The following is a 72,089-nucleotide window of genomic DNA, read 5'->3' as shown; positions in this document are numbered from 1 at the left end:
GTTGCGATGCCTGACCTTCCCAACACTGGATGGGGCTGGTGGCTCCTTCCACCATTTGCACACCCCCTGCAAGTGCTGGAAGGAGCAACCACAGTCCAATACCTGATATTCAAATTGAAGGTGTCACTGTTGAAGTACACCAGGATGAGGATATGGGTGTTGCTGGCGCTGAGGAGGAAGTTGACGATGAGGAGTCTGATGGTGATGTGGTTTGTTTAAGTCAGGCACTGAGGGAGACACCTGTTGTCCGTGGGATGAAGAAGTCCATTGTGATGCATGGGCAAACTACCAAAACAGCCACCTCTTTGGTGTGGAATTATTTCTCCACAAATCCGGACAACAGGTGTAAAGCCATCTGTTGCCTCTGTCAATCTGTAATAAGTAGGGGTAAGGATGTTAACCAGCTTGAAATATCCTCCCTTATATGTCACCTTGTACTTGAGGTACTGTGTCCCCGGTATCAAATCCCATCTAGGTTCCACGTCTCTAGGCAGGTGATACCGAGAATGTACACAGACGTCAGAAAAAGAGTCACCAGTGTCCTACAAAATGTGGTTGTATCCAGTGTGCACTTAACCACGGACATGTGGACAAGTGGAACAGGGCAAACTAAGGACTATATGACTGTAACAGCCCACTGGGTAGCTGTATGGCCTCCCACAGCAACAACAGCAGCAGCGGCACCAGTAGCAGCATCTCACAAAAGGAGGGGTAATGCACCTGACTGGAGCGCAGTGGAGAATGATTTCCATCTTGTGCAAGGTTCTCCAACCCTTCGAACTTGCCACACGTGAAGTCAGTTCAGACACTGCCAGCTTAAGTCAGGTCATTCCCCTCATCAGGCTTTTGCAGAAGCAGCTAGAGAAATCGAAGGAGGAGCTAAGACGAAGCGATTCCGCAAAGTATGTGGGACTTGTGGATGGAGCCCTTCTTTCGCTTTGCCAGGATTCAAGGGTGGTCAATCTGTTAAAATCAGAGCTCTACATTTTGGCCACCGTGCTCGATCTTAGGTTTAAAGCCTACGTTGTATCTCTCATTCCAGCAGACACAAGTGTGCAGAGGTGCAAAGACCTGCTGGTTAGTAAATTGTCAACTCAAGCGGAACGTGACCCGTCAACAGCTCGTCCTTCAATTTCTCCCGCCAGTGGGGCTGCAAGAAAAAGGATAAGATTTCCTAGCCCACCCTCTGGCGGTGATGCAGGGCAGTCAGGAGTGAAAGCTGACATCTGGTCCGGACTGAAGGACCTGTCAACGATTACTGACATGTCTACTGTCACTGCATATGATTCTGTCAACATTGAAAGAATGGTGGAGGATTATATGGGGGACAGCATCCAAGCAGGCATGTCAGACAGTCCGTATGTATACTGGCAGGAAAAAGAGGCAATTTGGAGGCCCTTGCACAAACTGGCTTTATTTTACCTAAGTTGCCCCCGCCCCCCCCTCCAGTGTGTACTCTGAAAGAGTGTTTAGTGCAGCCGGTAACCTTGTCAGCGTTCGGCGTAGGAGGTTACTTCCACTAAATGTGGAGAAGATGATGTTCATCAATATGAATGATAAATTCCTCCGGGAAGACCTTTACCAGCAATTGCCTCCAGAAAGTACACAGGAACCTATGATGGTGGATTCCAGTGGGGACGAATTAATAATCTGTGAGGAGGAGGATGTACACACTGAAAGGGGTGAGGAATCGGAGGATGAGGATGAGGTCGACATCTTGCCTCTGTAGAGCCAGTTTGTGCAAGGAGAGATTTATTGCTTCTTTTTTGGTGGGGGCTCAAACAAACCAGTCATTTCACCCATAGTCGTGTGGCAGACCCTGGCGCTAAAATGATTGGTTTGTTAAAGTGTGCATGTCCTGTTTATACAACACAAGGGTGCACCTCTCTTTCTTCTTTGCATCATGTGCTGTTTGGGGACTAGATTTTTTTTGTAGATAATTGGAGAGAGACTGCGCTCACTGGGATGGGGGGTTAGTGCTGCTAGGCCTAGAGGTGTCCTACCTCCGTACTAATGTTAAGCAATGGTGAGGTCAGCGCACTTGTGGGAGAGAAGGAATGTGAGAGAGAGGGTGAAGATGGAATGGGATGGAGAAAGAAGGGATGAAAGAAAATGGGAAGAAAGTAATGTGACAATTTGATGTATGATAGTGTTCACAAATGACCATATGTCGTAATATAATGATGTTTATTAGGGTGGTATGTTCCCACTGTCAGGTGTGTCATGCAGACCACCCTTTTCAGTGTACCCTCCTGAAAGGTACACTTCTGCTCAAAACTTCTAGAATTAATAATAAGAGTGGTGGGTAAAAGTATGTGCCTCTCCGTAAATCTGGCACAATGTCTGTGTCAGTGTTATGTCCTTAGGAGTCCTAATGTTCAGAGGTCCCTTGCGGGATGAATGTCAGGTATGCCCAAGGGTGCACCTTTACCATAGGTATGGTATCACCTATGTGGCTCTGAAACTAGGTAAGTATCAGTCGTGGTGGGGTGTGTGACAGTTTGCGGCGTCCAGCCTGTCAGACCTCCCTGTGTGCACCAAATGAGGAATCGGGGGTAGATTTTTTTTGTGCCATCCTGTCTGTAACTGCAGTGCCACTCCTAGATGGGCCAGGTGTTTGTGCCGCACACTTGTGTCGCTTAGCTTGGCCATCCAGCTACCTCATGGCACCTCTTTTTCTTCTTTGCATCATGTGCTGTTTGGGGCCTATTTTTTTAAATCTGCCATCCTGTCTGCCACTGCAGTGCTACTCCTAGATAGGCCAGGTGTTCGTGCCGCACACTTGTGTCGCTTAGCTTAGTCATACAGCTACCTAAATGTACCTCTTTTTCTTATTTGCATCATGTGCTGTTTGGGGCCTATTTTTTAAATCTACTATCCTGTCTGCCACTGCAGTGCCACTCCTAAATGGGCCAGGTGTTTGTGCCGCACACTTGTGTCGCTTAGCTTAGTCATACAGCTACCTCATTGCACCTCTTTTTCTTCTTTGGATCATGTGCTGTTTGGGGCCTATTTTTTAAATCTGCCATCCTGTCTGCCACTGCAGTGAACTCCTAGATGGGCCAGGTGTTTGTGCCGCACACTTGTGTCGCTTAGCTTGGCCATCCAGCTACCTAATTGCACCTCTTTTTCTTCTTTGCATCATGTGCTATTTGGGGACTAGTTTTTTAAGTGCCATCCTGTCTATAACTGCAGTGCCACTCCTAGATGGGCCAGGTGTTTGTGCCGCACACTTGTGTCGCTTAGCTTAGTCATACAGCCACCCCGGTGCAACCTTTAGGCCTAAAAACAATATTGTGAGGTGTGAGGTGTTCAGTATAGACTGGAAATGAGTGGAAATTAATGTTATTGAGGTTAGTAATACAGTAGGAGCAAAATTACCCCAAAATTCTGTGATTTTAGCTGTTTTTTTTTTTTTTTTTAAATCATCCAGATCCAAAACACGAAAGAGAGGTTTTGGCAAAACCAAGCCAAAACCAAAACACGAAAGTGGAATTAGAACCCAAACCAAAACATAAAACACGAAAAGTGCCAGCCGCACATCTCTAATTTTTTATGGGCTTATGTCCACAACCCCCTCAGTTCAATTCTTACAAAGACACAGCTGCTGTGCAAAAGCATCCATGTCTGAATCAAGCCCAAAGTGCAAATTTGCATTGAGTGTACCTTCCATATTGCTGGATGTAACAGATGTTGACTTAGAAGCTGGGAGACCAAAATACCGGCGATGGCCATGAGTTTAATACCCACGCACAGCCAACGGCTTTATCTGCGGGGCATATTAATATATAAATATATTTTTTTTAAACTGTGCAGTGTCTCCTTCTTTTATAAGACCATGCTATTCAGCATCAGGAGCAGTTTTCCTTCCTAGAAACTCTGGTCAGTCACTCCCAAATCTTAAATCTGATATAGCAATCCTACGCAGGTTATTGTGTGTGTTTCTGTCTGACTAAATGGTGATTACAGTATAGAACTATAGCCAGGGTAGAGTTTAATACACCAACTCTTTGTTTTGCTGTATGATGATATGTGTGTGCCATACTTGCCTACCTGACCCTCTCCATGAGGGAGAAAATGCTCTGTTCCTGGACTTTCCTGGTAATGTATGATTGCCATCACCTGTGGTGAAACACCTTTCTTATCAATTAACTAGCTCACCACAGGTGATGGCAATCATACATTACCAGGAAATTCCAGGAACAGAGCATTTTCTCCCTCATGGAGAGGGTCAGGTAGGCAAGTATGGTGTGTGCTGCTTGTACAAGAATGTTCCTTAGCAACAAGGTGATGTATGATGAAGGTATGGGAAACTCACAAAACAGAAAGTACAGTAAAAGTCATGTCAGCTCGGAATGCAAATCATGATTCGCGATGTGTTTTAAAACTAAAATAATGGTATTGAAGAAACATAAATCAATCCAGTTGATGATGTAGTACAGTGAAGAAGTATTCAGTGGTTCATAGAAATACTGGTAGATGCATTGGAATCTGAGCAAAGTAAGTGAGTGTGTGTTAGATTGTAAGATCCCACAGGTCACACTTTTATGTGCATGAACAAGATTGTGCAATATTTCATAATAAGTTGGCACCACAAAAAAGTAATATACTAATAATGATAGCTTATTGTATACTGATGAGAACTCAGAATGACAGGGGCACAATGTTCCAGTGGTCGTCCCAAATCAATGTTTATTTTATCTGTCTACTGCAATCAAAGCAGAGGATTTATGCGAGCATATAATGCACCATGATTGGTGCATGTGTTTTACAGCATAAATGGCAACTACTAGGTTACTACTGCGCATGCATATGCACCGCAATGCGCACGTGCGTCGTACGGGTACAAACAGTATCGTTGCTGTGCAATGCTTCTAGCAACTAATCCATTTGCACAGCAGATCGCAAGGAGATTAACAGGAAGAGGGCGTTTCTGGGTGTCAACTGACCGCTTTCAGTGAGTGGTTGGAAAAAACGCAGGCGTGTCCAAGCGTTTGCAGGACTGGTGTCTGATGTCAATTCCGGGCCTGGACAGGCTGAAGTGATCGCAAGGGCTGAGTAAGTTCATACCTACTCTGAAACTGTAAAAAACTTTTTCGTACCGCTCGGCTGCACATGCGATCGCACACATGCAAAGCGAGAATACACTCCCCCGTGGGCGGCGACTATGCGTTTGCACGGCTGCAAAAAGTAGCTAGCGAGCGATCAACTCGGAATAAGGGCCTATGCTCAGTCATTTGAAAGCACTAATGGGCCCATTTACCAAACAATATTTGTGGCTATTTCGGTCAGCCGCAAATATTAATTGTCCCCCGAATGCATGTAGGAGGGACAGAAGCAGATTTCACCGATACCTGCTGCAATCCCTCCATTCCTGCCGGCAGCCGCTGCTTCCATAGGTTTCCATGGCGGATGCAATGCCTCCAGATTTATCAATGTCCGTAAAGCAAAGCATTCCCGAAATTGTCCCATGCAGCTACCGCCCAGTGGGCTACACACCGCATACCTGGCTGGCAGATGGTTCCCCCAGAACCCTCTCCTGCAGTGGTCGCTGTGCATGTACAGTCAGTGCCTGCGCAGAAGCCCTGGCAACTGTCACAGCACATCGCATGGATGGACTCCACCTGTCCCTGCAGATTTTCATTGTTACATGCCGCTGATGTGATCGCACTAATATCATGCCCAGATCGCATTGCAAATATGATCAATGCTAAATAGGCCCCTCTGTCACCTCCTTCCCGACACTTTTAAGATAGGTTTAAATTGCAGCGCACACCAATGCCAGTGCATGACGCAACCACCCATTTAGGAACAGAGACATACCTAACAACTTCCCCCAAATTATTACAAATCAGCTGGCTGGCAGGCAGTGCCCTCAGGTCGGCACATTGAACAGAGGCATACCTTCTAACTTCCCCCAAATCATTACAAATCAACTGGCTGGCAGGCAGTGCCCTCAGGTCGGCACATTGAACAGAGGCATACCTTCTAACTTCCCCCAAATCATTACAAATCAACTGGCTGGCAGGCAGTGGTACAGTGTACGGTATGGCACAGTACCACCACTATACACTCTGCATGCCAACAAATTCATACATATTTCATTTCTGTGTTTAGTTCCACTTCTACATTATTGTTCAAGGCCATAACCACACACTTATTACAACACTTTCTATCACTCAGAATGAACATCTTGAACAGTTTGAGAATACATCATTTTTGTTTTCCTGCTTTCTTTTCACAATACATACAGCTATTCTTTGGTTTCCTCTTTAAAATTATGGACTATGTATGTACATCTTTTTTTTATTTATATCTTGCAAACATGTTAGTTCTCTGTTAGGGACTTTGAGGGCTGCTTTGAGGACCACACTTCTATCTGGATAATACCATGTACTACAAAGAATAACAACATTAATATGTAGTTTCAATTATTTATTTCATTTTCTTATTAGTATTTTGGTCATTGATAAAAATAAATGCAGATTAATTAAGCTTTAAACAAACAATATTATTACACAAACTTTATTTCATAGAGCGCAGAGTCTGACACTATAGTCCTAGTGCAGCAGTAGCTGTAACAAAGTCTTATGTGAACTCCTTTTGCTGGTAATAGTTTGAATTGGGACAAGTTAGGAATGGGCTTCACTGCAAGACGTCCACTCAATTTACCCGACATTTATCTAGAGTGACCAGATTATCCCTTTTACCTGGGATGCTCATGGATTACACAAGTTCTGTGGCTGGCTGACTTCAAGCCTACATTTCAGATGGTTTTAATCAGCCACAGAACCTGTGTAATAATACATGAGCTTCCCAGGTTAAAAGGGATAATCTGGTCACTCTATCTACTTTTGGGACCCACCTCCCCATACCCTGTAATATGTGTGAGGGGAGGTCCAAGTAGCAGATGTGGCATCGTGATTCTGATCATCAGGGCCTGCTCCCTGCCTGCGCTGAGCTGTGATTCACAGCATTATGCAGCGACTTGCATCATATCTTGCCAGCTACTCTGATGCTCAGGAGACTCCTGGACATCTTGGGAGAATGGACAAATATGGTTTATTTCCCTCTAATAAGAAAGTTGTCAAAGGGCAAAATATGGCAATTAGACTAACCCCATAGTGTATCATAGGCAGTAATGATTAGAGATAGCATTAGCAAATACAGGCTCAGATGACTGAACTTGTGTACAAAATACTCTGTTGTGTATCCCTGTGTAGGGGGGATTGCAGCAAGAAAACAGAGGACAGTGGAGGTTATTCAGAGTTGGTCGCCGATTTTGCTATCGCAGCAAAATTGCGACCATACTACTCACATGCTGGGGGCTGCCCAGCATGTGTGGCTCTGCCCCATGATGCGATTGCAATTCAGTTGTGATCGAATCGAATAGCTGTAGACCCCTAAATAATACCCCTTTTACACTCTCAGGCTCTGGTCATTCCCGGGAATGTGTCCCTGTATATTTCCCGGGACACATTCCCGGGAATGACCCTTTTACACTAGCGGCCCGACCCGGTATATTGCCTGGTCGGTGACGTCACCGCTGACTCTACCAGAGGCGGTGCTTGGAGATAATCTTCTCCAAGCACCGCCTCCTCCTATGCAGAGAACGGGTGCCGGGTCATCTTGACCCGGTATACCCGTTCACACTGCACAGCTTCCCGGGATGGTCCCGGATTCAACCCAGGTCAAGACCTGGGTTGAAATCCCGGGATGCTCGTCCCGGGAAATTGTCCCTGTACCCTTTCACACTGACAAAAATCCCGGGATGATGCGCGTTCACGTACAAAATTCCGGTATAAAAATGTCAGTGTAAAAGGGGTATAAGCGGCATCGCTGCGAATGCAGGTGGTACGGTGCCATGTTTCCACTCACAGGAAATGCAGGCAACGCCATTGAGCCACCCCAAAAATGGCAATGAACCGCCTGCGTTTCCTGCTCTCCTCCCCCCAATGCCGCATCGCCATCTGCGGACTAGCATTGCGCTGAATAAGGCCCAGTATCAGTGAGGCAATGTATCTAATGACCAGTCAGTCTCTGTCAGAACCTCAGCTGTCCTCCTTTTTTACTTATTACAGTAGGGAATACAAAATATTTAAAAATAAATCATAAATGTATTGGCAAGTTAATAATCAAACATTTCTGAATACTCTTAAGGATAAACTAATATGCAAATGTCATTTAATTAATATTCTACTTTTTATTTTAACTTCATTTTTTTTGGAGGGGTGGGGTTAGTACAAGTCATAGAAGTCACCAAAATATAGCCCTCCCTAAAGTATGAGCTTTGTTTTTCTACATTTTTCACAAGTCATATCAGATCAAGGGATTTATTAGATGTATACCATGAATGAAAATAAGCTGTTCCTGTATTGGCTACAATAAATAGGTGGATGAAAATTAAAACTCACATTAATGAAGATTATATGTGGCCTGTGTACAGGGTTGGAGTAGCCCACTGGGGTACAGGGGAAATCCCTGGTGGACCCCACTGCCTGAGGGCCCACACCCTACTCTAATGTCATTATCCCGACCAAGCACTCAAATTATGTATTGTTATTCTGTTGGGTTTGGTACGAAATCCCAGAGGTCGGGATCCTGACAGTCAGAAGACTGACAGTGGAATCCCTACTGCCAGAATCCTGATTTATCCTGGTAATTATTTTCACTGTACCCCTAATTCTAACCCATTCATCTCTCAGCCTAATCCTCCCCGGGATCAGTATGCTTTACCAGCGGATGGAATGCCGGCTGTTCATATCCTGACAGCGGCAACCCGGCCGCCGGTGTGCTGGCAGCAGGGCGAGCACAAATAGTTCCTTGCAGACTCGCTGCGCTCACCACTGAATCTATTCCTACTCTATGTGAGTCGTGAACTCCCACGAGTGGGAATAGTCCTGCTGTGCCGGGATTGCAGCTGGCAGCATTGGCGGCTATTGGGATTCCGACCTCGGTATCCTGACTGCCGGGATCCCGACAACCTGCAAATTGACTGCATCCCCCCTCCAGCAGCCTAACCTAACCTCCCCTGCAACCTAAACTTAACCCTTCACCTAGTGCCTAACCCCAACCGCAGTACTTACTAGAGATGTGCAGCGGGCATTTTTCCGGGTTTTGTGTTTTGGTTTTGGATTCGGTTCCGCGGCCGTGTTTTGGATTCGGACACGTTTTGGCAAAACCTCCCTTTCGAATTTTTGTCGGATTCAGGTGCGTTTTGGATTCAGGTGTTTTTATTCAAAAAACCCTCAAAAAGAGCTTAAATAATAGAATTTGGGGGTAATTTTGATCCTATAGTATTATTAAGGTCAATAACCATAATTTCCACTCATTTCCAGTCTATTCTGAACACCTCACACCTCACAATATAATTTTTAGTCATAAAATTTGCACAGAGGTCGCTGGATGACTAAGCTAAGCGACCCAAGTGGGCGGCACAAACACCTGGCCCATCTAGGAGTGGCACTGCAGTGTCAGACAGGATGGCACTTCAAAAAATAGTCCCCAAACAGCACATGATGCAAAGATAAATAAAAAAATAAAGAGATGCAAGATGGAATTGTCCTTGGGCCCTCCCATCCCCCCCTTATGTTGTATAAACAGGACATGCACACTTTAACAAACCCATCATTTCAGCGACAGGGTCTGCCACACGACTGTGGCTGAAATGACTGGTTGGTTTGGGCCCCCACCAAAAAAGAAGCAATCAATCTCTCCTTGCACAAACTGGCTCTACAGAGGCAAGATGTCCACCTCCTCCTCATCGTCCGATTCCTCACCCCTTTCACTGTGTACATCCCCCTCTTCACAGAGTATTAATTCGTCCCCACTGGAATCCACCATCACAGGTCCCTGTGTACTTTCTGGAGGCAATTGCTGGTAAATGTCTCCACGGAGGAATTTATTATAATTCATTTTGATGAACATCATCTTCTCCACATTTTGAGGAAGTAACCTCCTACGCCGATCGCTGACAAGGTAACCGGCTGCACTAAACACTCTTTCGGAGTACACACTGGAGGGGGGGGGCAACTTAGGTAAAATAAAGCCAGTTTGTGCAAAGGCCTCCAAATTGCCTCTTTTTCCTGCCAGTATACGTACGGACTGTCTGACATGCCTACAGTGATGCTGTCACTCATATAATCCTCCACCATTCTTTCAATGTTGACAGAATCATATGCAGTGACAGTAGACGACATGTTGGTAATCGTTGGCAGGTCCTTCAGTCCGGACCAGATGTCAGCACTTGCTCCTGACTGCCCTGCATCACACCAGCGAGTGGTTTTGGAAGGAGGAGCTGTTGGCGGGTCATGTTCCGCTTGACTTGACAAGTGTCTCACCAGAAGGTTTGAACATGTGCAGACTTGTGTCTGCCGGAAAGAGAGATACAACGTAGGCTTTAAACCTAGGATTGAGCATGGTGGCCAAAATGTAGTGCTCTGATTTCAACAGATTTACCACCCGTGAATCCTGGTTAAGCGAATGAAGGGGTCCATCCACAAGTCCCACATGCCTAGCGGAATCGCTCCGTTTTAGCTCCTCCTTCAATCTCTCCATCTGCTTCTGCAAAAGCCTGATGAGGGGAATGACCTGACTCAGGCTGGTAGTGTCTGAACTGACTTCACGTATAGCAAATTCAAAGGATTGGAGAACCTTGCACAACATGGAAATCATTCTCCACTGCACTTGAGTCAGGCGCATCCCCCCCCCCTTTGCCTATATCGTAGGTGGATGTATAGGCTTGAATGGTCTTTTGCTGCTCCTCCATCCTCTGAAGCATGTAGAGGGTTGAATTCCACCTCGCTACCACCTCTGGCTTCAGCTGATGGCAGGGCATGTTCATGAGTGTTTGCTGGTGCTCCAGTCTTTGGCACGCGGTGGCTGAAAACCGAAAGTGGCCCACAATTCTTCGGGCCACCGACAGCATCTCCTGCATGCCCCTGTCGTTTTTAAATAATTTCTGCACCACCAAATTCATTGTATGTGCAAAACATGGGACGTGCTGGAATTTGCCCAGATGTAATGCACGCACAATATTGGTGGCGTTGTCCGATGTCACAAATCCCCAGGAGAGTCCAATTGGGGTAAGCCATTCTGCAATGTTGTTCCTCAGTTTCCATAAGAGGTTGTCAGCTGTGTGCCTCTTATGGAAAGCGGTGATACAAAGCCTAGCCTGCCTAGGAACGAGTTGGCATTTGCGAGATGCTGCTACTGGTGCCGCTGCTGCTGTTGTTGCTGCGGGAGGCAATACATCTACCCAGTGGGCTGTCACAGTCATATAGTCCTTAGTCTACCCTGCTCCACTTGTCCACATGTTTGTGGTTAAGTGGACAGTGGGTACAACTGCATTTTTTAGGACACTGGTGACTTTTTCTGACATCTGTGTACATTCTCGGTATCGCCTGCCTAGAGACGTGGAACCTAGATGGTATTTGGTACCGGGGACACACTACCTCAAGCAATTCTCTAAGTCTCTGTGAACTAACGGCGGATACCGGACGCACGTCTAACACCAACATAGTTGTCAAAGCCTGAGTTATCCGCTTTGCAACAGGACGACTGCTGTGATATTTCATCTTTCTCGCAAAGGACTGTTGGACAGTCAATTGCTTACTGGAATTAGTACAAGTGGTCTTCCGACTTCCCCTCTGGGATGATGATCGACTCCCAGCAGCAACAACAGCAGCGCCAGCAGCAACAGCAGCAGCAGTAGGCGTTCCACTCAAGGATCCATCGGAGGAATCCCAGTTAGGAGAGGACTCGTCAGACTTGCCAGTGACATGGCCTGCAGGACTATTGGCGTCCCTGTCTAAGGAGGAAATTGACATTAAGGGAGTTGGTAGGGTGGTTTGCAGGAGCTTGGGTACAAGAGGAAGAAGGGATTTAGCTGTGAGTGGACTGCTTCCACTGTCACCCAAAGTTTTTGAACTTGTCAATGACTTCTGAAGAATGCGCTCCAGGTGACGCATAAGGGAGGATGTTCCTAGGTGGTTAACGTCCTTACCCCTACTTATTACAGCTTGACAAAGTCAACACATGGCTTCACACCTGTTGCCCGCATTTCTGTTAAAATAATTCCACACCGAAGAGGTGATTGTTTTTGTATTTTGACCAGGCAAGTCAATGGCCATATTCATCCCCCGGACAACAGGTGTCTCCCCGGGTGCCTGACTTAAACAAACCACCTCCCCATCAGAATCCTCTTTGTCAATTTCCTCCTCAGCGCCAGCAACACCCATATCTTCATCCTGGTGTACTTCAACAGTGACATCAGGAACTGGACTGTGGGTGCTCCTTTCAGCACTTGCAGGGGGCGTGCAAATGGTGGAAGGAGCCACCTCTTCCCGTCCAGTGTTGGGAAAGTCAGGCATCGCAACCGACACAATTGGGCTCTCCTTGGGGTTTTGTGATTTAGAAGAACGCACAGTTCTTTGCTGTGCTTTCGCCAGCTCAACTCTTTTCATTTTTCTAGCGAGAGGATGAGTGCTTCCATCCTCATGTGAAGCTGAACCACTAGCCATGAAAATAGGCCAGGGCCTCAGCCGTTCCTTGCCACTCCGTGTCGTAAATGGCATATTGGCAAGTTTACGCTTCTCAGACGCTTTTAATTGAGATTTTTGGGTCATTTTACTGATCTTTTGTTTTTTGGATTTTACACGCTCTCTACTATGACATTGGGCATCGGCCTTGGCAGACGACGTTGATGGCATTTCATCATCTCTGCCATGACTAGTGGCAGCAGCTTCAGCACTAGGTGGAAGTGGATCTTGATCTTTCCCTATTTCACCCTCCTAATTTTTGTTCTCCATGTTTTAATGTGTGGAATGATATGCCAGTAATATATCTGGAATTAGACGGCAGTAATGTCTGGAATTAGATACCACTAGATAGATACCAGATACCACTGTGACTGGAATGATGAAGAAACGTCATGCAGCCGCCGTGGCCCGCCAGCCACGCCTGCGTTGGCTGGACCGCTCCCCCTAAACAGCGGCTTAATGCCGCTGTTCATCCCCCTCCCACCCAGCGACCGCCTCTGTCTCAGAGGCAATCGCTGGGCACCAACAACTGCCATGCGCTGGCGCACTGCGGCGCTGGCGCATGCGCAGTTCCGACCCGAACGCTGCGCTGCGACAAACTGCAGCGAGCGATTGGTTCGGAATGACCCCCAAAGTTCCTGCTGCGATCAACTCAGAATTACTCCCAATGAGTAGTGATACTGAGCACTGATGAGGATACTAGAAATGACACTGAGCAGGAGAGACACACTACTAGTATTACTGAGCAGCAATAAGTAAGAACTGATACTGAGGGGTTCACTATGGTATGCCGGCGGTCAGGCTCCTGGCGACCAGCATACCGGTGCCGGGAGGCCGACCGCCGGCTTACCGACAGTGTGGTGAGCGCAAATAAGCCCCTTGTGGGCTCGCTGCACTCGCCACGCTACGGCACAGTGGCGCGCTACGCTATTTTATTCTCCCTCCAGGGGGGTCATGGACCCCCATGAGGGAGAATAAGTGTCGGTATGCCGGTTGTCGGGATCCCGGCGCCGGTATACTGTGTGCCGGGATCCCGTCAGTCGGCATACTGAAGACCACCCGATACTGAGCACTGATATTGAGCTTTCCACTAAGAGAACATAGCCACGTCCTCGCCGCTCTCTCTACAATGCACAAGTGAAAATGGCGGCGATGCGTGGCTCTTTATATGGAATCCAAATTTCGCGAGAGTCTGGCAGCGGGATGATGACGTTTTGCCTCATTTGGTTTTCTGAGTCAGGCGGGAAGAACCGAGTCTGCCTCGGACCCGTGTAAACCACGTGGAGTTTGGGGTGGTTCGGTTCTCGGAGAACCGAACCCGCTCATCTCTAGTACTTACCTCTTTGATGTGTCAGGATTCTGACCATTGGGACCCTGCTGTTAATCTTCTGACATTTGGTATCCCGACTGTTGGGATTTTGACAGCATTCCATTCTATTAGAGGGTCAGTTTCCTGATGGAGCAGAAACATGAATGAAACTGGGTGCTTGGTTTAATTGATAGAATTTGAAAGTGTTAATGGTTGCAGGGAGAGGAGAGATTACTATATTATTGCATATAGTATAGTATATTAATATGTATGTGTGTATATGTGTATGTATATATATATATATATATATATATATATATATATATAAAATGTAGTATTGTATAGTATATGAAGCTGGCAGGTGCTGGCATGCGCAAACTATGGACTACAACGACTGCAGCCTATAGAAGCCAGGGGATCTGGTCAGGATCCCAGCCAGATAGGTTTGCGTGATAGGCAGGGAGTAGCTTCCTACAGGAAGCCAGCTCTTTGCTCATCACAGTCTGGTCTGGTAGTCCCAGAGGGAGGAAATACCTCCCAATGGGACTACCTTGTGTGTCTTTGACTGACAGGTAGGACTTCCAGTAGGAAGTTACTGCCAGAAACAGTGAAGTCAGTGCAGTCACGGCGGGGGCGGAACTACTATTGGTGCAGCAGGTGCATTGCACCCGGCCCCTGAGGACTAAGGTTCCCACTGCTGCCCATACCAGCAATAAGTTATCCCCTAGCCCCCAGCAGATTATTTTGAGCAATGTGAAATGAATTGCCCAGCGCTGAGAGTGGTTGTTTATCTTAGGAAGGCAGGACCGAGCTTGTGTGTGATGGACTGATAGAGGAGTCCTGCCACCTATCAGTGCTGATGGTCACAGCCACATAGTGTCTTTAATTAACAGACAGATGTATATTTTATCTGTCTCATTGCTGTCTGTGAATTACTGGCAGCTCACAACTGGTGTAACTGGCACTGTCAGGGTCTGCCTGACCAAGTGCCAAACTGTGGAAAGCATAAGGGGCGGAGGGACAGAGCAGAAAATATTCCTCGTGGATGAGGTATTGGTACTGTAGGGTTTTCTTTATATTTTTAGTGATTTACGCAATTTCGTCTGATAAAGGCACCTTTTGTTTGATGGGATTTTCATTGGGTTTCCAATGATTTCTGAAATCACAGCTTAATAAATTTCATGATAAATATCTTGAACATGGTGTTACGTGTTGGGTTTGAAAATGGCACTTTGAACCTAATTGTAAGAAGTTTTTACTTTAATAAATGTATCAGTTTACAACCATAAAAGCACTATATATTCGATTTCCCCTGCAGGTACAAAAGTGTACACCTCTTCTGTTTAGTGATTTTTGCCATTTCAGCCACAACCATTGCTAACAGGTGCATAATATGAAACATACAGCCATGCAATCTCCATAGTTAAACATCAGATGTAGAATGTATTGTACTGGAGACCTCAAGCACTTTCATTGTGACACTGCCATATGATACCATGACTCCAAACAAATCATTTAAGGAAATGTTTGCCCTGCTAGAGCTACCGCAAGCAACTTGCTATTCATACTGTACTTGCCAATTTCATGTTTCTTCTCTCTGGTACAATCCCAGAGAGGAAATGTAGTAGGCCACCCTGGGAGCGGGCACTCATGTCATTAGGTCCCATCATGGAAAAATGCCACGAATTACAGGTCTGTGAGTAAGGTACAGGGCCACAACGACATTATTCTCATAAGTTTAGCTCTGTCCTTTCCATACGGAGAGGACAGAGATTCCCCATAGTCTCTCTCCCCGAGATTCCCCAACAATCCCTATATTATCTCCCCATTCTGCCCTCTTCACTAGGACGTGTGTTGTATTTAACTACAATTTTCTGTATACATTGCAAACTGGGGCCGCCCTACAGCTACATCCATCATCTCCAGACTATCACAGCAAAGAAATAATTAAGAAATAAAGAACAGGAGGAAATTATGGAAAAGCTTTTGTTCCCAAACATTCTCTCCATTATTTTGTAAACAGCTCCCTGTCACATTTTTTAAAATAGTTTTTTGTTGATCATGCAGTACTGCATAATATGCCATTGCTATATAATTAACCGATAAGCATAGAGATTCTGGAAAACATTGTGCTATAATTTATATGTATGATTTATAGGTAAGGTCTAACAATCATCATTTCACAATCACTGACTTTCAAATCTATTTACCAAAATGAGTTGTTGGGAAACTTTTAAATATTTGCTCATGTTAGTCATGTACAGACATTTATTCCCCAGAACACAAACATTATAAACTAGAGGGGAATTATCAGACTCTAACAAAATATTGACATGGTTATTAATTGTCCCTAACTACAAAAAGACAAAAGAACACAGCCAAATCCTACCTATCACAAACAACATAATAACTCAGGCCATTTAGATTCAGTTATGTCATTATAATATAGCTCATAATATTTCCAAACTAAATTCTACAATCTCCACCCTGTTAGGCTTTGCCTTCCAAAATGCAGCACAGCTGCAGCCTACGGTTTCTAAAAATGGATTAAAAGGGAAACTAGCCAAACCAAACTCCCAACCACTGACATGTGTTCACTCTACCAGTCATCTACAGGGAGGCAAAGCCTGCATCCAAACAAAGATTTTGTAAATCCATTCCTAATATTGTAATCTGTACCCAAAATGCCAAAGTTTAAAAGCAAGGTTTTGGATAAGTACAGTAAGAAGTGGAATATTAAGTGAAATGTTCTGAAACATTCAAACTACATGTAAATGCAAATACATGTTAAGAGCTTGGAGGCTAAAGAGAGCTGTAAAAACAACAGGAGACCCAATGATCAGCATAAAACACAAATGAAAAAATAACAACAAAACTATAAAACTCCCAAATAACATTCCACAAAAATAAATGAAAAAGGTCAAGAGAAAGACCAAATGGTGCCACTTGTTGCTGAGTCACCAACAGAGCCTGGTGTTACTATAAAGAGTGAGGAAAGGGAGTGAGACATAAAGGAACAGTTATAAAACTGTCAGCAGCTTGGTCATGGGTGAAAGTTCTCTGTTGCTTGTGCCATGGATTGAACAAGTCTTTATCAGAAAATATCAAAGTGCTGCTTTTGCAATTGTGATAACCATCAAGATGTTCAAAACAGAAGTGCAATAGGAATTCAATAAAGAACATAATTGGATACAAAGTCTGCTCTAAACCCAAATTAAAGTGCAAGACGACTGGCACATTGCCGGCTTATGCCAATAAATTAAGGATTTATGAAAAAAAAACAATATTGAGACTGTTAAAGTCAATTATAGAACAGTAAATTATTGCTGGTGCTCCCAAATATTTTGTAGATTCAACTACAGTCAGAGTTAAGATCAAAGACAAAAAAAAACAACTTTTTTGTTTGGAAGCACTCGTTTGTTATTAATTAAAGAATACAAAGTACATACACAACGTGTGAATGGGATAAAGTGTATAGGATTGTTATAAAACTTAACTTTTATTAATTCCCTGTGGTGTATAAAATGAAATTAATTTACTTAATTCAGTTTCTTAAATTATAAGTGTCTTGCTTATTAATGAATAAAAACGTAATTGCCTGTTTAACAAATAAGGTTCAAGATGACGAATGTTTAGTGAAAATTGTTGGTATTTCTATGAAATTAGAGTAGTGGGAGGTATCCAATAATCACTGAATAGTTAGGAGGCTGCATAAATCCAAATCTGTGACAATAATAAATAGATAAGGAGATAATGAAGGCCAGGGAGAGGGACAGAAGTTAATTGGTCCAAAATGGTACCTAGAATTCCCAAGTGGTCTCCCATCCAAGAACTGACCAGGTCTTTCCTACTTACCTTCCAAGAACTGACTAGATCGAGCATATTCAGGACAGTATGGCCCTGGGCAGGTCTTTACCCACTTAACTGTTTAATGTTTTTCAAAAAACTGCTCAGAAATTGTCTGGGGTTTTTTATGAGTGAATTAGGTGAAGAACATGTATTTAATGTTATCCAAAATGATTTTATTTTGAAAAAAATAAAGTTTTTTTTCAAACATCAGAACATAGGATGGCACTATCGGAACATCGGGAACATTGAAAACATTGTGACTATCGGGACTTTGATTTTAATAACTCGGGCAGCCATCAGGTACACAGGGGGGTTTAGGGGGCGTTAATTTACACTTTCCGGTCCCTCTGATAGCAGCAGTTGCAGGAAGTTTCCCTTCCCTGCAGTTGCATGCGCTGTCTATCTGACTGGTTGCATCCTGTGCGACCATGTCAGAAAAAGCACTTGCTGGTGTGGTCGCATCTGATGCAACCATGTCAGGCAAGTAGTTAAGAAGGATGGAAGAAGAATAGAACCCACTTCTGCTTTCTGTACTTGATATGGGCTAAGTCTTGTTGCACTCAGGCATTGCAAGACCAGCCACAATATGTTTCCAAATGAGAGAGTGTTTAAAAAAGTAATGAGATAAATGAGATAGAATTCTATTTGTTAGGCATATAGAATTACTTCTGCTGTCTCGTGGTTTTATTTCAAATATTGAAACACAGATGAAAGGGTATTACCTATGATAGCCTGGATTGAAAGAAGTAAAAGACACTTCTGCAGTCTGTAGTGATAGAGTATGGTCAAATGTAGGGAACAGTGGGGCTATTATTATTTATTTATTAACAGTTATTTATATAGCGCACACACATTCCGCAGCGCTTTACAGAGAATATTTGGCCATTCACATCAGTCCCTGCCCCAGTGGAGCTTACAATCTATATTCCTTATCACATGTACACACAGACACATTCACACTAGGGTTAATTTTATTGGGAGTCAATTAACCTACCAGTATATTTTTGGATTGTGGGAGGAAACCGGAGTATCCAAAGGAAACCCACGCTAGTACGGGGAAAATATACAAACACCGCACAGTTAGGGCCATGGTGGGAATCGAACCCAAGACCTCAGTGCTGTGAGGCAGTAATGCTAACCATTACACCGTCCATGCTGCCCCTTACATTGTCTGTACTGCCCCCAATATACCTTCACTCAGATGAGAGAGTATTTAGTGAAGTAATAGCTAAAGATATAAACTGTAGTGGTCATGGAGATTTATTTATTTTTATATTTGGATCTAAAGCACTAAGTTTAAACCTTGTGGTGATGATCTCCCTTCAAAGGGTTAATCATAGGAAAATACTGTTCCTTCTAAGCCGAATCACTGTTATCAGATCAAATTCATAAAATATGAGCTTAAGGCTTGCTCAAAATTTATATATAAATTAAATATTGATTACAAGAATGATGTGCCAGACATCGAGTAAAATATGGCTAAATGCACCACTCTGAAAATTATATACACAGATGCACCAATAAGCCCAGCATCAATGTGAATAGTATCAACAAATGGTTTGAGTCTGAAACATACACTATGAGCTCAAGGCTGGCTCAACAAGTATGTGTAAAAGTGTTACAAAAAAGTGACAATTGTATGCCAGAGATACAAAAAATGATACCTGTAAGAACCAGTTATGACAGTATGCAACAATGTAGCTTATACTACCTATGCCACAGTAAGTGAGCTCAAGGCTGGCTCAGAGGTATGAAGGCATATAGAGCAACAGTGGTTTGGATACCTGCTCAAATGTGTCAGTATAGCTTATACCGTAATTGAAAGTGTGTTGTCACCAATTGGTATAAGCCTCAATTAATGGATTCAGTGGGGGAGATTCAAATGTTTGGAAAGTCAGTTGGGAGTCTGTTTTTTCCTATCTATTAGACAAAAAAAAAACCACAGACACCCAACCAACTTTTCAAACATTTGAATTCCCCCCAGTGTGTCCACAGTAACTGGGTTTTGTGATAAATAACAAGTGCTATTCGTTAGCTTCCACTAATTAGTATGAAGAGGTAGGCCATCAAATTATACATAGCCAGGACTGTGGGTAGAATAAATAACCGGTTGCAATGTGCTTTAATTACCACTCCCATAATCAGTGTGGATAGTTGCAGTTAGCTATTCGCGCCTCCTGAGGTCCGTTCCCTGTACTTCAGTGAGTGTGCGGCCGCCAATCTGAAAGGGACAGTAACACAAAGGTTACCTTATGATACCTTTCTTTATACATTACAGCTGCTTTGGGTACACTAGGCAGCGCGAGTATGGATCACTTTTTCTTTTTTTGCTGAAACTGGAAAATAAACCCCATATTGTGACATTTTATGGTATACTATTAGACGTGGTACATTTCAAGAATTTTAAATTGCTGAGCTGCGGCAAGGCCTCTATGATAGACTTTCTGTGATAGACGGGCAGGCCGTGAGTATCTGTCCATATACCCAGTGGCTTCACAAGGGGTGCGGCCACTCGCCTAGGGGTGACACCAAAGTGTCGACTCCTGCTCAGTGACAGGATCTAGGTGCTGCACTGTAACATTACAGTGCAGCAACTGGGATCCTGTCACCGTGTAGGAACCGGCACTGCAGCAGGAGCAATCCCCAGGGGCAGTCCGCTCTTTCCGTAGACCCAGCATGATAAAAACGGGGGTTGGGACGGCTAGCCACACCCCTGTCCTGCGAGACCACGTCCCATCCAGTGAGACCACAACCTCGTCCTGTGAAGCCACGTCGCCTTTTGTGCCCACCGCACCAGGTGTCAAGGAGCTTAGTGACGTCTCTGCATATACCTTAGCCCTCATCCTAATACCCTAACACAAATACCCTAACCCTCACCCTTAATCCTAAAACAATATCCAGACACTAATACCCTAAACCTCACCCTTAATCCTATCCCCTAACAGAAATACCTTTATCCTTACTTCTTTTAACACTAATACCCCAACACTCACCCTTAATTCTACCCATAATACCCAAACCAAACCCCTAGCCCTATTAACCTAACCTTAAAAGTAGTGATGTGCACCGGACATTTTTCGGGTTTTGTGTTTTGGTTTTGGATTCGGTTCCGCGGCCGTGTTTTGGATTCGGACGCGTTTTGGCAAAACCTCACCGAAATTTTTTTGTCGGATTCGGGTGTGTTTTGGATTCGGGTGTTTTTACAAAAACCCTAAAAAACAGCTTAAATCATAGAATTTGGGGGTCATTTTGATCCCATAGTTTTATTAACCTCAATAACCATAATTTCCACTCATTTCCAGTCTATTCTGAACACCTCACACCTCACAATATTATTTTTAGTCCTAAAATTTGCACCGAGGTCGCTGGATGGCTAAGCAAAGCGACACAAGTGGCCGACACAAACACCTGGCCCATCTAGGAGTGGCACTGCAGTGTCAGGCAGGATGGCACTTCAAAAAAATAGTCCCCAAACAGCACATGATGCAAAGAAAAAAAGAGGCGCACCAAGGTCGCTGTGTGACTAAGCTAAGCGACACAAGTGGCAGACACAAACACCTGGCCCATCTAGGAGTGGCACTGCAGTGTCAGACAAGATGGCACTTCAAAAAAATTGTCCCCAAATAGCACATGATGCAAAGAAAAAAAGAGGCGCACCACAGGTATAGAATGTAGATGGATAGTATACTTAATGACGACACAGAGGTAGGTACAGCAGTGGCCTTCCGTACTGCTATATGTAGTATACTGGTGGTCACTGTGTCAGCAAACTGCAAAACTAAAATGCACCACAGGTATAGAATGTAGATGGATAGTATACTTAATGACGACACAGAGGTAGGTACAGCAGTGGCCTTCTGTACCGTACTGCTATATATAGTATACTGGTGGTCACTGTGTCAGCAAACTGCAAAACTAAAATGCACCACAGGTATAGTATGTAGATGGATAGTATACTTAATGACGACACAGAGGTAGGTACAGCAGTGGCCTTCCGTACCGTACTGCTATATATAGTATACTGGTGGTCACTGTGTCAGCAAACTGCAAAACTAAAATGCACCACAGGTATAGAATGTAGATGGATAGTATACTTAATGATGACACAGAGGTAGGTACAGCAGTGGCCTTCCGTACTGCTATATATAGTATACTGGTGGTCACTGTGTCAGCAAACTGCAAAACTAAAATGCACCACAGGTATAGAATGTAGATGGATAGTATACTTAATGATGACACAGAGGTAGGTACAGCAGTGGCCTTCCGTACCGTACTGCTATATATAGTATACTGGTGGTCACTGTGTCAGCAAACTGCAAAACTAAAATGCACCACAGGTATAGAATGTAGATGGATAGTATACTTAATGACAACACAGAGGTAGGTACAGCAGTGGCCTTCCGTACCGTACTGCTATATATAGTATACTGGTGGTCACTGTGTCAGCAAACTGCAAAACTAAAATGCACCACAGGTATAGAATGTAGATGGATAGTATACTTAATGACGACACAGAGGTAGGTACAGCAGTGGCCTTCCGTACTGCTATATATAGTATACTGGTGGTCACTGTGTCAGCAAACTGCAAAACTAAAATGCACCACAGGTATAGAATGTAGATGGATAGTATACTTAATGACGACACAGAGGTAGGTACAGCAGTGGCCTTCCGTACCGTACTGCTATATATAGTATACTGGTGGTCACTGTGTCAGCAAACTGCAAAACTAAAATGCACCACAGGTATAGAATGTAGATAATTAGTATACTTAATGACGACACAGAGGTAGGTACAGCAGTGGCCTATTGTACCGTAATGCTATATATTATATACTGGTGGTCACTGGTCAGCAAAACTCTGCACTGTACTCCTCCTATATAATATTATACTGGTGGTCCCCAGTCCCCACAATAAAGCAGCACACTGAGCACAGATATGGAGTGTTTTTCAGGCAGACAACGTATACTGGTGGTCACTGTCAGCAAAACCCTGCACTGTACTCCTGCTATATAATACTGCTGCTCCCCAGTCCCCACAATTAAGCAGTGTGAGCACAGATATATGCAGCACACTGAGCACAGATATGGAGCGTTTTTTTCAGGCAGAGAACGGATAACTGGTGGTCACTGATCAGCAAAACTCTGCACTGTACTCCTCCTATATTATACAGCTGCTCCCCAGCCCTCCCCACAATTAAGCAATAGTGCACAATCAAGTTCAACAATAACGGAGAGGACGCCGGCCACGTCCTCTCCCTAACATTTCCAATGCACGAGTGAAAATGGCGGCGACGCGCGGCTGCTTATATAGAATCCGAATCTCGCGAGAATCCGACAGCGGGATGATGACGTTCGGGCGCGCTCGGGTTACCCGAGCCATACGGGAGAATCTGAGTATGGCTCGGACCCGTGTAAAAAGGGTGAAGTTCGAGGGGGGTTCGGTTTCCGAGAAACCGAACCCGCTCATCACTACTTAAAAGGGCAAACTAGATTGGCCAAATGGTTCTCAACTGCCATCAAATTCTATGTTTCTATGACATTCTTTTATTGCCTTCATAGTGTAATACCAGTGGCTGCATACAGTATATTCATTGCTACAATGTGCAGGTGCAACGTTTTTTTTAATTAATTTATGTAATATTTTATCTTTTCTACTGTAAAGTGCTTTATTATCTCTATGGAATACATTTTTACATTAGGTAGATATATATACCAGACTCTGTTTACTCAATTATCTAATTGTTGATATACAGACCATGTCTGGAGGTGTTGCAGTGGGAGGCAATCACGGAACTGCCTGTCGGGATCCCAGCAGTCACAATGCCAACACTAGAATTCCGACAGGCGGTGAAATACCACCGCCAGAATACCGGCACCACAGGCTTTTCTCCCTCTATGGGTTTCCTCAACACCCATACAATGTGAATATAACCTGTGGCGAGCGTAGCGAGCTTCTGTGTCCACAGCGTGGCGAGCAAGGCAAGCCCACAAGGGGCTTTCTAGCTCTCGCCCCTCTGCTGGGATCCCGCTATTGGGATCATGACAGCCGGGATGGATCCTGGCCGCAGGTAAAATGTATGTATTCCGTTGCAGTTGCCTGCATGTGATATTGCTGCGGACCTGTCTCTGTTTTGGCCCAAGACTGACAACATTATTTATATGAGATCTTCTACTTTTGTACGGTTTCTTTGTTAGAACAGATGGGTAGACTTGGAATGTACAGGGTGTGGACAGAAGTTAGAGAGGAGTGAAATATATAAAACTGTTCATTCTGCATTTGGCAATAACATTTTACATGTTTTGCAGGTGGCAGAGCACAGAGAATTTACTAACAATTATCATCAGATATTGGGCCTGATTCAGATGTGGTTGGGGCAGGGCCTTCTTAGCAGTGTAGGCCCTGGGCAAAGCAATGCACTGGGGCCCCTACCCATCCTCCAGCGGTAACGGTGCTATCAGCGACAGCTTTGATGTCCCGCAGGCAGTAGGGGTGTTCTGTCTTCCACTCAGCATGTACCTGGAGCAGTAATCCTATCTTCCCACCCAACGTCATGTGTGACTGTCAGCAACGGGGAAGGGGGAGGGTAGCAGCACCCTAGGGCCCCTCCAATGGGTGCGGGTAAAGAGTACTCACTCCCCTCCTCTTGGTGCCATTGACTATGAACCTAGGGCCCATATACTCCTATGGCCCTTAGACAACTGCCCACTGAGCCCATGCAAAAAGATGGCACCGGTGTGGGGGATGCTATTGCTGCTGCTTACATGGAAGCAGCAGTGACAGCACAAATATGTTAATGCAGCAGGAGGTGTATGACACTGGTGTATTTATATAGGTGCAGTCTGTGCTGTGCACATGGGCCCCCAGGGTCCAATGGGGCCCACACCGCACACCCTGCAACCATTCTTTTCAACACTTACCCTCAGGCCCGGCAACAGGGGGGGTCAAAGGGGACTCCCGTCCCGGGCCCCATCGATGTGAGGGGCCCCAAGGTCCAGCGGCGGCAGCATGTCAGATTTAAATAATTATATAAATCGCAGCATCGCACAAGCCGCAGGCCGCCTGCTGTGTATTTAAAAGGAATCAGTAACTGCCTTTTTTTCCAGCGCCCCCCTGGCCCTGTTGTCACCCCTCAGTGCCCCCAGCCCAGCCCCCAGGTCATCTGTCACTCAGCCAGTGTCCCTGTGCAGTGCAATGATGTTGCACTAGTCACACAAGACGCTGCGTCTGGACCGTCCCTCCTCTCTGAGTCCCCCCTGCCCACCCTGTCTCTGCTGTGAGGAGCGCGAGCGGCAAAGCAGGAGCGGGAATGCAGGAGTGCTGGCAGCTTGTTGCTGCATGGACGTCACTGACACTCGGAGCCTGGATGATTAGCAGCGCCGGCGGCTGTGTGTTGCTGGTAAGTCAAGTGTGTGCACTGCCAGCATGCTCGGCTCTCCAGCAGGATGATGTAGTGCCTGCACTATGATGTAATGCTCTGGAATACACCTTATTTGCACTAAAAAAATCCATGCAGTGCCATCTGGTTCTTATGTTGCTAGTGATTGACATGCAAGTCACCCCAGGGAACCCATTTATTCCTGTATCTGTCAAGGAAAGCACCCTGGTTGTTAATGTTGGAAAGTAAGTGCCATATATATACAGATAGATAGATATAGTGTGTCATATATATTAATATAACACTGTGTGTGTGTGTGTGTGTGTGTGTGTGTGTGTGTGTGTGTGTGTATATATATATATACATACATACACACACTTTTTTTTAAAGACACCCTCTGGTTCAAGAGTGGGTGACCATGGGGGGTTGAGGGGGCCCCAGAAATATCAGTGTACCATGCCCCAAATTTTCTGTTGCCGGCCCTGCTTACCCTCCAGAGTCCCACATTGCAGCAGCAGCACTGCAGAAATTACTGGGAAAATGACCTTATGTTTCACGCATGTGCAGTAGGAAAATAACTGGGAAAATGACCATCATTTTCCCAGAGACCTGCGCTTGCGCATTAGAATCTGGGACACCTAATGACCCTATTGCCCAGAGTCAGAGAGGAGGGGGCCCACAATGAGACTGCATACGGGCATCCTCCTCTGTGAACACACCCCTAGCATATGATATAAGTAGACAACTCCTGCATGCATTAGTGATCCATGCTGCATCCTAGGATCACATGTGAGACCATCGGCTGGCTGCATGACCCATGGGGTCACACATGCCAGACACTGTAGCTCTAACAAAGAGGGCAGGAAACCTCGTCTTCTGACTGAGATCCTAGCCTTGTCACTCCCCCAAATTGGAGGCAAACACCTCCATTTTGGGAGGCAGCAGCCGTCTCTGGCCCATCCCCCAAAACGGCAGCAGACTGTCAATCACTGACAGTCGGTTTCTGCAGTGCGACCAAGGTCACAGACCTGTACTGCACGTGTGCACATCTGAATCAGACCCATAGTGCGGATTGGCATTTCACTGAATTGTGTAGCAAATACAGAACTCAACAACTGTATTGCACGTTTTCTGCTGCATAGCTTATTTTATGCAAAATGTCACCGGTTTTCTCACTCGTATGTAATATCTAACCTAAATTTAGTAACTGCATAAGAAAAGTCTATTTCAAATATTCTTTAGTTCTCCATAGATTTTTAAAAGTAGCACAGTATATTTTTGTAAGACCAGCTACATGACAGTAAAAGACAGCTGCTTCCCATATAATAAAACATACACAAAATGGAGATGGTGAAATAATCCAGAAGTAGTCACAGAAGGTTTAACGTGAATCAGTGCACAGCTGCAAGTACCATGGCCGGTTTCATGGCACAATGATTAGTGTGTTAAGCAGGCTGAGGTCAAGACAGTATAAACACAAGGCAGGCTGTAACATTGCAGCAATGTAGACTAGATACATATCAATCAGTGCAACAGGGAATTCTGCACAGAAAGCACTTTCAGATGCTTTCCTTAGCCTTCATTTTTCATAACAGTGTGACGCAGCTCAGCACTGCCTCTGTGCTGTGAGAGGGAAATACACATGTTATGATAAGTGGTCTTTGCTCCTGATATTATATGACGCTGATGTCATTCTTCTCCTTTACCAGCCTGGTCACTGCATTCACATGCTGCCATTCTCTCTAAAGGTTACATTGTACATTACAGAAAACACAAATATATACATAATAATTAAAAATATATATTTTGAGATGTTTATTGTTTTGACCACATATACATTTTCAGGTACAGTCCTAGATTTAAAAAAAAGAATGTTCTTTGAATTATTATTAATTTTTTTCATTTCTTGTGGACCAACTAAAATTACACTTATTCTTATATAGTCTTATTCTTCTATAGGTAATGACACAGTCATTACCTATTTCTTTCTGTCATCTGGGATCTATCTGCTAATTTATATTTATTTATTTTTATTTACAATATAAACCGGTGTCAACAGAAGTAATTTTCAATTGTGGACTACTTTGTCAGTATAAATGTCAGCCTCATTTTATGCAATGACAGACACCTGTTGGTACTACTAGATGTATTCATTGACCCTAGGATTCCTTGTTCTCTATTTAAACAGAGCAGTTACAACCTACTAAACATTAGAACCATCCATGTCACAAATATATATATACTGTGGTGTAACACAGGATGAAATTAAGCTGCTACTTGTCTGCTCTGGCTGCCAGGTTTAAAGCTCCCCCCACCCTCTAACAGATTTCTGAGGCTGCAATGTAAGCAGAAACATTCCTTCCTTCCCCCAGAGTTTGGTGTGGTTATTAACACAAACACAGTAAAAGCATTGCCTCTCTCTCACCTATGCAGCGTTGTCTCCTCCCTGACTTACACTACTTCCTATTACACTGGTGTTTATTTTCTGTGAGGTGTGTGGGGGAGTGAGTGGTGGAGGGAAAAGATTTACAGATGTACTGTAGAACAAAAACAAATACTTTTATTTGACAATTTAGTAATTTGCCTACCCTATTAGATTTTTGCTATATTACAGAGAAATAAAACACAATTTCATTAACTAGCTGTTCTACCTGTTCTTCACACGGGAGATTCTAATTTTCACGATTGTAAATATAAATGAGTGATAAATATTTGGTAAATATCCTTCTCTTTTCTCGGATTTTCCATTTTTCTAAGTATTCTCAGCTACATTTGGATATTTATCAGATCTTAAGGTCATGCCGCCTAAACGTCAGAAAGATCCGAATTCAGTCCCAGCAGTGAATTTTTTCAAACACTCACAAACCTCTGGAATGACTGAACCAAAGCCAACTGTTTTATCCTCAGACCGAGCCATTCCGGTTGCGAATACGAATTACGATGTGGGTGATGACGCACCTCTCACGCTTGGTGCCATGAAACAACTGTTAGCCTCCTTTAAAACTGACATTGCCACCGACTTCACAGGGGCTTTACAGACGTGTCAACAGTCAGTTGATGCCCTAGGTCAACGCACTGATCATGTTGAAAACAAATTGGAGGAAGTTGTTAAATCTCACGTGCTCTGAGGTCTTACAGACAGAGGTTGAGGACCTGAGATGGAAGGCTTGCGACCTGGAAGACCTGGATCACATCGAAATAATATTAAAATTCGGGGTATTCTGGAAGCCGTCTCCACCTCAGTGTCAGCGTCCGGGGTCTTACCGGAACGCTGGGGCCGCGGGGCGGGCTTCACGGGCGGCCGGGCAGCGGCGGTGGAGGGCTGCGGCGCTGGGTTCAAGGGTACAGGCAACGGTAATGGCGTTGAGGGGGTCCGCTCGTGGCGGCGGGACGCCGCTGCAGCAGCTCGCTCTCGCTAAGCCGTTGCCTAGGAGACATGGGGCAGTGAGCAGCATGTTGTCAGAAAAGGTCTGCATTACTGGGCGCCGCCATGTTGGAGACCAAGTTTCTGACATAATTCCTGTTCCTAGTTTTCCAGCCAATCCAGGGAGACTTCTTCCTATAAAAGGGGGCTGGTTTAGGACAGGGATGCCAGTGCTTCAAGTTACAACCCTGTTGTAGGTGCTTTAGCCTGTGCTCCCAGGATTCCTGCTGTATTCTGGTACTTCTAACCCTGCTTTGCCAGTTCTCAGTTGCTGCTGCAGTTTTGCCGTTCCTAGCCTGCTGCTGCCCGTGGAGACGCTCTTGGAAAACCCGGTTCAGTAAGACCCTTTGGGCACGGACGACCCCGGGTCTCTTGCCTCGTCCTCCAAGCCACAGTCCGCAGATTCTTGCTTCCAGCCAAGTCCTCGAACCACCATTCACAGTCCTCAGCTCGTTATCTCCAGCTTCATCTTTCAAGCCACAGTCTACAGTTCTCAGTCTCCAGTCACGACCCAAACTACCGTCCACAGTTCTCAGCTCCTCTATCGCAGTTTCATCTCATAAGTCGCAGTCCACGGTTCTTGTCTTCAGCCTCATTTTACTCTCACCCACAGTTCCACAGTTCTTTGTCTACGACCACGTTCTCAAGTCACCGTTCATCAACCTCAGTTTTCTACCTCTGCTCTGTACATAATAAATACTTTCCATTGACTCTCAAACTCCGCCTACATCCTTCATTGCTCCATATCCCATGCAAAGGAACTATATCCAACCCCCTCATTTTGTTCTTCCCCAGCCTGCTACCTCCTTGGGCAAGTCTCAACTGCCGGATCCCCAAACTTTGCTAGACGTGACAGTAAGCACTGGCCCAATGGATTCGACGGGTGATCAGGCCTCAGGAGGAGATTCAACCACAGATATCTGGTCTCGCTTAAGTAAGCAGGAGGCCACACAATCTCAAATTGTGCAGTTCATGCAGAGTATGTCAGAACGTCTCGATTCTCTCTATGTTGCCATGACGGCTCCTCAAGTTCCTACAGCTGCTCCCACATTAGCACCTCCGGTTCCGCTTCCTGCTGTGCCAGGCCCACTTCCACGGTTGCATTTGCCATCTCCCAGTAAATTCGATGGGAATCCAAAGCAATGCCGTGGGTTTCTTAACCAGTGTGAAATCCAGTTCGAACTACAGTCGGCCAGTTTCCCATCAGCACGAACCAAGGTAGCCTATATCATTTCTTTACTTACTGGGCAAGCGTTGGAATGGGCGTCACCATTGTGGGAGAGGTCGGATCCAATCCTGTCTAACTACTCAGAGTTTGTAGCCGCCTTTCGAAGAATCTTCGACGAACCGGGCAGGACTTCTGCTGCCTCATTGGAGATCCTGCGCCTGGAGGAGAGAGTATGAAACTGGATCACGTACTAACTGACCGTACGCGTCAGGGCACGCGTACGGTCAGTTAGTACGTGATCCAGTTTCGTACTCTCTCCTCTGAACTGAACTGGAATGAGGAGGCTCTCATCGCAGCTTTCTGGAGTGGTCTCCCCGAGAAGATCAAAGATGACCTCGCGACTCAGGACGTACCTGATAAGTTGGATAAGTTAATTTCCCTATGCAATAAATTAGACTTAAGATACAGAGAACGCTGTATGGAGAAATCACGGTCAGATCGTCCCAGGCCTCGAGTCGTTCCTCCACCCACACCATCAACTCCAACTACTGAGGAACCCATGCAGATCAATCGTTCCCGTCTTTCCAACGAGGAACGTCAGAGACGGCGACAAGGGAACTTATGCCTGTACTGTGGTGCATCTGATCATTTTGTTAAATCTTGTAGCCAACTTCCGGGAAACGCCCGCTCCTAGCTTGTGCCGGAGAGGTCAAGCTAGGAGAATTCTCAGAATTACTTGCCAAGAAAGAGTCAGTCTTGTTAACCCACCTGGAGATTCCTTCTTCCTCTCTTCTCATCCCTGCGCTACTCGACTCCGGAGCCGCCGAAAGTTTTATTACATCAGCTCTGGTCAAACGATCTGGGATACAAACGGTCCGTTTGGATCGTACCATCTCAATTACTGCTGTGGATGAAAGTCATATTCCTGAGGGAATTATCACTCTTCGTACAATTCCTCTTAAGATGAAGGTTGGAGCTCTTCATTTGGAAAACATCTCTTTCCTAGTAATTCCCAAAGCCTCTCACGAACTGATCCTAGGATTTCCATGGTTAAGTAGACACAATCCCCACATAGATTGGCAAACCATGGATGTTCTTTCCTGGGGACGAGACTGCTTCCAGAACTGTTTGCCCTCTGTAAGACCTCTCTGCTCTTCTAGTCCTTCCAGCCTCCCTGCAGAATACCAGGCCTTCCAAGATATTTTTAGTAAGCATGGGGCGGACACCTTGCCTCCGCATCGCACTTGGGATTGTCCCATTGATCTGGTACCCGGCAAGACTCTTCCCGCTCTCACTCCCTGAGACTCAGGCCATGTCGGAGTATATCCGGGAGAACTTGGAAAAAGGGTTCATTAGGTCATCCACCTCTCCGGCTGGGGCGGGGTTTTTCTTTGTCAAAAAGAAGTATGGGGGTCTGCGGCCCTGTATTGACTATAGAGGTCTCAATGACATTACAATTAAGAACAGATATCCATTACCTCTAATTCCAGAACTGTTCGACCGTGTTAAAGGAGCTACTGTATTCACTAAGCTGGACTTACGGGGAGCCTACAACCTTATACGTATTCGCCCAGGTGACGAATGGAAGACGGCTTTTAATACCCGCGACGGCCACTACGAATATCTGGTAATGCCTTTCGGCCTATGTAACGCCCCAGCCGTCTTTCAAGAATTTGTTAATGAAATCTTCAGAGATCTCCTCTATGACTGCTTGGTGGTTTACTTGGATGACATCCTCATTTTTTCTAGGGATCTGAAGACCCATCGAGAACAAGTCAAAGAAGTTCTAACTCGTTTACGGAGGAATCAACTATTTTGTAAGCTCGAGAAGTGCACCTTCGAAGTACCCACGATTCCATTCCTCGGTTACATCCTTTCAGGGCAGAAATTGCAGATGGATCCCACTAAAGTCCAAGCGATTCAGGATTGGTCGCTTCCAGCTTCCCTTAAGGGAGTTCAACGTTTCCTGGGGTTCGCTAACTTCTGCCGAAGATTCATTCAGAAATATTCCTCTGTCATAGCCCCCATAACAGCATTAACCAGGAAAGGAGCCGATCCAGCCAAATGGTCTCCAGAGGCTTTAGAAGCCTTTTCATCGTTAAAGAAGGCCTTCATGACCGCTCCTGTTCTTCGACAACCTGATCTCAGTCGTCCGTTCCTGGTGGAAGTCGATGCCTCCACGGTAGGAGTGGGAGCAGTTTTATCTCAGCTCTTCGAGGACAAGAAAGTCCATCCTTGTGCGTTCTTCTCACGAAGATTCTCCCCCGCTGAGCAGAATTACGCTATTGGGGAACAAGAATTACTAGCAATTAAGTTAGCCTTTGAGGAGTGGAGGTATTTGTTGGAGGGAGCTCAGCATCCAATCTCGGTAACCACGGATCATAAGAACCTCCTGTATCTACAGTCAGCCCGATGTCTGAATCCACGTCAAGCAAGATGGGCACTCTTCTTTACCCGTTTCAACTTTAAACTTAGTTACCGCCCAGGGTCCCTCAACAAAAAGGCAGATGCATTATCTCGTTCCTTGAGTTCTGAAGAACCCTCTGACCGTTCAAAAGAACAATACATCTTAGACTCCACCTCTTTTTCAGCAACCAATACCTCTCCACTTCCTCCTCCAGGAAAGATCTTCGTTGCTCCAAATCTCCGCAAGAGACTGCATACATGGGCTCACTCCTCCTCCTTCATGGGCCATGCGGGTGGTCATAAAACGCTCAAATTCATTCAGCGCTCCTACTGGTGGCCTCATCTCAGGACTGATGTACAGGAATTCGTGGCAGCCTGTCCAAAGTGTGCTCAGCATAAAAGTCCTAAAGGTCCTCCAGCCGGGTTACTTCATCCGCTACCTGTGCCGCAAAGACCATGGACACATATTTCTATGGACTTTATTACTGATTTGCCTGTGTCTGGTGGTCGGAACACCGTATGGGTCATAGTTGATCGATTTTCTAAAATGGCACACTTTGTTCCCCTGGCCAGTCTTCCATCAGCATCCCAGCTGGCAAAATTATTCATAGCAGAGATTTTTCGTCTCCATGGATTACCGCAGGAAATCGTATCTGATAGAGGTCCCCAGTTTGTGGCCAAGTTTTGGAGATCCCTATGTTCTGCTCTTGGCGTGAAATTGAATTTCTCCTCAGGATATCATCCTCAAACGGATGGTCAAACAGAAAGAGTGAACCAGGACCTGGAGACATTTCTGCGTTTATTCATGTCCTCCTCTCAGGATGACTGGCTGGACTTCCTCCCATTTGCAGAATTTGCCCATAACAATCTTTATCACTCTGCCACAAAATCTTCTCCATTTTTCATTAATTATAGTTATCATCCGAAAGTTCCTGACTTCCAACTTCTGCCTACACTCGAGGTTCCTGCCGCAGAGTCAACACTTAGACAATTTACTGAAACCTGGAAACAAATTCACAAGGCCTTGCTCAAGACATCCAAGAAGTATAAGACCTACGCAGATCTAAAGCGAAAAGCGGTACCAAGTCTTAAAGTGGGAGATCGGGTTTGGGTTTCCACACGTAACCTAAGATTGAAGGTTCCTACTAAGAAGTTTGCTCCCAGGTTTATTGGGCCCTACCCAATCGAAAGAGTTTTGAATCCTGTGGCTTACAAGGTGAAGTTACCTCCACATTTAAGAATCCCTAACGCTTTTCATATTTCTCTCTTAAAACCGTTGGTACTCAATCGATTCAGAGCTGCTCTACCTAAATCACCCAAGATCCAGTCAACACAAGGAGACGAATTTGAGATTCATAAGATCCTCGACTCCCGCAAATGATATGGTCGCCTCCAGTACCTAGTTGATTGGAAGGGATATGGACCTGTGGAAAGGTCCTGGGTAGAGGCAGAGGACGTCCATGCCCCAAAACTTCTTTGGACATTTCATGCCAAAATTTCCAGCTAAACCTTATAGGTGTCCGGAGTCCACCCGCAAAGGGGGGGTACTGTCAGCACACGGGGTCTTACCGGAACGCTGGGGCCGCGGGGCGGGCTTCACGGGCGGCCGGGCAGCGGCGGTGGAGGGCTGCGGCGCTGGGTTCAAGGGTACAGGCAACGGTAATGGCGTTGAGGGGGTCCGCTCGTGGCGGCGGGACGCCGCTGCAGCAGCTCGCTCTCGCTAAGCCGTTGCCTAGGAGACATGGGGCAGTGAGCAGCATGTTGTCAGAAAAGGTCTGCATTACTGGGCGCCGCCATGTTGGAGACCAAGTTTCTGACATAATTCCTGTTCCTAGTTTTCCAGCCAATCCAGGGAGACTTCTTCCTATAAAAGGGGGCTGGTTTAGGACAGGGATTCCAGTGCTTCAAGTTACAACCCTGTTGTAGGTGCTTTAGCCTGTGCTCCCAGGATTCCTGCTGTATTCTGGTACTTCTAACCCTGCTTTGCCAGTTCTCAGTTGCTGCTGCAATTTTCCCGTTGCTAGCCTGCTGCTGCCCGTGGAGACGCTCTTGGAAAACCCGGTTCAGTAAGACCCTTTGGGCACGGACGACCCCGGGTCTCTTGCCTCGTCCTCCAAGCCACAGTCCGCAGATTCTTGCTTCCAGCCAAGTCCTCGAACCACCATTCACAGTCCTCAGCTCGTTATCTCCAGCTTCATCTTTCAAGCCACAGTCTACAGTTCTCAGTCTCCAGTCACGACCCAAACTACCGTCCACAGTTCTCCGCTCCTCTACCGCAGTTTCATCTCATAAGTCGCAGTCCACGGTTCTTGTCTTCAGCCTCGTTTTACTCTCACCCACAGTTCCACAGTTCTTTGTCTACGACCACGTTCTCAAGTCACCGTTCATCAACCTCAGTTTTCTACCTCTGCTCTGTACATAATAAATACTTTCCATTGACTCTCAAACTCCGCCTACATCCTTCATTGCTCCGTATCCCATGCAAAGGAACTATATCCAACCCCCTCATTTTGTTCTTCCCCAGCCTGCTACCTCCTTGGGCAAGTCTCAACTGCCGGATCCCCAAACTTTGCTAGACGTGACACTCAGATCTGAAACAATTTGTGACAGACCTGTTCATGAATCTCTTGCTACAATCTCCATCAATTACTTCCTGCTGGATCGGATCCACCGGCTCCCGAAGGTCATGAATGCTCTAAAAGATGTTCCAAGAGACACACTGATGCATTTTACACTATTTCCACATAAAAAAAAAAAATCTCAGGGCTGCGTTGCCTTCGGACACTTCATCTCCTATTCTTGAAGGCCTCCAGCTTTTTGGCAACCTATCACCGGCGACTCTAGCTTTGTGACAATCCTTCTTCCCAGTTACTAGAGCTCTTCGAAAGGCTGAGATACCATACAAATCGGGCTTTCCAACCAAGCTCCTTATTAGACGCAATGGCTTCATGGCTGCGGTTTTGGCCACAGATGAGGGACTGCAGCTTCTAGCCAAATGGGACTTAGTGGATAGCTCAGGTACAGCCCTGGGATCCCTGAAAGTTGATCATGACTGGACAGTTGCTGGTGGTTCAAACGGAACCTGTCCACGCTAACTACAGGTCATATGGGATAGATTCCGATAGGTTGCTTTTGTTCCTATTGCAAACTGACCTTGTTCTGTAATAATACTTAGAATTATTGCTATATCTTAGATGTGTTTAAGTAACCACCTTTAGAGATGGACATGCTCACACCAGTTCTATTAGGTTTGCCAGAAGCCATCCTCGTCCTTTATTGTTGTTGTTTGATTTTAGTATGCGTCCCTGGCTTCTTAATGTTGACCCGTTGCTATCACTGCGGTATTCATGCTATCTTCTTTTTTTTTTCTTGAAGTGTGTAATGGCTGTGGTTATGGTTATTATGCCCCCACGATGCTTTGTCTATGAATGGGTATGACCTTTTCCGATATTAGGGAAGTCTCAACAGGGATGGGTTTTGGTCGTAATTACCAATCCTAGAGAAAGTATTTGTTGGTTATTACTGTTTTCCATGCCATTTGCAACATTCTACTAATAACTGATTAATATTGGTGCTACCATGTTCAGGATATATGAAAACAGTTTCCCTCTTCTATTACATTAATGTTTTATGGAGTGAAGGAGGGCGTGATGCCCTACCATGACCCCCTTGTGTTGCCTTCTTCGGCAACCTCAGTTGGCACCCTTGGGATGTCTTTTGTTCTTTTATTCTTTGTTTCTTTTTTCTCCTCTGCTTTTCCCCACAGCTGCCCCTATTTTGATATGCTGGGTACTGCTCTTGGTGCATATAGCTATGACTTAATTCAAATATTTAATGATGAGATTCAATTCATTTAGCGACCCCTCATCTACATCACTTTATGAGTTTATGGTTAATACTCTCTCTCTAAATGTTAAAGGCCTTAATTACCCCAACAAGCGCAGAATGGTCCTGAATCATTTTGCTAAAAATAAAGCACAAGTGGTTGCCATCCAAGAAACCCACTTTATTAGTTCTTCACCCCCCTCGTTTACTAATCCTAAATTCCCACGTTGTTATATGGCCAATGGCCCTGCAAAAAAAGTGGGAGTTGCCATGTTAATTTCTAATTCTTGTAACTTTACAGTTGATAAACAGGTCTCGGACCAATAGGGCAGATATATAATTTTGTTAGGTAAATTGGAGGACAAACCAGTTAATCTGGCGTTGCTTTACGCCCCCATCTCCAGAAAGATCCACTTTTTGAGAAAGTTTTGTGGCATGCTACAGACACACATATTAGGATCAGTATTGATTTTTGGTGATTTTAACATGGTCCTGGATCCTGCGGTGGATAAATCATCTGCCCAGTGATCTGTTCGTTCTCTCCAGGCATGTGATCACTCCCAATCGTGCCGGCATTTACTTTATGAATATGAACTCTATGATGTTTGGAGGGCTAGGAACCCAGGTAGTAGGGATTATACTTTTTTGCACATGTCCACGGATCTTATTCAAGAATGTCACTTCTAGCAAAGTTTGAGGATCCGGCAGCTGAGACTTGCCCGAGGAGTTAGATGGCTGTGGGTGAACAAGATGAGGGGGTTGGATATAGTTCCTTCGCATGGGACACGGAGCAATGAAGAACGTAGACGGGGTTGAAAGTCAATAAATAGTATTTATTATGTACAGGGCTGAGGTAGAGAACTGTGGCTGCAGCATGATGGTTAAAGAACGTAGTTGCGGATAAAGAACTGCAGGTTGTGGCTTGAAAGACGAGGTTGTGAATAATGAACTGCGGAACTGTGGATGGTGGTTAAAAGATGTGGCTGGAGGTAAAGAACTGTGGACTGTGATTTGAAAGACGAGACTGTAGATGACGAACTGTGGAACTGTGGATGGTAGTTGAAGATGTGGCTGGAGACAAGGACTGTGGTTTGGAGGATGAGGCTGAAGATAACAATCTGCAGGTTGTGGTCGGTGGTACAAAGACGTGGCTGGTGAAGTAGATCTGTGGAGTGTGGCTTGAAAGACGAGGCAGAAGACCCGGGGCCGACTGTGCCCAAAGAGTCTTACTGGACCAGGTTTTCCAGGAGCGCTTCCACAGGCAGTAGCAGGTAAGGAACAGCAGGACTGCAGCAGCAATAGGGAACCGACCAAGCAGGAGGAGGAGTAACCAGAATACAACAAGGATCCTGGGAGCACAGGCTAAAGCACCTACAACAGGGTTGTAACTTGAAGCACTGGCGTCCCTGTCCTAAACCAGCCCCCTTTTATAGGGAGAGTATCCCCTGGATTGGCTGGAAGAAACAGGAAACAGGAACTATGCTTAAAACTTGGTCTCCAACATGGTGGCGCCCAGTAATGCAGACCTTTCTGCAAAGCCACATTGCTCACTGCCTTTGGTCTCCTAGCAACGGCTCAGCAAGAGCGACCCGCTGTAGCGACGTCCCGCAGCCATGAGCGGACCCCCTCACCACCGCCACTGATGCCCCCGGACCCGGCGCAGCAGCCCACCTCCGCCGCTACCCGCACACCGCCAGAGAAGCCAGCCCCATGGCCCCAGAGTACCGGTAAGACTCCGGACGCTGACAAAGAATAGATATGGCTCTGTCAGATAAGTGGACATTACAACAGGTGAAAAAGGCTTCTATCCTGCCAGTAGTGTGGTCGGATCATTCTGCTCTTTTTCGCATTGGGAATTATCTGCGGTTAGAACTCCCCCTAGACCCTGGCGCTTTGGCGATTACCTCCTAGAGGATTTGGACGCAAAACAATCTATCTTGCATTCACTTTCTCTATTTCTAGAAATAAATCTCCTGGCTGACATGTCGTATTTCACCAACTGGTGTGCCCTTAAAGCAGTTATTATGGGAATCTCAATACAGGCGGCAGCTCGCATTAGTAGGGCCTCTTGGGTACATCAGGCAGAACTAGAAATAAGACTAGCAGACTTGGAAAACCATTTGAAATCCTCCCCATGTAATAAACAAATCTACCATAACCTCCTTGCTACTTGGGAGGAACTAAACAAATTGTCTCTTACAGAAGTCCATAAAAATCTATTTAAATTAAAACAAAAATTCTATGTTCAATGAGACAGGGCAGGCAGGATGCTAGCAAGGAAATTAAGGGGGAAACAAGCCAGAGAGCGGGTGAAAGTAATTTCTAACTTAAATTCTGTCAAAGTCACTGATCCGGCTGATATAGTCGATGCTTTTGCTAAATTTTACTCTGCCCTTTATAATTTAAAGGGAGATCCGTCAACTCCGCAGCCTATGCCTAAAGATATTGTGGCAGAGACAGCAGTTGTCCATGTGAAAGTAATGTGGAGGACCAGGTTTTAGAAGCAGTAGCAGACTCCCAGGTGTGTGATCAGCAGCACCTGGTATTTCCTGATATAAGGGTTTCCAGGACAGAGTCACCTTGCTCTTGACGGTGGAATAGCTACCCGAGTGATAGGCCGGGTTGTGTGGGTTAGACTAGGGACCACAGGAGCCAATCAAGAGTCTGCTATGCTGTGAGTACCTGTATGCTACTGCCTGTAATACAGATTGTATGGAATCAGCTTGCTATGTGGTGACCTGCTGTGCAAAATAAACACTGAAAGTGTTCATCAAAGATCCCGTGTGTGTGATCCTTGTTACAAGTGGTGGAGAATGTGAGCAAGGACACAGTGTACAGCAGAAACTGTCAGTAAGCATACCAGTGTTTAAACTGCAAGTTTTTCCTTTTTCTTTTCTTCCCTCTGGTTATGTAGTGCAAGTAGCAGCCTTAAAGGGCCATAGCATTATAGGCAGACTGTTTGCTGTTATGTGTTAAATAAGCCAGCAAAGCAGGCGGGTGTTGGCTTGGCCTGTTTGATAAGCCTGGCACATTATATTAAACCTCCTAGATTTGTCCTTAAAGGGGCCACACAGGGCAATATGGCGGAGTTACTAAAACAATTTGCTGAACTTGCAGCTGGGCAACAAACCCAGATTCAAATGTTACATGAGGGGCAACGAACCCAGGCTGAAAGACAGCAAACTCAAGTTCAAATGTTACATGAGGGGCAACAAACCCAGATTCAGATGTTACATGAGGGGCAACGAACCCAGGCTGAAAGACAGCAAACTCAAATTCAAATGTTGTGTGATGAGATAAAAGCGCTAAAGAAATCTGAGCCAGAGCAGGAAAGGCTACTGAAGCTCACCCCAGCGGATGATATAGAGGCATTCCTTTGCACATTTGAGTGCATGGCGACGCAGTTGGGATGGCCTGCGGAGGAATGGTCTGACAGGCTGGCTCCCTGCTTAACAGGGGAGGCACAGCGGGCGTATCTGGACATGACTGTGGCTGAGGCACGCTCCTATCCTGCCCTGAAAAAGGCTATACTGGATAGGATTGGAGTGACGGGGCCCAGCAAAGCCCAGGAATTCCATGATTGGTGGCTGGAGGGCTCTGAGGCTCCCAGGATTCAGCTGGCCAAACTAGCCCGACTGGCAAGGGCCTGGTTGCAGCTGGATAAAAACTCTGCAGTACAGATTGCGAGTGTTAGACCGCTCGGTGCAGCAGTGGGCCCTTCAGGCTGATCCCCACACATTTGAGGAGTTGGCGGTGGTGATTGAGTGGCACCTGACACTGGGAAAGATGAATAAAGCCAGGTCAGGATACGGGCCAACACCTAAACCCAGGACTCAGGTCCCAGTAGTTAATTAAATAATTTATTTATTAGCAGTTTCTTATATAGCGCAGCATATTCCGTTGCACTTTACAATTAGAACAACAGTTATAGAACAAAACTGGGCAAAGACAGACAGACAGACAGTTAAACCAAAGGCTCAGTCTCCCTTGGTGTGCTTTGAGTGCAGCAAGCCTGGTCATGTATGGCGGGACTGCCCAAAACAGGGCGAGCCGATGGATTGCAGTACGGGGAAAATGGCTCGACCGTTGGTCAGCATGGCGGCGGTGGGAGTATCCCAAGCAGAGTCCTCCCTGTTCCGGGTGCAGGTACAGGTGGGAAACCGGGAGATTTGGGCCTTGGTGGATACCGGCAGTGAGCTCGCCATTGTCGCTGCCAACGTGGTTCCCCTGGGAGCTGACGAGGTCCAGCCTCCTGTCAGGGTGTTGTGCGTCCATGGCAATGTGGAAGAGTGCCCACGTGTCTACTTACCCCTGGTCATTCAAGGTCTGTCTTTAAAGGTGGTGGCGGCGGCAGTGACCTCCAGACCCCCTTATCCGCTGATCCTGGGCCGGGACTTTCCATTGCTGCAGGATCTGGTTACCTGGCATGCTACCCACAAACCATCAACCACCGAAACAACTCATAAGCCAGAGACCAGAGACTACCAAAGTTTAGCATCTGAGAGATAGGCTGCCGGTCCCAGACCACCCCCAAGAGACTGAGTCCGAGGCCCATTGGAACCCAGTTGGTGAGAAGATATCACTGCAGGACTTTGGGAGAGATCAACGCGATGACAGCAATTTGGCACACGCCTTTGAGACTGTTAAAGTAGTTAACGGCAGGGTAGTTGATGCTTTACTATCATAGGGTGTACCATATTTTGTGTTGAAAAATGATTTGCTGTATCGTATTGCTAACTTACAAGGGAAATGGGTAGATCAGCTCTTGGTTCCCCGAAAACTGGAGCGGTTGGTGTTAGAAGCTGCCCATTCGCATTTGTGGGGTTTCCATCTAGGGGAGGAGAAAACACTCCAACGCATCCAGTTAAGGTTCTTTTGGCCTGGCATCTATGCTTCCGTTAATAGGTATTGTCAGGAATGCCCTGTCTGCCAGAGAACAGCCCAACGGCCAGTGTTTAGAGCTCCACTTGTACCCCTCCCTATCATTTCAGTACCTTTTGAGCGGATTGGTATGGATCTGGTAGGGCCAGTGGAAAAGTCTGCTCGGGGGCACCAATACATATTGGTGGTAGTTGATTATGCCACCAGGTACCCAGAAGCTATACCCCTGTGCAATATGAAGTCTAGCACTATTGCCATAGAACTACTAACCATGTATACCCGGTTAGGAATACCAAAAGAGGTCCTAATGGATCAAGGTACACCTTTCGTGTCTAAACTCATGAAAGATTTATGTTGGTTGCTAAACGTAGACAGGATTACCACCTCGTTGTACCACCCGCAGACAGATGGCCTGGTAGAAAGATTTAATAAAACTCTTAAGCAAATGATAAAGAGGGAAGTGTCACAAGAAAAACGAGATTGGGATCTGCTCCTATCTTATTTGATGTTTGCGGTTAGAGAGGTACCCCAATCCTGTACAGGGTTTAGTCCCTTCGAGCTCCTCTATAGTAGACAGGACAGAGGAATTCTAGATCTATTAAAAGAAGGGTGGGAAGAACAACCCTGCCAGGACCCTAATGTTGTTCAGTTTGTGGCCCAGTAATATGAGCACTTAAGGCAGACTGCGCCACTACTGAACGAACACATGGAAAGGGCCCAACAACGTCAGAAACAGAGGTATGACGTCACCTCAGTTAACCGGTCCTTTAATCCGCTAGATAAAGTGTTAGTGCTGGTGCCCACCACAGAAAGCAAGATCTATGCACAATGGCGGGGGCCCTATGAGATCATCGAGGCAGTGGGACCGGTCAATTACAGGGTCTGACAGGAGGGTAGAAGGGGGGAGGTGCAAATCTACCATGTAAACCTATTAAAACCCTGGAAGGAAACTGCCAATCGGCCCACTTTGGTAGCTAAAAAGATCTCAGAATGCCAGGTGCCCATTGAAGTCACACTTACTCCTGAACAGAAACGGGAAGTGGTGAACTTGGTGAAACGCTACCAAGATGTGTTTTCTGCCATTCCGGGAAAGACACAGATCGTCCAACATGATGTGGGGACTCCACCCGGGGTGGTCATTAAACAGAGGCCATATCGCATACCCGAAGCAAAGCGGGCAGCGGTAAAGCAGGAGGTGGAAGAAATGTTACGCCTAGGGGTTATCGAGGAATCCACCAGTGAGTGGAATAATCCAATTGTCCTAGTACCAAAGCCTTCAGGTGCCTTACGGTTCTGCAATGACTTCCGTAAATTAAATCAAGTATCCCGGTTTGATTCCTACCCTATGCCCCGGGTGGATGAGTTAGTAGAAAATTTAGCCAATATCTCACTACACTTGATTTGACAAAAGGTTATTGGCAGATTCCACTAACAGAAGCTGCTAAGGCAAAAACAGCCTTCTCTACCCCAGAAGGCTTATTCCAATATAAAATGCTCCCATTTGGTTTAAATGGTGCCCCAGCAACCTTCCAGAGAGCTATGAATAAGTTGCTGCGGCCCCACAGGGAATATGCGGTGGCATATTTAGATGACATCATTATTTTCAGCTCTGATTGGGAGTCACACCTACCAAAGGTAGAAGCCGTTTTACAGTCTCTATGGGCACACGGGTTTACCGCCAACCCCGAGAAATGTGCCATTGGTATGATTGAGGCCAAGTATTTGGCCTCAATCATACCAAACCTCTGCCTAGTAAGGTAGAAGCAGTCCTCACCTGGTCCAGACCTAAATGTAAATCACAACTTAGAACATTTCTCGGTTTGGTCGGATATTATCGCAGGTTCATTTGAGATTTCGCCGCTAGAGCGGCTCCACTAACCGAATGTCTTAAAAAACAATGCCCAGACAAGATAACGTGGTCTGGACCAGTGGAAACTGCTTGGCAAGATTTAAGACAAGCTTTGTGTACGGAGCCTGTCTTACAAGCTCCTGACTTTAAAATGCAATTTGTGTTACAAACGGATGCCTCTGGGACAGGATTAGGAGTGATGCTATCCCAAGAGGTAGATAGAGAGGAGAAGCCTCAGGAGAAGCCTGTAAATTATTGCCCAGGGAGCGCAGGTACTCAACTGTGGAGCAGGAGTGCTTGGCCATTAAATCGGCAGTTGAGTCATTAAGATATTATTTATTGGGATGAGAGTTTCTGTTGGTCACAGACCATGCACCCTTACAGTGGATGCATACAAAGAGGTGAATGCTCATGTGACCTGTTGGTTTTTGGCTTTGCAGCCATTTAAGTTTGAGGTGAGGCATCGTCCGGGGAAACAGCACCTCAATGCCGATACCCTTTCCAGGAGGTTTGTAGGTCCTGTTCCTCCAAGCAACCCTATGGTGAAGCTAGGGGAGGAGGAAGAAGGCGAGGTGGGTGACCTCTGGAAGGTGGTGGAAGGCTGTGTACCTGGGTGGATGATACAGATGGGGGTGGGCGAGGCAAAGAGCTCATCTGAAAATAGTGTAGCTTCACCAGGGTGGTTGAAGCTAAGGGGGGAGGAGTGTGGCAGAGACAGCAGTTGTCCATGTGAAAGTAATGTGGAGGATCCAGACCAGGTTTTAGAAGCAGTAGCAGACTCCCAGGTGTGTGATCAGCAGCACCTGGGATTTCCTGCTATAAGGGTTTCCAGGACAGAGTCACCTTGCTCTCGATGGTGGAAGAGCTACCCGAGTGATAGGCCGGGTTGTGTGGGTTAGACTAGGGACCACAGGAGCCAATCAAGATTCTGCTGTGCTTTGAGTATCTGTATGCTACTGCCTGTAATACCAATTGTATGGAATCAACTTGCTGTGCAAAATAAACACTGAAAGTGTTCATCAAAGTCCCCGTGTGTGTGATCCTTGTCACAATATTGATGCATTTTTAAAAGAAATCAAACTGCCCTCACTAAATTCTGAAGCCATCCTGACTTTAGAGAGGCCATGGTCTCACGAAGAAATAGGGCTGGTTATTGACTCACTGCCCCTAGATAAAGCCCAGGGCCCATGCGGATATACCAACACATTTTTTAAAAGCTTTAGGGACTCCCTGATCCCCACTTTGGTATCTGTGTTTAATCATGCTTCCGACAGTGGCAAGTTCCCAGCAGAAATGCTGGAAGCTTGGATTATAGCCTTCCCTAAATCTGGGAAAAATCCAATACATATGTCTAGTTATCGTCCGATCGCCCTCCTTAATACGGATATTAAAATATGCTCCAAACTTGTCACCACCTTTACTCCCATCACTACTGCATCACGATCAAGGAGGTTTCGTTCTGGGTAGACAATCCCCGGACAATACTAGGACTATCATTAATGTGTTAGATGCCTTCTCTGAATCAGATACTACGCTTTTTTTGCTTTCACTGGACGCAGAGAAGGCATTTGACTGGATCCACTGGGGATACCTTCAGATGGTTTTATGTACATTTGGATTTAGAGGTAGGACACTGACCTCTATTTTAGCATTGTACTCCAATCCTTCAGCGTGAGTGCTTGTGAATGGGCTGTTGTCACAAACATTTGAAATCACCAATGGTACTCGCCAAGGGTGTCCCCTATGTCCCCTTGTTTTTGCCCTTGCAATAGAACCTCTTGTAGAAAAGACTAGAGAGTGTGATTCGATTAAGGGTCCGAAATTACTGTATATGGAGGTGTTTATAAGGTTTGTCTATTTGCAGACAATGTTTTTCTTACATTGGTAGACCCTCTTTCATCTTTGCAGCACCTCCATGTGGTTCTGGAAGCATTTTCCAAAATAGCTTACTACAAATTGAATAAAACTAAAACAGAAGCCCTTCCTGTAAATTTTACTCCAGCTTTACTAGATACTTTGAGGGCACTCTACTCGTTTGACTGGCAGGATAGAAGCCTTAAATATTTGGGTGTCTAGATCACCCCAAAAGTGTCAGACCTCATTTTTGCTAATTACTCTCCTCTCTTAAGAAAGATCTCACAAATTTCCTCTGATTGGATGTTGTATCACGTGTCGTGGATGGGACGCATAGCAGGGATTAAAATGATGTTACTGCCTAAGATATTATACTTGTTTAGATCTATACCCATCCCCATCCCTAGTTAATTACTAGCGAAGTTCATTTCTATATTTACTAGATTTGTTTGGTGCAACAAGAAACCGAGATTAGCCAAAAAGATGATAGTATTCTAGCCCACACTAGTGCATGGTTTAACGGAAATGACCCCAAACTGTGGGTCTGTCTGAAGAAGGGATTGGTACATCCTCTTCCATTAACAGACGTTTTATGGCTACAGGAGCATTTCTTGGTGCGGGCAAGCAGTGCCTGCGCCTGTGGCGCTGCGGCCGGGTGGCGCGGCCGCAGTCACCCCGCAGGTACCGCCGCCTACCCGCACCCCGCTCCCCGGCTGCAGCAGATGCCTTGGGCTATGTGGGCATCCGCTGCAGCTGGCACCAGAGACAGACACTAGAGGTCATTATTGACATATAGGGAAGTAAGAGAATTAGTGATGGGTCAGTGAGTGAGTAAGGGCTTTTGCATTTACGTATATAGATTTCAGTTATTGCGATACATAAAAGGAAAACATACAGGTCAAGTGTCACAACTGAGGGCCTGAGCTGACGGGAGGCAGCCTCAGTTGTAGGGGCTGAGATGTAACGGAACCTGGGAGGTTGTATCAGACCCCTAGACATGTAAGTAACATGTAGAATAACTGCCCGAAGGCGTGACCACGACAACCAGGATAAAAGTCAATGATGTTTATTATGACAAACTCCGTAACACAGCAGCAGTAAAAGGAAACATAAAAGTCAACAGAGGATAAATACAATTCCTGGGTACTACAGGGTGGCAAGGGCCACAGGCACTGGTAGTGTGAGACAGTTCTTATAATCTTCTAGTTGTAAAGTCCTTACCAGGCCTGACTGTAGCAATGGAGAGAACCCAGGATCGTACCAGCTGATGTTCCAGGAAAGGCTGGGCTGCTGAAGGTAAAACGGCTGCTGTGGATACTGGCTGGAACCAGACTGTTGTTGGTACGGAGTGGATACTGGCTGGAACCAGTTAAATAATAAACGAACTTGAGAGCGATGAAATAATAATGAAGTTTGGAGTTTGAGAGCGGTGAAATAATAATACCGGTGGAGAGTGGTAAACTGCAGAAAAGGACACCGGCCCTTTAAGAGAAGCTGTACACTGCTGGAAGCTGGGCTGGAAGCAGGTGATTGTTTGAGAGCGGTGAAATAATAATACCAGTGGAGAGTGGTAAACTGCAGAAAGGACACCGGCCCTTTAAGAGAAGCTGTACACTGCTGGAAGCTGGGCTGGAAGCAGGTGATTGTTGTAGCTGGAAACAGGTGAGTCCAGAATGGATCGGAGAGTCAGGCTACACCGCAGATGGAATGCTGGTGCGGGTCTCTATAGCAGAAGTCTGGAGACAGGAGCTGGAACCTGGAAGACAACCACAGGAGAGAGACAAACTGGAACTAGGTTAGACAACCAAAGCACTGACGCCTTCCCTGCTCAGGCACAGCATACTTATACCTGCAGCAAGGAAGGGGTTGGCTAGGCAATTATGCAAATCAACAATACAGACAGCAGATTGGTGGAAATAATCAGATGACAAAATCCAAGATGGCTGCGCCCATGCAGACACTTGGAGGGAAGTTTGGTTTGTAATCCATGTGAGAATTGAAACAGTAATGGCGACGCCGGCCACAGGAGACAGGAGACGCCAGACTGACAAGCGCACATTTAACCACGCGGGCACAGCGGAGGCCGCGGCTGATGAAATCACCACTCTGACATTCTGCATGTGGAAACTCAGGAACAGCGGGATCCGGTCCTGGAACGCTGAGCCAGACTTAGGAGGCATCTGAAGGGTAAGTAATGGCGTCCAGATACCCGGATCGTGACAGCACCCCCCCCCTTTAGGAGTGGCCCCAGGACACTTCTTAGGCTTTAAAGGAAACTTTGCATGGAAATTTCGGACCAAGGCAGGAGCATGGACGTCTGAGGCATTGGTCCAAGAGCGTTCTTCAGGACCATAGCCCTTCCAGTCAATGAGGTATTGTAACTGACCGTAACGGAAACGTGGAGTCCAAAATCTTGGCCACCTCGTACTCGACTCCCCGTTGAGTCTGAACTTTGGGAGCTGGAGGAAGTGCGGAATGAAACCGATTCAGGATCAGCGGTTTCAACAAAGAAACATGAAATGTCCTGGGTATTTTCAAGAAGGATGGTAACTGTAACCTGTAGGCAACAGGATTGATGACTTGTTCAATCTTGAAGGGTCCGATGTAGCGAGGTGCAAATTTCATGCTGGGAACTCTCAACCTCAAATTCTTCGTGGACAGCCACACACGATCACCCACCTTGAGAGCAGGAACCGCTCTACGCTTCCTATCGGCAAACTTCTTATACCTGAATGAGGCTTTAAGCAGGGCTGCGCGGACGTTCCTCCAGTTATTTGAAAACTGATGCAAGGTGACATCCACTGCTGGAACAGAAGTTGCGGGAAGCGGTTGGAATTCTGGGACTTTAGGGTGGAATCCATAATTAATGAAGAATGGTGTAGAAGAAGATGAGGAATGGTATTGATTGTTGTGGCTGAACTCGGCCCAAGGAAGGAGTTGAACCCAGTCATCTTGAGAGGAAGACACATATATACGGAGGAAGGCCTCCAAGTCCTGATTCACCCTCTCGGTTTGACCATTGGTCTGAGGATGGTAAGCCGTGGAAAACTTTAACTTGACTTGGAGGGCTTGACACAAACTTCGCCAAAATTTGGCTACAAATTGTACTCCACGATCCGAGATGATCTCTTCAGGAAGACCGTGAAGTCGGAAGATCTCTTGTATAAACACTTGAGCCAACTTGGAAGCTGACGGAAGACCGGTGAGAGGGATGAAATGTGCCATCTTGGTGAACCGGTCAACTACCACCCAGATGGTATTAAACTTGTTGCAGATAGGTAGATCGGAAACAAAGTCCATCGACAAATGGGTCCAAGGTCGACGGGGAACAGATAATGGAACCAGTTGCCCCGCAGGCGACTGGCGGGAGACTTTGTGTTGGGCACACTTTGGGCAGGAGGCAATAAATTCCAAAACGTCCTTCTTCAGAGTTGGCCACCAGTAGGACCTAGAAATAAATTCAAGGGTTTTCTGAATGCCTGTATGTCCAGAAAAACTGGAAGCATGGGCCCAATGCATGAGCTTCTTCCTTAGAACTGGCTTAACAAAACTTTTCCCTGGTGGAGGCGTAGAGTCCATCCCTACCGTGGAGAATGCCAACGGATTAATAATAGGATGCTTGTCTGCAGACTCGGACTCATTTTCTTGCTCCCATGAGCGGGAAAGGGCATCGGCCTTACGATTCTGAGAACCCGGACAGAACTGGAGTTTAAAGTCAAACCTAGAGAAGAAAAGTGCCCATCTGGCCTGACGAGGATTCAGACATTGTGCGCCTTTGAGATATAAAAGATTTTTGTGGTCGGTAAGTATGGTGATTGAGTGGGAAGCTCCCTCCAACAGGTATCTCCACTCCTCCAGAGCGAGCTTGATGGCTAGCAACTCCTGATCGCCAATGGCATAGTTGCGCTCAGCTGGGGAGAACTTCCGGGAGAAGAAACTGCAAGGATGTAGATGTCCATCTTTGGCCCTCTGGGATAACACTGCTCCTACTCCAACGGAGGAGGCATCTACCTCTAAGATAAAAGGAGAGTCGGTGTCGGGCTGTTTCAGAACTGGTGCAGAGATGAACCGTTGCTTCAGAAGGTGAAAGGCCTGTGTAGCTTCCTCGGACCACTTGGACGGATTAGCACCTTTCTTGGTTAATGCAGTGATAGGCGCCACAATGGTGGAAAAGTCTCGTATAAATTTTCTATAATAATTGGCGAACCCTAAGAACCTCTGGACCCCTTTGAGGCTTAAGGGTATAGGCCAATTCTGGATTGCTTGGAGTTTCTCAGGATCCATCTCTAGTCCGGAACCGGACACAATGTAACCTAGAAACGGAATGGTTTTAACTTCAAACACACACTTCTCCAATTTACAATAGAGGTGATTGACACGGAGACGGGAAAGAACCTCTTTTACCCAGAAACGATGATCTTCGAGATTATTAGCAAAGATGAGGATGTCGTCTAGATAAACCACGACATGGCGGTACAAGATGTCCCTGAAAATCTCATTCACGAAGTGCTGGAAGACTGCTGGAGCGTTGCTCAATCCGAAGGGCATGACGAGGTACTCATAATGTCCGTCACGGGTGTTAAAGGCGGTCTTCCACTCGTCACCCTCACGGATTCGGATGAGATTGTAGGCACCCCTCAAGTCCAGCTTTGTGAAAATAGTTGCACCACTAACTCTATCAAAGAGCTCGGTAATCAGGGGTAAAGGGTATCGGTTCTTGACGGTAATGTCGTTCAGACCTCTGTAGTCGATGCACGGACGCAGACCACCGTCTTTCTTCTTAACGAAGAAGAAGCCTGCGCCGGCTGGAGAAGAAGATGGTCGAATGAAACCCTTCGCCAGGTTCTCTTTGATGTACTCTTCCATGGAGTGTGTCTCAGGCAGAGACAACGGATAAGTTCGGCCTCGCGGTGGAACCTTCCCTGGAATGAGGTCGATTGGGCAGTCCCATTCTCTATGAGGAGGAAGGATATCAGCAGAGGCTTTACTGAACACGTCCGTGAAGTCTTGATATGGAGGAGGCGGAACATCAGATGACCTGGGGAAGGAAGAACAAACAGGAAGAACTTTGGCTAAACAAGTCTCAGCACAGGAGGGACCCCATGCCAGTATTTGCGTAGTCGTCCAGTCAATTGATGGGTTGTGGAGACGGAGCCATGGAAGGCCTAAAACCACTGGATGTGTGGCTCTTGGAATCACTAAAAAAGAAATATACTCAGAATGAAGAACTCCCACTCTCAGACGAACTGGAAGAGTCCTTAAGGAAATGACTGCGTCAAAAATCTTGCTGCCATCTACGGCAGTCAAAGAGATGGACGAGGACAGTCTCTCGGTGGGTAGGGACCACCGTTTAACATAAGCTTCGGTTATGAAATTCCCAGCTGCTCCGGAATCAAGGAGGGCAATGACGTTCCTGTAACGTTGAGCAATTTGGAGCGACACTGGGAGGTTACAGTCATGAGGAGATGGAGAGGAGATCATTACTCCTAGCCGGCCCTCTCCTTGGCGAGCTAGGATCTGGAGTTTCCCGGACGTTTGGGACAGGCATTGATAGTGTGCGACGGAGCTGCACAGTAGAGACAGAGAGACTCAGAGAGACGTCTTCGGCGCTCAGCGGGAGATAGACGGGAACGACTAATTTGCATAGGCTCATCCTTGGATGGAGATGGTTGACGAGGAGGAGGAGCAGAAGATTTAGGAGTAGATGACCTTCCTCGCTCGGTTGCTCTCTCTCTGAAACGTAGATCAACCTTCGTGCAAAGAGAAATTAGCTCATCCAACTTAGAGGGCAAGTCTCTGGTAGCTAACTCATCCTTGATGCGTTCTGATAAGCCATGCCAGAATGCAGCATACAGGGCCTCGTCGTTCCATGCCAGTTCGGATGCCAGGATTTTAAACTGTATAAGATACTGTCCCACAGTACGTGTTCCCTGGCGTAAACGGAGAATCTCAGATGAAGCAGATGTTATCCGGCCTGGCTCGTCGAAGATGCGCCTGAATGTAGCTACAAAGTCAGTATAGGAGGATAGCAGGGGATCAGACTTCTCCCATAAAGGTGATGCCCAGTCAAGGGCTGAGCCACTGAGAAGGGAGATGATATAGGCAATTTTGGTACGGTCACTGTAGAAATTGCCAGGTAGAAGCTCAAAGTGGATTTCACATTGATTGAGAAATCCCCTGCAGAACCTTGGAGATCCATCAAATTTTGCTGGCGTTGGAAGATGAAGATGTGGACTGGAAATGGGTAAGGTGGGTGGGGTTACAGCTGGTGTCACTGTAGTGGACGCACCGGACGTGCCAGGTCCACGGAGGGTCGTTTGAATCCCATCCAGCCGTGTAGAGAGATCCTGGAGACAGCGGATGATGTGGCCCTGTGCAGCCTCCTGATGTTCAAGTCGGGCTGCCAGTTCTTGCATCGGCCTGGCCGCTTGATCCTGGTCTCCGGCTGGATTAATTAGGTCAGTGCTTACTGTCACAACTGAGGGCCTGAGCTGACGGGAGGCAGCCTCAGTTGTAGGGGCTGAGATGTAACGGAACCTGGGAGGTTGTATCAGACCCCTAGACATGTAAGTAACATGTAGAATAACTGCCCGAAGGCGTGACCACGACAACCAGGATAAAAGTCAATGATGTTTATTATGACAAACTCCGTAACACAGCAGCAGTAAAAGGAAATATAAAAGTCAACAGAGGATAAATACAATTCCTGGGTACTACAGGGTGGCAAGGGCCACAGGCACTGGTAGTGTGAGACAGTTCTTATAATCTTCTAGTTGGAAAGTCCTTACCAGGCCTGACTGTAGCAATGGAGAGAACCCAGGATCGTACCAGCTGATGTTCCAGGAAAGGCTGGGCTGCTGAAGGTAAATCGGCTGCTGTGGATACTGGCTGGAACCAGACTGTTGTTGGTACGGAGTGGATACTGGCTGGAACCAGTTAAATAATAAACAAACTTGAGAGCGATGAAATAATAATGAAGTTTGGAGTTTGAGAGCGGTGAAATAATAATACCGGTGGAGAGTGGTAAACTGCAGAAAAGGACACCGGCCCTTTAAGAGAAGCTGTACACTGCTGGAAGCTGGGCTGGAAGCAGGTGATTGTTTGAGAGCGGTGAAATAATAATACCGGTGGAGAGTGGTAAACTACAGAAAGGACACCGGCCCTTTAAGAGAAGCTGTACACTGCTGGAAGCTGGGCTGGAAGCAGGTTATTGTTGTAGCTGGAAACAGGTGAGTCCAGAATGGATCGGAGAGTCAGGCTACACCGCAGATGGAATGCTGGTGCGGGTCTCTATAGCAGAAGTCTGGAGACAGAAGCTGGAACCTGGAAGACAACCACAGGAGAGAGACAAACTGGAACTAGGTTAGACAACCAAAGCACTGACGCCTTCCCTGCTCAGGCACAGCATACTTATACCTGCAGCAAGGGAGGGGTTGGCTAGGCAATTATGCAAATCAACAATACAGACAGCAGATTGGTGGAAATAATCAGATGACAAAATCCAAGATGGCTGCGCCCATGCAGACACTTGGAGGGAAGTTTGGTTTGTAATCCATGTGAGAATTGAAACAGTAATGGCGACGCCGGCCACAGGAGACAGGAGACGCCAGACTGACAAGCGCACATTTAACCACGCGGGCACAGCGGAGGCCGCGGCTGATGAAATCACCACTCTGACATTCTGCATGTGGAAACTCAGGAACAGCGGGATCCGGTCCTGGAACGCTGAGCCAGCCTTAGGAGGCATCTGAAGGGTAAGTAATGGCGTCCAGATACCCGGATCGTGACATCAAGGATATATATTTTGTTTTGCAATATAATGGATAACTCCAGTGGAGAAGGACTGAGAAAAGAAGGAATACAGACATTGTCACAACTGAGGGCTGAGGCTGACCTGGGGAAGCCTCAAGTGCAGGGGTTGGATAGGGTTCTTAGACATGCAGAGGATTAGGCACTGAAGCCCGAAGGCGTGACGAAGACAACATGGTAAAATAAAGTATGTTTATTAAACACACAGTTCTGATACACCTAGGCAGTTCAGGTAATTCAACGGTAGATTGTGCATTGAAAACAACAGTACAGTTCCTTTAGCACAGCGGTAGAAAGATACTGTGGCAATATAGAAAGAGTTGGTAATAAAGTCACTGCAAGACCCAGAGATGTAATGTCCGTTGGCCACAACTAACCACTGTAGAGGGAAACAAGCAGGTACTGACCAGCAGGTTATACTCTGAGAGCTGGAGTCGAGATAGATGCACAGAGGTTGAGAAGAACACAGGAGAACTGCCGGGGATGCCAGATGGAACCGGGCCAGACGGGAAGGTGTAGCAGAACTCACCGATGATGTTAGAGTCCGATGGTGAGTACCGATGGTGATGAGTATTGATGGTGGAACACCGATGAAGCTGGAGATCGATGGCGGAACACCGATGGTGTTAGGCAGAGCTGCAAACAACGGGAGTGGAGAGATACCAGAACACTGCTGGAAGCGGAGCAGAGTACAACGCTGGAAGCTGAAAGCCAATGTAGGTATCAGAGCAGATAACCAAGAAGCAGAGCTGGAACACTTCAGAAGTCAGGCTGCACCGCAAGCTGGTAACTGGTGCGGGTCTTTAAGTGGAGCTGAATCACAGGAGTTGAACACAGGAGCTGGAATACCCGGAGACTCGAACTGTAGATTCCACAGACAAGAGAGACATGTGTACAAGGTTTGACAACCAAAGCACTGACGATTAGGCAGCCTTGATGCAGGATATTTATACCAGCTGGGAAGCAGGTATTGGCTGGGTAATCAGGCAGAGTCCAGAGTGCAGCTGCTGGGTAATCAGGCAGAGTCCAGAGTGCAGCTGATAGGCTGTAAAGCAACATGTGATGAATCCAAACATGGCTGCGCCCATGTTGTAATCTGGAGGGAAAGTCTGTTTGAACTTTAGCATGTGAGGGACTGAGGCCATGTTACACAGCGTGCTGCACGCAGACAGTGCAGGTGGAATCCAGGCTTGGAGCGCTGGGCCAGTCTCAGGAGACACTTGGAAGGTAAGAAATGGTGATGAATTACCCAGATCGTGACAGACATTAAGGGGCAAATTTACTGAGATGGGAGTTCTCTTTAAGATGGGATGTTGCCCATAGAATTCAATCAAATTCTACTTCTCATTTATCGAGCACCATCTAGAACATAAAACCTGGAATTTGATTGGTTGCTATGGGCAACATCCCATCTTAAATAGAACTCCCATCTTAGTAAATTTACCCCAAAGTGTTTGTCTACTTGTAAGTGGTGTCAAAGTGAATTACATGTACTTACCACTTAACTGGCTAATTTTTCTTCTTCAATAACTAAGCAGAAATGGTTAGCTTTTTATTTGAGTGCAGACATACTTTTAAAAATATATTGAAACATTTAACTCTAAGGATGATCAATCACCATAGGTACATCGCCCTACCCATAGGGATCCACAGGCTCCCCCCACCCATACTTTTGCAACTATACATACATATATATATATATATATATAAATATATATATATATATGTATAATAACCCCCTCAGAGTCAACTAGACTTTTTTTGGCCCACCTCTATCATAAAGTGGCAATATTCCTCCCCCTCTCCCGCATAACCACCAGTCCCTGTGCCTCCCCCACCCCTAATGCAGATTACAGCGTATTAGTGTTCCCTTCTTCACACTTTTTGTTTTTGCCATATGCACCCCATAGTATCGTTTGCATGTCATTCTGGGGCATGATTTCGGGAGTCATGTCGTGTTCAAAGTAGAGCAACGTGTTAACTGAACATTTTTAGTTAGTTAAATTGAACAAAATGTCCACCAAATCCTTCCATACCTAACATAGGCTTTTGGGGCAGATTCTATGTCATGTGCATGTGTGTTTGAGTGGTACAAAAGATATAATGATGGTCGTGAGAATGTTGAAGATGATGAACATCCTGGAAGCTCTTGCACATAAAAATAAAAGAAAATGTGGAAAAAATTTGAGAAAATTGTTCAAACTAATCGGCTGACTTAGCATCTGGATGATAGTAAAAATGGTAAATATCAACAAAGAAACGGTTTGGCAAGTTTGTGCTAAGATGGGTCCAAGGCTTCTTACTGCTGAGTAGAAAGAAAATCTAGAGTGAATTTGTACAGACATTTTGGAACAAATTCAAGTGGATTTGCATTTTATTTTTTTATATCTGCGTATTACAAATTTTTCAACAATAGAGGACAAAGCATATAATCATACAAGTACGTATGATATAAATTAATACAGAAAATAGCGTCAAGAACAAATTATGTTAAACAGTGTTGATAATCGCTGGTTATCATGGCATAACTATAGGACTGCCACTGTCCCTTGCGTATGTCAACTCCCTACCATGCCTCACTGTACTCCTAGTATGTTTATTTACTAATGGTTCTTGCCACTCTACCACTATTTTCTAGAGCCTTGTTCTTATTCTCAATCCTGGTGCTATGTCTACCTACATACAAGCTTCTGTTTGTAAATAACTGTTCTTCCACTTGACATTTGACAAGTGGTCTTCTTATTCTGATTTCTCATTGTGATCCGATTTACTGTACCATTGATATATTTTTGTATAACCATGTGTATAATGAACTTGTACCTGTCTGTTCCCTTCCCATATCCCTACTTTATTATTGTACTCCGTCCCTCTCCGTTCATTGTTATATAACTTCAATAAAAAATGTATATTTAAAAAAAAAAGAAAAGAAAACCGTGTTGATAATAATACATCAATGGTGTTGGATAATGCTCAATATAGTAGAACAATAGGCCTAAACCAGGGGTGGCCAACCAGTCAGAGGCAAAGAGCCAGAAAGATCTGTAGTTGAGGGCAAGAGCCACTATCATGCGTGCACCAAAGGCGCGCACGCAAATATGGGGTTGTCACAAAGCCACACCCCATTTTTGTGCGCACACCTTTCGGTATGACGTTTGTAGGAGTATGACCTTGTGTCATAACCCCATTTTTAGTCATGTTGTACAGTGCCACATACATACAAAAATGCCAAAAAAATGGGTGACAGTGCAAAATACATGTATGCCCCACAGTACCAGATACATATATGCCCTCAGTTCCAGATACACATGTCCCCACAGTGCCAGATATGCTCCCATTGCCAGATATGCATGTACTCACAGTGCCAGATATGCCCCAGTGCCAGATACACATGTCCCCATTGCCAGATATGCATGTCCCTACAGTGCCAGATATGCCCCCTGTGCCAGATATGCATGTTCCCCCAGTGCCAGATATGCCCGCAGTGCCAGATATGCATGTCCCCACAGTACCAGATATGCCCCCTGTGCCAGATATGCCCCTACAGTGCCAGATATGCCACCAGTGCCAGATATGCATGTCTCCCCAGTGCCAGATAAGCATGTCCCCACAGTGCCAGATATGCCCCCAGTGCCAGATAAGCATGTCTCCACAGTGCCAGATATGCCCGCAGTGCCAGATATGCATGTCCCCCCAATGCCACATATGCCCCCAGTGCCAGATAAGCATGTCCCCACAGAGCCAGATATGCCCCCAGTGCCAGATAAGCATGTCCCCACAGTGCACTACCCCCACCAGTGCTGCTCACCACACTGATGTTCTGCTGTTTGTGAGGGGAGAAGAGCACAGTGTATGCATCCGTGAGCCAATCAGAGCTCGCGGACCGGCAGCTAAGACTCCTGATTGGCTGCCGGTCCGTGAGCTCTGATTGGCTCACGGGCCGACGTTGGGCACTGCAGTTGGGCAGCAGGAGGCAGGACTCGAGCTCACGAGCCGCATGCGGAGGAAGAAAGAGCTGCATGCGGCTCGAGAGCCGCGGGTTGGCCACCGCTGGCCTAAATCAACATGAACGTACATCGGAGGAAAAAAAGATTACTAAATCTGGCAACATAAATAAAAACAAAATAACAGAGATAAAGATAAAGAGATACACACACATGTAGGGGTGGTGACGAGGGGAAAATAAAGAGGGAGACAGGGTGGAAGAATGGTGGCGCTTTCTGACTGTAACCTAACAGTGGCATCAATGTGACTAAAATCTCAGATGACTGCAATTAGGCGAGATATGAGGTTTAATTAATTCAAAAACCAATCAGTGGACTCGAACATGTTAAAAATCTGTTCCTGGTCTGTAGAAGGTAATATATTAATGTAAAGACCCCATTTTCTATAAAATTTCTCTGCTCCATCTTCAGTATTTGGCAATGTAGCCCTCCTGTCCAAGTATAGTAACTGCAACATTTTCTGCAATAGATGGAGCAGATTTGGAGATCCAGTGCATCAGAAATACATTCTTAGCTACCTTCACTAATGTGGTAAGGAGTGGGAGAAGATGCTTCAATTTATTCCCGCGAGACCAATTGAGAAATTAGTGAATAAACACGCCAACGGGTCTGGCTCTAATTTTAGGTAAAATACTACATTTATAAAACCTACTAATATATTCCAGAACCTTTTTACTTTACCACACGTTTAAAAACAATGAAAGAAGGTGGCATTGGAGATATGATAATTACAACAGTCTCCTGCATCAGTGGTAATAAAATGTTTGCTTTGCGACAGAGATATACACACTCTATGGATAGTCCTAACATGCACTGCTTGAAGATAAGAAGATTTCAATATTTTTAGGGTGGAGTCATAATGCCTCATGAGATCATCAATAGTTTGAATATCCAGAGCCTCTACTTACCACAAGGATACTAATTTATCAAAGACCAAATTAGCAAGTGAATTAGTGAGATAAGATACAAAAACCTAGTCTTGTAGGGTACCAAATTAGACTTTTCTCAACAACTTAACTATGAGGTCCGAACATGTGGGGTGATGGAAAGGGGTAGGGAGAGATGTAATGTAATGCCTAATTTACAAGTACATAAAAAATCTCTTTGAAGTAAGTGATAGCATGTTTGTAAATCAGAGAAAGAAAACATCAAAGACCTTGGTAGGCTGAGAATTTTGACATGCCGGGTCAAGAAGGTGGCATTGTGCAATGAAAGAAGAAAGGAAGGGTTACCCCATAGGGGAACATAACATATATTGAGATGAGATCTAGAAAACTTTTTATTTAGATTGACCCATAAGTATCTTTAAACATGATGCGTTTCAACAGGGGAGAAGGGATAGGTTTTTTTTATCTGGGAATCCAATAGAGCACTGGGTGAGTATACATTAAAAAGTGCACAATCAAAATCCCAATCAGTATGCTGTCAAGTAAGCAATTAGATATATTTTGGGGGAAAAACAGACAAGGAATAGGCAGAAAAATCAGGGATTCCCAATCCCCCTAATTTATGGATAAATAGTAATTTGGAAAAAGCTATTTTGAGTTATTTTGCCAAATTAATTTGGAGATAGAACAGGTAAGACGAGAAATATCAGTTTTGGAAAAGGCAATGGGAAGCATTTGATTAAATGAAATTGGAAAGATTGTGCTCTTGATAACTGTGTTTCTACACAATAACGTGAGAGGAAAAGACTTCCAGCTATCAAGAAGAGTTATAATCTGGTCAATGGTTGGAGTAAAATTGAAAGTCTGTAAGCACGTAAGATCTAAAGGGATCTCTGCCTCTGAGTATTTGATATAGGTCAAAGCCCGAGTAAGAGTAATAAGAATAGAGGAAAAATTAAAACCAGAAGGATGCTCATTTAAAAGTAAAAATTCTGACTTGTCAAAGTTAATCTTGTACCATGAAAATGCCCCAAATTCAGAGATAATATGAAAAATCTCTGAGAGATAAGGATTCAAACAAATAATGTCATCTGCTAAGAGGGCTACTTTCAGCTCAACTTTGCCAATCCTAATTCCATGAAAAAGAGAAGAGTGAAGAGCTATGCACAAAGGTTCAACAGGGATGGCAAAAAGGAAGGGATAGAGGGGATAGCCTTCCCTAGTACCTCTTTGTATAGGAAAAGAGGCTAACAGAAGTCCATAACAGGAAAGTTGCGTATGGGGTTGATAGTAGAGTTCTCAAAATCCGAATAAAAGACTAAGAAATCCCAAAGCACCCAAGTGATTTAAAAACATGTTGCCAAGAAATGCGATCAAGAGCCTTCTTGTCGTCCGATGAGATCAAAAGGATTAGCATGTTTAAAAAATGTTATTATATATATATATATATATATATATATATATATATATATATATATATATATATATTAGAGATGAGCGGGTTCGGCTCTCAGAGAACCGAACCCTACCGGACTTCATACTCCGAGCCCGGATCCGAGTCCGGATCCGAGTCAGGCTCAGGTTTTCCCGCCTGACTCGAAAACCAGAATGAGGCAAAACGTCATCATCCCACTGTCAGATTCTCGCGGGGTTTGTATTCTATATAAGGAGCCGTGCATCGCCGCCATTTTCACTCCGGCATTGGAGAGTCTAGAGAGAGGACGTGTCTCCGTTCTCTCAGTGTCCGTGTCTTGTGCTGCATCTGTCCAGTCACAGTGGTTGTGTCCTCTGCTGCCATATGTCCAGTGCTGCTGTATAATAAGTCCCTTACAGTGTTGCTGTGTTGTCCTGCATCAGACCAGTGGTAGTGTCCTGTGCATGTCAGTCCAGTGACCAGTCACAGTGGTGTCCTCTGCTGCCATATGTCCAGTGCTGCTGTATAATAAGTAGAGATGAGCGCCGGAAATTTTTCGGGTTTTGTGTTTTGGTTTTGGGTTCGGTTCCGCGGCCGTGTTTTGGGTTCGACCGCGTTTTGGCAAAACCTCACCGAATTTTTTTTGTCGGATTCGGGTGTGTTTTGGATTCGGGTGTTTTTTTCAAAAAACCCTAAAAAACAGCTTAAATCATAGAATTTGGGGGTCATTTTGATCCCAAAGTATTATTAACCTCAAAAACCATAATTTCCACTCATTTTCAGTCTATTCTGAATACCTCACACCTCACAATATTATTTTTAGTCCTAAAATTTGCACCGAGGTCGCTGTGTGAGTAAGATAAGCGACCCTAGTGGCCGACACAAACACCGGGCCCATCTAGGAGTGGCACTGCAGTGTCACGCAGGATGTCCCTTCCAAAAAACCCTCCCCAAACAGCACATGACGCAAAGAAAAAAAGAGGCGCAATGAGGTAGCTGTGTGAGTAAGATAAGCGACCCTAGTGGCCGACACAAACACCGGGCCCATCTAGGAGTGGCACTGCAGTGTCACGCAGGATGTCCCTTCCAAAAAACCCTCCCCAAACAGCACATGACGCAAAGAAAAAAAGAGGCGCAATGAGGTAGCTGACTGTGTGAGTAAGATAAGCGACCCTAGTGGCCGACACAAACACCGGGCCCATCTAGGAGTGGCACTGCAGTGTCACGCAGGATGGCCCTTCCAAAAAACCCTCCCCAAACAGCACATGACGCAAAGAAAAATAAAAGAAAAAAGAGGTGCAAGATGGAATTGTCCTTGGGCCCTCCCACCCACCCTTATGTTGTATAAACAAAACAGGACATGCACACTTTAACCAACCCATCATTTCAGTGACAGGGTCTGCCACACGACTGTGACTGATATGACGGGTTGGTTTGGACCCCCCCCAAAAAAGAAGCAATTAATCTCTCCTTGCACAAACTGGCTCTACAGAGGCAAGATGTCCACCTCATCATCATCCTCCGATATATCACCGTGTACATCCCCCTCCTCACAGATTATCAATTCGTCCCCACTGGAATCCACCATCTCAGCTCCCTGTGTACTTTGTGGAGGCAATTGCTGCTGGTCAATGTCTCCGCGGAGGAATTGATTATAATTCATTTTAATGAACATCATCTTCTCCACATTTTCTGGATGTAACCTCGTACGCCGATTGCTGACAAGGTGAGCGGCGGCACTAAACACTCTTTCGGAGTACACACTTGTGGGAGGGCAACTTAGGTAGAATAAAGCCAGTTTGTGCAAGGGCCTCCAAATTGCCTCTTTTTCCTGCCAGTATAAGTACGGACTGTCTGACGTGCCTACTTGGATGCGGTCACTCATATAATCCTCCACCATTCTTTCAATGTTGAGAGAATCATATGCAGTGACAGTAGACGACATGTCCGTAATCGTTGTCAGGTCCTTCAGTCCGGACCAGATGTCAGCATCAGCAGTCGCTCCAGACTGCCCTGCATCACCGCCAGCGGGTGGGCTCGGAATTCTGAGCCTTTTCCTCGCCCCCCCAGTTGCGGGAGAATGTGAAGGAGGAGATGTTGACAGGTCGCGTTCCGCTTGACTTGACAATTTTCTCACCAGCAGGTCTTTCAACCCCAGCAGACTTGTGTCTGCCGGAAAGAGAGATCCAAGGTAGGCTTTAAATCTAGGATCGAGCATGGTGGCCAAAATGTAGTGCTCTGATTTCAACAGATTGACCACCCGTGAATCCTTGTTAAGCGAATTAAGGGCTCCATCCACAAGTCCCACATGCCTAGCGGAATCGCTCCGTGTTAGCTCCTCCTTCAATGTCTCCAGCTTCTTCTGCAAAAGCCTGATGAGGGGAATGACCTGACTCAGGCTGGCAGTGTCTGAACTGACTTCACGTGTGGCAAGTTCAAAGGGCATCAGAACCTTGCACAACGTTGAAATCATTCTCCACTGCGCTTGAGACAGGTGCATTCCACCTCCTATATCGTGCTCAATTGTATAGGCTTGAATGGCCTTTTGCTGCTCCTCCAACCTCTGAAGCATATAGAGGGTTGAATTCCACCTCGTTACCACTTCTTGCTTCAGATGATGGCAGGGCAGGTTCAGTAGTTTTTGGTGGTGCTCCAGTCTTCTGTACGTGGTGCCTGTACGCCGAAAGTGTCCCGCAATTCTTCTGGCCACCGACAGCATCTCTTGCACGCCCCTGTCGTTTTTTAAAAAATTCTGCACCACCAAATTCAAGGTATGTGCAAAACATGGGACGTGCTGGAATTTGCCCATATTTAATGCACACACAATATTGCTGGCGTTGTCCGATGCCACAAATCCACAGGAGAGTCCAATTGGGGTAAGCCATTCCGCGATGATCTTCCTCAGTTGCCGTAAGAGGTTTTCAGCTGTGTGCGTATTCTGGAAACCGGTGATACAAAGCGTAGCCTGCCTAGGAAAGAGTTGGCGTTTGCGAGATGCTGCTACTGGTGCCGCCGCTGCTGTTCTTGCGGCGGGAGTCCATACATCTACCCAGTGGGCTGTCACAGTCATATAGTCCTGACCCTGCCCTGCTCCACTTGTCCACATGTCCGTGGTTAAGTGGACATTGGGTACAGCTGCATTTTTTAGGACACTGGTGACTCTTTTTCTGAGGTCTGTGTACATTTTCGGTATCGCCTGCCTAGAGAAATGGAACCTAGATGGTATTTGGTACCGGGGACACAGTACCTCCAACAAGTCTCTAGTTGGCTCTGCAGTAATGATGGATACCGGAACCACGTTTCTCACCACCCAGGATGCCAAGGCCTCAGTTATCCGCTTTGCAGTAGGATGACTGCTGTGATATTTCATCTTCCTCGCAAAGGACTGTTGAACAGTCAATTGCTTACTGGAAGTAGTACAAGTGGGCTTACGACTTCCCCTCTGGGATGACCATCGACTCCCAGCAGCAACAACAGCAGCGCCAGCAGCAGTAGGCGTTACACGCAAGGATGCATCGGAGGAATCCCAGGCAGGAGAGGACTCGTCAGAATTGCCAGTGACATGGCCTGCAGGACTATTGGCATTCCTGGGGAAGGAGGAAATTGACACTGAGGGAGTTGGTGGGGTGGTTTGCGTGAGCTTGGTTACAAGAGGAAGGGATTTACTGGTCAGTGGACTGCTTCCGCTGTCGCCCAAAGTTTTTGAACTTGTCACTGACTTATTATGAATGCGCTGCAGGTGACGTATAAGGGAGGATGTTCCGAGGTGGTTAACGTCCTTACCCCTACTTATTACAGCTTGACAAAGGCAACACACGGCTTGACACCTGTTGTCCGCATTTCTGTTGAAATACTTCCACACCGAAGAGCTGATTTTTTTGGTATTTTCACCAGGCATGTCAGTGGCCATATTCCTCCCACGGACAACAGGTGTCTCCCCGGGTGCCTGACTTAAACAAACCACCTCACCATCAGAATCCTCCTGGTCAATTTCTTCCCCAGCGCCAGCAACACCCATATCCTCCTCATCCTGGTGTACTTCAACACTGACATCTTCAATCTGACTATCAGGAACTGGACTGCGGGTGCTCCTTCCAGCACTTGCAGGGGGCGTGCAAATGGTGGAAGGCGCATGCTCTTCACGTCCAGTGTTGGGAAGGTCAGGCATCGCAACCGACACAATTGGACTCTCCTTGTGGATTTGGGATTTCGAAGAACGCACAGTTCTTTGCGGTGCTTTTGCCAGCTTGAGTCTTTTCATTTTTCTAGCGAGAGGCTGAGTGCTTCCATCCTCATGTGAAGCTGAACCACTAGCCATGAACATAGGCCAGGGCCTCAGCCGTTCCTTGCCACTCCGTGTGGTAAATGGCATATTGGCAAGTTTACGCTTCTCCTCCGACAATTTTATTTTAGGATTTGGAGTCCTTTTTTTACTGATATTTGGTGTTTTGGATTTGACATGCTCTGTACTATGACATTGGGCATCGGCCTTGGCAGACGACGTTGCTGGCATTTCATCGTCTCGGCCATGACTAGTGGCAGCAGCTTCAGCACGAGGTGGAAGTGGATCTTGATCTTTCCCTAATTTTGGAACCTCAACATTTTTGTTCTCCATATTTTAATAGGCACAACTAAAAGGCACCTCAGGTAAACAATGGAGATGGATGGATACTAGTATACAATTATGGATGGACTGCCGAGTGCCGACACAGAGGTAGCTACAGCCGTGGACTACCGTACTGTACTGTGTCTGCTGCTAATATAGACTGGATGATAATGAGATGTAGTATGTATAAAGAAGAAAAAAAAAACCACGGGTAGGTGGTATACAATTATGGATGGACTGCCGAGTGCCGACACAGAGGTAGCTACAGCCGTGGACTACCGTACTGTACTGTGTCTGCTGCTAATATAGACTGGATGATAATGAGATGTAGTATGTATAAAGAAGAAAGAAAAAAAAACCACGGGTAGGTGGTATACAATTATGGACGGACTGCCGAGTGCCGACACAGAGGTAGCTACAGCCGTGGACTACCGTACTGTACTGTGTCTGCTGCTAATATAGACTGGATGATAATGAGATGTAGTATGTATAAAGAAGAAAGAAAAAAAAACCACGGGTAGGTGGTATACAATTATGGATGGACTGCCGAGTGCCGACACAGAGGTAGCTACAGCCGTGGACTACCGTACTGTACTGTGTCTGCTGCTAATATAGACTGGATGATAATGAGATGTAGTATGTATAAAGAAGAAAAAAAAAACCACGGGTAGGTGGTATACAATTATGGATGGACTGCCGAGTGCCGACACAGAGGTAGCTACAGCCGTGGACTACCGTACTGTGCTGTGTCTGCTGCTAATATAGACTGGATGATAATGAGATGTAGTATGTATAAAGAAGAAAGAAAAAAAAACCACGGGTAGGTGGTATACAATTATGGACGGACTGCCGAGTGCCGACACAGAGGTAGCTACAGCCGTGGACTACCGTACTGTACTGTGTCTGCTGCTAATATAGACTGGATGATAATGAGATGTAGTATGTATAAAGAAGAAAAAAAAAAAACCACGGGTAGGTGGTATACAATTATGGATGGACTGCCGAGTGCCGACACAGAGGTAGCTACAGCCGTAGACTACCGTACTGTACTGTGTCTGCTGCTAATATAGACTGGAGGATAATGAGATGTAGTATGTATAAAGAAGAAAGAAAAAAAAACCACGGGTAGGTGGTATACAATTATGGACGGACTGCCGAGTGCCGACACAGAGGTAGCTACAGCCGTAGACTACCGTACTGTACTGTGTCTGCTGCTAATATAGACTGGTTGATAATGAGATGTAGTATGTATAAAGAAGAAAGAAAAAAAAACCACGGGTAGGTGGTATACAATCATGGATGGACTGCCGAGTGCCGACACAAAGGTAGTTACAGCCGTGGACTTCCGTACTGTACTGTGTCTGCTGCTAATATAGACTGGATGATAATGAGATGTAGTATGTATAAAGAAGAAAAAAAAAACCACGGGTAGGTGGTATACAATTATGGATGGACTGCCGAGTGCCGACACAGAGGTAGCTACAGCCGTGGACTACCGTACTGTACTGTGTCTGCTGCTAATATAGACTGGATGATAATGAGATGTAGTATGTATAAAGAAGAAAGAAAAAAAAACCACGGGTAGGTGGTATACAATTATGGATGGACTGCCGAGTGCCGACACAGAGGTAGCTACAGCCGTGAACTACCGTACTGTGTCTGCTGCGACTGGATGATAAATAATGATATAAAAAATATATATATATCACTACTGCAGCCGGACAGGTATATATTATATAATGACGGACCTGCTGGACACTGTCTGTCAGCAGAATGAGGTTTTTATAGAATAAAAAAACACCACACAAGTCACACGACGAGTGTTTAACTTTTTCAGGCAATCACAATATAGTATACTATACTGGTGGTCAGTGTGGTCAGGTCACTGGTCAGTCACACTGGCAGTGGCACTCCTGCAGCAAAAGTGTGCACTGTTTAATTTTAATAATATGTACTCCTGGCTCCTGCTATAACCTATAACTGCTCCCCAGTCTCCCCCACAATTAAGCTGTGTGAGCACAGTCAGATATTATACATAGATGATGCAGCACACTGGGCTGAGCACAGATATGGTATGTGACTGAGTCACTGTGTATCGTTTTTTTCAGGCAGAGAATGGATTATATTAAATAAAACTGCACTGGTGGTCACTGGTCAGTGGTCACTGGTCAGTCACTAGTAAACTCTGCACTCTCTAGTACTCCTAAGCTCCAGTAAATCAAGTGTCTCTGTCTCAATCTCACTCTCTCTCTTCTAATCTAAATGGAGAGGACGCCAGCCACGTCCTCTCCCTATCAATCTCAATGCACGTGTGAAAATGGCGGCGACGCGCGGCTCCTTATATAGAATCCGAGTCTCGCGATAGAATCCGAGCCTCGCGAGAATCCGACAGCGTCATGATAACGTTCGGGCGCGCTCGGGTTAACCGAGCAAGGCGGGAAGATCCGAGTCGCTCGGATCCGTGTAAAAAAAGCTGATGTTCGGGCGGGTTCGGATTCCGAGGAACCGAACCCGCTCATCTCTAATAATAAGTCCCTTACAGTGTTGCTGTGTTGTCCTGCATCAGACCAGTGGTAGTGTCCTGTGCATCAGTCAGTCCAGTGACCAGTCACAGTGGTGTCCTCTGCTGCCATATGTCCAGTGCTGCGGTATAGGGTGCTGTGTTGTCAGTGCCAGATTAAGATCCACATGGGCCTGGAGCTGAAAATCAGGAAGGGCCTACTGTGTACTGCTGAAGGGGGTGTGACAAGCACTATGGCGGTATGAACAGTGATGTGGGGGAGTGGTCTATATAGGTGTGTGACCTGTGCTATTGGTTTGTCCATATTTCTGTTAGTGTTCATCCCGCACATATAGCCACTGCTATAAATTAATTAAATTAATAATGCAGAGATTACTGCAGTGATGCCATATAATACAGAGAGCATTGCAGTTGCAGCCATATTTTACAAAGAGCATTGCAGTGAATGTCATATAATACAGAGGACATTACAGTGACATTCATCTTATACAGAGAGAATCAGTGGCTGTTGATAAAACAGAGTACATCCTAGTGCCCATCACATTATACACCAAGCATCCAAGTGACCTCCATACAATACAAAGAAGTCACATATAAAATAGAGAACTCCAAATACCACCATAAAATACAGACAACATGACAGCCACACACCATGGCCCGTGAAATGAAATAAATCAGACAGAACCTATATCTATATACGTATCAATCTATAATTAGTACTTATTGGAAATCACAGTTTTTAGCGTTGGGCTCTGGTAGAGGCTTTGGTCAGGCACCTCACTGGAAGAACGCCTGGGTAAACACAGCACACCAGGCACAGCCCCGCCTCCCTTCTCTGTTCTTTACTCCTACTTCTGTCCTGGCTCCCTTTCTACTGTGTGTACCAGAGACAGTGAGGGAGATGTACTATCCTGGCATTAGAGATGTGCACTTGAAATTTTTCGGGTTTTGTGTTTTGGTTTTGGGTTCGGTTCCGCGGCCGTGTTTTGGGTTCGACCGCGTTTTGGCAAAACCTCACCGAATTTTTTTTGTCGGATTCGGGTGTGTTTTGGATTCGGGTGTTTTTTTCAAAAAAACCCTAAAAAACAGCTTAAATCATAGAATTTGGGGGTCATTTTGATCCCAAAGTATTATTAACCTCAAAAACCATAATTTCCACTCATTTTCAGTCTATTCTGAACACCTCACACCTCACAATATTATTTTTAGTCCTAAAATTTGCACCGAGGTCGCTGGATGACTAAGCTAAGCGACCCAAGTGGCCGACACAAACACCTGGCCCATCTAGGAGTGGCACTGCAGTGTCACGCAGGATGGCCCTTCCAAAAAACACTCCTCAAACAGCAGCACATGACGCAAAGAAAAAAAGAGGCGCAATGAGGTAGCTGTGTGAGTAAGCTAAGCGACCCTAGTGGCCGACACAAACACCTGGCCCATCTAGGAGTGGCACTGCAGTGTCACGCAGGATGGCCCTTCCAAAAAACACTCCCCAAACAGCACATGACGCAAAGAAAAAAAGAGGCGCAATGAGGTAGCTGTGTGAGTAAGCTAAGCGACCCTAGTGGCCGACACAAACACCTGGCCCATCTAGGAGTGTCACTGCAGTGTCACGCAGGATGGCCCTTCCAAAAAACACTCCCCAAACAGCACATGACGCAAAGAAAAAAAGAGGCGCAATGAGGTAGCTGTGTGAGTAAGCTAAGCGACCCTAGTGGCCGACACAAACACCTGGCCCTTCTAGGAGTGGCACTGCAGTGTCACGCAGGATGGCCCTTCAAAAAAATACTCCCCAAACAGCACGACGCAAAGAAAAATTAAAGAAAAAAGAGGTGCAAGATGGAATTGTCCTTGGGCCCTCCCACCCACCCTTATGTTGTATAAACAGGACATGCACACTTTAACCAACCCATCATTTCAGTGACAGGGTCTGCCACACGACTGTGACTGAAATGACGGGTTGGTTTGGACCCCCACCAAAAAAGAAGCAATTAATCTCTCCTTGCACAAACTGGCTCTACAGAGGCAAGATGTCCACCTCATCATCATCCTCCGATATATCACCGTGTACATCCCCCTCCTCACAGATTATCAATTCGTCCCCACTGGAATCCACCATCTCAGCTCCCTGTGTACTTTGTGGAGGCAATTGCTGCTGGTCAATGTCTCCACGGAGGAATTGATTATAATTCATTTTAATGAACATCATCTTCTCCACATTTTCTGGAAGTAACCTCGTACGCCGATTGCTGACAAGGTGAGCGGCGGCACTAAACACTCTTTCGGAGTACACACTTGTGGGAGGGCAACTTAGGTAGAATAAAGCCAGTTTGTGCAAGGGCCTCCAAATTGCCTCTTTTTCCTGCCAGTATAAGTACGGACTGTCTGACGTGCCTACTTGGATGCGGTCACTCATATAATCCTCCACCATTCTTTCAATGGGGAGAGAATCATATGCAGTGCCAGTAGCTGACATGTCCATAATCGTTGGCAGGTCCTTCAGTCCGGACCAGATGTCAGCATCAGCAGTCGCTCCAGACTGCCCTGCATCACCGCCAGCGGGTGGGCTCGGAATTCTGAGCCTTTTCCTCGCACCCCCAGTTGCGGGAGAATGTGAAGGAGGAGATGTTGACAGGTCGCGTTCCGCTTGACTTGACAATTTTCTCACCAGCAGGTCTTTGAACCCCAGCAGACTTGTGTCTGCCGGAAAGAGAGATCCAAGGTAGGTTTTAAATCTAGGATCGAGCACGGTGGCCAAAATGTAGTGCTCTGATTTCAACAGATTGACCACCCGTGAATCCTTGTTAAGCGAATTAAGGGCTCCATCCACAAGTCCCACATGCCTAGCGGAATCGCTCTGTGTTAGCTCCTCCTTCAATGTCTCCAGCTTCTTCTGCAAAAGCCTGATGAGGGGAATGACCCGACTCAGGCTGGCAGTGTCTGAACTGACTTCACGTGTGGCAAGTTCAAAGGGCAGCAGAACCTTGCACAACGTTGAAATCATTCTCCACTGCGCTTGAGACAGGTGCATTCCACCTCCTATATCGTGCTCAATTGTATAGGCTTGAATGGCCTTTTGCTGCTCCTCCAACCTCTGAAGCATATATAGGGTTGAATTCCACCTCGTTACCACTTCTTGCTTCAGATGATGGCAGGGCAGGTTCAGGCGTTTTTGGTGGTGCTCCAGTCTTCTGTACGTGGTGCCTGTACGCCGAAAGTGTCCCGCAATTCTTCTGGCCACCGACAGCATCTCTTGCACGCCCCTCTCGTTTTTTAAATAATTCTGCACCACCAAATTCAAGGTATGTGCAAAACATGGGACGTGCTGGAATTTTCCCATATTTAATGCACACACAATATTGCTGGCGTTGTCCGATGCCACAAATCCACAGGAGAGTCCAATTGGGGTAAGCCATTCCGCGATGATCTTCCTCAGTTGCCGTAAGAGGTTTTCAGCTGTGTGCGTATTCTGGAAACCGGTGATACAAAGCGTAGCCTGCCTAGGAAAGAGTTGGCATTTGCGAGATGCTGCTACTGGTGCCGCCGCTGCTGTTCTTGCGGCGGGAGTCCATACATCTACCCAGTGGGCTGTCACAGTCATATAGTCCTGACCCTGCCCTGCTCCACTTGTCCACATGTCCGTGGTTAAGTGGACATTGGGTACAACTGCATTTTTTAGGACACTGGTGACTCTTTTTCTGAGGTCTGTGTACATTTTCGGTATCGCCTGCCTAGAGAAATGGAACCTAGATGGTATTTGGTACCGGGGACACAGTACCTCCAACAAGTCTCTAGTTGCCTCTGCAGTAATGATGGATACCGGAACCACGTTTCTCACCACCCAGGATGCCAAGGCCTCAGTTATCCGCTTTGCAGCAGGATGACTGCTGTGATATTTCATCTTCCTCGCAAAGGACTGTTGGACAGTCAATTGCTTGGTGGAAGTAGTAAAAGTGGTCTTACGACTTCCCCTCTGGGATGACCATCGACTCCCAGCAGCAACAACAGCAGCGCCAGCAGCAGTAGGCGTTACACGCAAGGATGCATCGGAGGAATCCCAGGCAGGAGAGGACTCGTCAGAATTGCCAGTGACATGGCCTGCAGGACTATTGGCATTCCTGGGGAAGGAGGAAATTGACACTGAGTGAGTTGGTGGGGTGGTTTGCGTGAGCTTGGTTACAAGAGGAAGGGATTTACTGGTCAGTGGACTGCTTCCGCTGTCGCCCAAAGTTTTTGAACTTGTCACTGACTTATTATGAATGCGCTGCAGGTGACGTATAAGGGAGGATGTTCCGAGGTGGTTAACGTCCTTACCCCTACTTATTACAGCTTGACAAAGGCAACACATGGCTTGACAAATGTTGTCCGCATTTCTGTTGAAATACTTCCACACCGAAGAGCTGATTTTTTTGGTATTTTCACCAGGCATGTCAATGGCCCTATTCCTCCCACGGACAACAGGTGTCTCCCCGGGTGCCTGACTTAAACAAACCACCTCACCATCAGAATCCTCCTTGTCAATTTCCTCCCCAGCGCCAGCAACACAGTCAGATAATGATATACAGTATTACATATGATGCAGCACACTGGGCTGAGCACAGATATGGTATGTGACTGTGTCACACTGTGTATCGTTTTTTTTTCAGGCAGAGAACGGATTAATTAAACTGGTGGTGGTCACTGGTCACACTATCAGCAAGTAGTACTCCGTCCTAAGCAGACAATCACAATATACTGGTGGTCAGTGTGGTCACTGGTCAGTCACACTGGCAGTGTGGCACTCTGGCAGCAAAAGTGTGCACTGTACTTAAAATATATTATTTATTTATGTACTCCTGCTCTAACTGCTCCCCAGTCTCCCCCACAATTAAGCTGTGTGAGCAGTGAGCACTCAGCACAGTCAGATATACAGTATTACATATGATGATGCAGCACACTGAGGCTGAGCACAGATATGGTATGTGACTGTCACACTGTGTATCGTTTTTTTTCAGGCAGAGAACGGATTAAACTGGTGGTCAATGGTCACACTATCAGCAAGTAGTAGTACTCCAGTCCTAATATGCTCCCCAAAATTAGTAAATACCAAATAGTGTCTCTAACTCTCTACTCTCTTCTCTATAAACGGAGAGGACGCCAGCCACGTCCTCTCCCTATCAATCTCAATGCACGTGTGAAAATGGCGGCGACGCGCGGCTCCTTATATAGAATCCGAGTCTCGCGATAGAATCCGAGCCTCGCGAGAATCCGACAGCGGGATGATGACGTTCGGGCGCGCTCGGGTTAGCCGAGCAAGGCGGGAAGGTTCGAACCTGCCTCGGACCCGTGTAAAAAGGCTGAAGTTCGGGGGGGTTCGGATTCCGAGGAACCGAACCCGCTCATCTCTACCTGGCATGGATCGTGCCAGTATTTCTCATCCTGCTTCTCTTTACCGAGGCAAAGCAGGAAGCAGTAGCGACAAGATGTAGTAACATCTTGGATGCCAGAGTGGGGGAGAGAAAACTCCTCCCTCCAGTGATCCCTGCCACAGCCCACAGCGCATTAGCCTAGTGCTGATGCTCTGTGTGTCTCCTTCCGGCTGGCTCCACTGGGCATGTGCAATATCTTGCTACTATCGTGAGATCTCCCATGCAGCCCAGAGCCCAGCAGCTGCCGCAGCCACTAGAGTGGCGTTGCATAGAGCAACAACACAGCTGTTATAATTGGTAGCTGCAGGTGTCGGAACAGTCAGTGCCACTGACTGTTCATACATAGGCTTGCACATCGGCACGCTATCTTGTAGATAGCAGCACCAGTAATGACAGGGGCACATAGCACTAGTGATGTGCACCGGAAATTTTTCGGGTTTTGTGTTTTGGTTTTGGATTCGGTTCCGCGGCCGTGTTTTGGATTCGGACGCGTTTTGGCAAAACCTCACCGAAATTTTTTTGTCGGATTCGGGTGTGTTTTGGATTCGGGTGTTTTTTTCAAAAACCCCTAAAAAACAGCTTAAATCATAGAATTTGGGGGTCATTTTGATCCCATAGTATTACTAACCTCAATTACCATAATTTCCACTCATTTCCAGTCTATTCTGAACACCTCACAATATTATTTTTAGTCCTACAATTTGCACCAAGGTCGCTGGATGACTAAGCTAAGCGACCCAAGTGGCCGACACAAACACCTGGCCCATCTAGGAGTGGCACTGCAGTGTCAGACAGGATGGCCGATTTAAAAAATAGTCCCCAAACAGCACATGATGCAAAGAAAAAAAGAGGCGCACCAAGGTGGCTGTTTGACTAAGCTAAGCGACACAAGTGGCCGACACAAACACCTGGCCCATCTAGGAGTGGCACTGCAGTGTCAATCAAGACAGGATGGCACTTCCAAAA

This window comes from Pseudophryne corroboree, chromosome 5, assembly GCF_028390025.1.
Source record: "Pseudophryne corroboree isolate aPseCor3 chromosome 5, aPseCor3.hap2, whole genome shotgun sequence".
NCBI classification, from domain to species: Eukaryota; Metazoa; Chordata; class Amphibia; order Anura; family Myobatrachidae; genus Pseudophryne; species Pseudophryne corroboree.
Note: the sequence above shows the minus strand (reverse complement) of the source record.